Source organism: Thalassophryne amazonica, chromosome 6 (assembly GCF_902500255.1).
Source record: "Thalassophryne amazonica chromosome 6, fThaAma1.1, whole genome shotgun sequence".
Classification (NCBI taxonomy): domain Eukaryota; kingdom Metazoa; phylum Chordata; class Actinopteri; order Batrachoidiformes; family Batrachoididae; genus Thalassophryne; species Thalassophryne amazonica.
Window position 1 is genome coordinate 8336107 of NC_047108.1, and position 72089 is coordinate 8408195.

At 42.5% G+C, this 72089-nt stretch overlaps 1 protein-coding gene across 1 annotated transcript; it reads left to right on the forward strand.

Annotated features, from left to right (window-relative positions):
* The first annotated feature begins 14726 nt into the window (after positions 1-14726).
* LOC117513137 (cysteine/serine-rich nuclear protein 2-like) lies at positions 14727-25166 on the forward strand. Its single transcript, XM_034173471.1, has 5 exons — positions 14727-14855; positions 20199-20265; positions 21396-21655; positions 24556-24846; positions 24954-25166. The coding sequence occupies exons 1-5, from the start codon at positions 14727-14729 to the stop codon at positions 25164-25166; spliced, it is 960 nt and encodes a 319-aa protein (XP_034029362.1).
* The last annotated feature ends 46923 nt before the right edge of the window (positions 25167-72089 follow it).

The window sequence follows — 72089 nt, forward strand, 5'->3', positions numbered from 1 at the left end:
TCCACCTCTTCCATAATTTCTCTGGTAGTCAGACGACGTCCCGGATCAACACAGCGTTGACTTTGGAAATGATCTGGTCGTTTCAGCCTGTCGATGGCCGCTCGGAGCGCGGCTCACCCTCCGCCGCTGTGGGCCGTCTTTAATCCGGTTGCAATGCTCCTTAATTTGTGTGATGCCCAGAGTATCCTCACCGAAAGCCGTCTGAATCTTCCGAATGGTTTCCACCTGGCTGTCTCTCACAGTTTCTGCAAAAATTTGATTCAGCACTGCTCCAATCGCTCAGCCATTTCCCTGACAATGAAAATCCGACAAGGGGGGTGGACCAGTGCTCACTCAAAGCCTGCCCACAGGCGAATGACGCAACCGACAGGCGTGAAAAAACTCACGTTTGCGCACGAAGGTTCAAGCTTGGCTGATGCAAGCACACGTGATTCAAATCCATATAGTTTTTTAAAAAAATAAAAAGGTCGGATAATTTTCTAATAGACCTCGTACACTCATATGCCACAAACAAAACTACATATGACCTCAGGGTCATAACTCTCTCCCCCCCCCCCCCCCCCCCCCAACACCTAAGATCAAACATTTCTGCCCCTAAAAGAAATGTTTGATACTCACTCGCTGGTACGAGACAATGCATCAGCCACAACATTGATTTCCGTTGATGTGGTGAACCTGGATGTTAAATGGTTGCAATAATAATGACCAGCGCATGAGCCGCTGATTGCTGTTACACATGCGAGACAGAAGCACAAGTGGATTATGGTCAGTAAACACCTGGACAGGAAGGGAACTGGAACCAACATAAACTTCAAAATACTGTGCTGCCAACACTGGTGCACTACACAAAAGCGCCTTAGCAGACTCAAAGGACTCCTGACACTCAGGGGTCCATCTGTAGGAATTAGAAGGGCTGGTCAAAGCAGTAAGTGGGGCAACTACACTAGCAAAGTTTTTACAAAAACCCCTATAATACCCATACATGCCCAGACACCTGCGAAGCTGTCGCCGAGTTTCTGGCACAGGAAAATCCAAAATGGCCTGAACTTTGGCCATCACCGGGCGTACCTCCCCCTGCCCAACCTGTTTCCTTAACACCAGCCAATACAATAGACATCAGCCTTTGGAAGGTGGCAGGAGCATTTCTCAGTCCAAATGGCATAACTGTAATGGAGGAAATGATCCGGAGTGACAAATGCAGATATCTCAGAGGCCCGCAATGTGAGGGGCACCTGCCAATATCCCTTCAACAAATCCAATTTGGTGTTAAATTGTGCTGGACCGACCCGATCAATGCAGTCATCCATACGCGGTAATGGAAATGAATCCGGTTTTGTGACAGCATTCACTTTACGATAGTCATTACAAAAATGTGGAGTTTGGTCAGACTTGGGGACCAACAATGAAGGAGAAGTCCACGGACTGAAACTGGGGACCGCAAAACCGTTCTCCAGCAAATATTTCACCTCATTCTGCATGACCATTCTCTTAGTGGGATTTACTCAATATGAATGATCCTTGATGGGTTTGTTATCACCAACATCAATATCATGGCACAACACCATGGTCTGAATAGGTTTATCACCAAATATAAGCAGGTGGCCACGAATAAGATGGCAAATGTCCGTTCTGGCTGCCTCTGACAAGTATGACAAATGTTCCTCCAAATCTCTCAAAATTCGCAAGTTTTCCAATCGTGCACTTGGGACCGAACCTGCCGGCTCCCATAACCCATCCTCCTCCAGACAGTAAGGGGGGTTCACCACGGTGGCCACAGGGCAAACAGGTGACATGCCAGCACCATCACCAACAACATACTGTTTTAACATATTGACATGACACACCAACTCTTTTTCTTCCCGTCTGGTGTTTTAATCAGATTATCAGTGTCGCTCATCCTGCTTTCCACCACATATGGACCACAAAACTTTGCCTGAAGACTGGATCCAACCACAGGTAGCAACACCAACACACAGTCACCTGGCTGAAAATTACCAGTCTGAGATTTCCTGTCATAACTTCTCTTCATGTTTCTCTGTGCAGTGGACAGAGAACTGCGGGCCAGTTCACAAGCAGAGTGCAGTTTCTCTCTAAATGAACTCATAATCCAAGATGTTATGCACGGAGCTCAGTTTATCTGCCAACCACCTCTCCCGCAGCAAACGCAAAGGACTGGGAATGGTGTGCCCAAAAACTAACTCAGCTGGACTAAATCCTACAGACTCCTGAATAGTCTCTTGAATAGCAAACAGTAACAGTGGTAGACCCTCATCCCACTCCCTGTTTGACTCACAGCAATACTTACAAAGCATAGATGTTAATGTTTGATGAAATCTCTCCAGTGCGCCCTGACTCTCTGGATGATACGCACTGGAGACCTGATGTTTAACAAACAGTTCACACATAACCTGCTTAAAAACTTTGGACATAAAGTTTGTTCATTGATCTGACTGGATGCGCTTAGGCAATCCAAAGAGGGAAAAAACTTAAGATGGTTGGGTGTGAGTGGTTCAAGGCTGTTGGGATCACTGAGATTATCGACGGTCAGTGGACGACCATTGACAATTGCCATAGCTTCACAGAAAAATGCTCGTAATGAAGCATCATTCAATCATAAAAGATTAAATGATTATTTACTGAAGCATAACATCATTTGTGAAGAACAATATGGATTCAGAAGGTCTCAAACTACATCACATGCTTTGATGGACTTTGTGGAAAGTATAGCAACTGCAATTGACAATAAACTGTTATGTGTCGGACGCAGCTCGGAGAACCGACCAGCGTTTGAAGGACCCAGTATGAAATAAGCAGAGCACGGTACAAAGGCTAACTGAATTTAATACATAACAGTGATAATATAATAACAAAAGGTGCGGCCTGGCGTGGTGCGCTCCCAGCAGCGCTAACGGTCCGGAGCCAGAAGCTGTTTCGGACCCAAGGACCCCGCCGACACCCCCCAGGTGGCCGCAACAAACCGAGTCTGTGAAAGAAGGAACCATTATGTGAGTCCACACTCTACACACAGAACACTTAAAGGTGTACAAACAGCAAACACTTCCTGGCTTGATTACTGATCAGCTTCCCAACCTGCAGGCATGGAACATCCAGTTCACAAAACTCCACTGCAGTGGAAGCCGATACATGACTAACAAACAGCTCAATACAATAAGGTGTGAGGGACACCACATTTACTGACTGTATAACTGTTAGTCACAAAATCTAACGTACCTCAGGAAGTGTGCTGACGAGCGTGAGACCTCACCCCCTCCTCTTTCACAGACTGTGCGTCAAACCTGGACGTTCTCAGCATCCGCTGCTGATGAGATGGCTCCCGAGACGACGATCTCACCCGTCTGGTCACAAGGTCGAGTCTCTGGCAAATACACACTGTGCACTCCAGTCTTAAATGCCAACATGTTCCAATCCATCCAGATGCACCACAGCTGTGAGTCCTGACGAGTCGCAGGTGATCAGGGTGAGGTCCTGACAGCCTCAGCAACACAGCCACTCAGTCCCAAACGCAAGCCACCTGGGAGGAAAACCAAAAAACAGAAACAAACCGGCAGCCAGGCCCCCCCAGCCATATAACAGTACCCCACCCTCACGGGAAGCCTCCCGGCGACCACACACACCTGGCCCAGGAGAAACACCCCCCTCCAGGGACCATGGCTGGAAACCGCGTCTGCGTTCATCCTCCAACAGACTGGTTGAACTGGCTGCATCTTTGCCCTTGTTTCTGACAGTCTCTTAGCACAGGTGTGGCCAGGAGTTCTTACACCTGTGCGGTCAGCCTTTATCCAAACATGTGTGATTAGTCATAAAACAAAACAACCAAAACAATACACAATAGGTGTTTTTTTTTATTTACAGAAAGCGTTTGACACAATTAACCATGGAATACTACTAATTACACTGCAGAAATATGGAATCAGAGGTCTGGCATATGAATGAATAGCTAGTTATTTACAAGGCAGATTTCAGTATGTTCAATTCAATAATACAAATTCTGAACTCAGGGATGTCACATGTGGGGTGCCGCAGGGCTCAGTGCTGGGTCCTTTGTTGTTTATAATCTATATAAATGATATAAGTTGGGAGTCGAGTTCACTGAGATGTGTCCTTTTTGCGGATGATACAACTGTGTTCTGTAGCGGTGAAAATCTTGAACAGCTTCTGGACATAGTGGAGAAAGAACTGGAAAAAATTAAGGTTTGGTTTGACGCTAATAAGTTGTCACTCAACCTTGGGAAAACTAAATGTATTATATTTGGAAATAAACAGGCACCCAAATGTAAAAATTTATCTATAAACAATAAGGAAATTGAGTTAGTAACAGAGAATAAATTTTTAGGTGTTATAATTGATAATAAACTTAGCTGGAAACCACATATAAATTATGTGAAATCAAAATTGTCAAAAACTATAGCCATTTTGTATAAAGCCAAAGACCTACTGCCGCAAGAAGGGTTACTTATGTTGTGAAAGTGTCGTGACACGGACCCACAACAGGGGGCGTAAATGAACGGACAATGGATAAGCCAAAAGTAACAATTTAATGTTGTGAATCGCACAACGACGTACAGACAATAACAATGTAGTGACTGTCAATCATACACCAGGTGACGTGTGGGCAGGCTCGACGATAGAAGACGCCTGGCGAGAGAAGAGCCGGATCCCACACAGCTTCCACTGCCAACGGAGCTGAAGAACACCGGAGCCGCCAAGACCTGCGCCCCAGGTGGCCGCTGTCTTCAGCAGTCAGACCCGGTACTGCTGGCAGAGAACAGAGACAGTCCTGATGAGTGTGAGGTCGCACACTCAGTAATCCCACAGTCTGTATTCAGTAAGGAGGGAGAACCTCCACCTCCAATCACACACTCGTGCAGCTCCTGTCTAACTACTTATCTGGTTGGGGTGTGAAGCGAAGCTGTCGCTGATCACACCAAACGCCAATCCCACAGATAAGGACACACCACAGGAAAACAGCTGCAAAGAAGTTCAGATTATTACTCAATGTTTTGAGTCAGCAGAGAAAATTACCTGATTGGTAGTTGATTTCTCGGCGAGGAGGTGGAGTTGCAGTCCGGCCTTTAAGGTGGTGGTGATGATGTGGATGAGTGACAGCTGATGCTGATGACGAGTAACAGCTGTCACTCCCGGATGCTATGACGCCCTCTCGTGCTTGAAGCCCGCACTTCAAGCAGGGCGCCATCTGGTGGTGGTGGGCCAGCAGTACCTCCTCTTCAGCGGCCCACACAACAACTTACTTTATATCATTCTCTGATGGTACCATATATGACATATTGTGTTGAGTCATGGGGAAACACTTACAAATCAAATACCAATCCAATATTCCTTTTGCAAAAACGAGCCATACGAATCATCTGCAATAAACAATATCGTGAACCAACTCATTCTCTATTTGTGTCTTTAAATTTATTAAAATTCATAGATTTGGTCGATTACATTACAATTCAAACTTTATTTCGAGCGAAAAACCAAGCCTTACCGAGACATGTCCAGAGTCTGTTCCGATTGAGGGAATCCAGATATAGTTTAAGAGGTTGTGCAATTTTTATGAAACCACCAGTAAGAACAAATGTAAAGGGTTTTTGTGTGTCTGTGGTTGGGGTGAGGAAATGGAACAAATGTTCAACAGAGGTTAGAATGAGTAGTACCTTAGTAAGATTTAAGAAACTACTCAAAAATTACATCATGTCTAAGTATCATAAAGAAGCAAATATAATTTGATTTATATGGAATGTTCAATTTATAAGTGGGACTTATTGTATATTTGAATGTGTGGGTATGTATATGCGTATGTAGATATATAGATATGGGTAGGTGTATATGTATATAAGTGACTGTGTATATCTATGTATATATTTATGTTTGTAAAGTATATACGTATGTATATAGGTATATATGGCACAGCCCAAGCAGAGGGTCACCCCCAAGAGCCTGGTCTGCTTGAGGTTTCTTCCTTATAGGGAGTTTTTCCTCACCACAGTTGCCTAGTGCTTGCTCTGGGGGTTGGTAAGGTTAGTCCTTACTGGCGTAAAGTGCCTTGATTCGACTTTCTTGTGATCTGGTACTATATAAATATAATTATAAGTGAATAGTATACTGATGTGTATGTCTGTGTGTCGACATGTAGTACTGAATTTGTATTTATGTAAATATGACTGATTAGAATTGTTGGACTTGTACTAGCAGGGGTGGGCGCTAATAAGCTTTGCTTCAGCCCACACCCTTTCGGACTCACTAGTTTTGTCTGTGTTTGTTTGTGGAATTGTTCATTTTTTTCTATTTGAATATTTTGTGTGCCGAATAAAAAACTTTGTCACTTTGTCATTTAGCCTGCCAGAGGAAAGGGCAAGTGTGGACCTTAGGATGCTTCTCACTGTCCTAATCTGTCTTTCCCACACCCCTCCAACGTGGATTGAATATGGTGCATTCATGCTAAAGTCACACTGCTTCTCAGCCAGAAATGTAGTCAGTCTGTCTGCATCAAGTTCCTTTAAAGCCTCTTTAAGCTAATTTCTTGCTCCAACGAAGTTGGTGCCTTGATCAGACTTGATTTGGCGAACAGCTCCACGAGTGGCAATGAAACATCGAAGGCCATTGATGAGAGAGTCTGTGGACATGTCAGTGAGCATCTCAATATGAATGGCACGTAAGCGAAAGCAGGTGAAAAGAAGGCCGTTAACGCTTGTTCTCCTTTCTTCCTTGTTTGGTAATAAATGGACCGAAGCAGTCCTTACCACAGAATGTAAAGGGAGTTGAAGGTTCAACACGTTCATGATGTAGATCAGCCATCCTTTGCTCCTGTGTTGGATTCCTGTGCCGCCCATTTTGGACAAACCTCATCTGGTAGAGGGTCATCCCAGTCTGTGCCACGCCTACACATCTCCTGGAGGATGATCTTCCCTTTAAGTAGAACTGGGGCCACAAATCCAAGAGGATCATACTGGGAGGCCACTGTGGACAAAATACCACGGCGTGTCATAGACTGATCCTTAAGACTGACATTAATCCAGAAATGGTCATGTTCCACATCCCACTGGATCCCAAGAGCTCTCTCAAGTGGCAGATTGTCAAATGAAAGTCCATGTTATTTACATTGGTTGCTCGTTCAGAGGGTGGTATGCTCGCCAGGACATTTCTGTCATTTGAGACAAATTTGTGGAGTCGGAGACCACCCATTGCACAGAGTTCACGTGCTTCAGTGGCAAGCTGAATAGCATCTTCAGTACTTTCAACACTTATGATGCCATCATCAACATAAAAGTCCCTCACAATAAATTGTGACCCATTGGGGTACAGGTGACTATTCTGCTTAGCTAGATGCTTAAGTCCATAATTTGCACATCCTGGAGAAGAAGCTGCGCCAAAAAGATGTACCTTCATATGAAACTCACCAGGCTGAGAGTCGAGCTCTCCTTTCCTCCACCAAAGGAAGCACAAGTAGTTGTGGTCACCTTCATTCACATGGAACTGATGGAACATTTTTTCCAATGTCACACATCAGGGCAACGGGATGCTGTCTAAAGCGGATGAGGACTCCACTCAAGTTGTTCAGCATGTCAGGGCCAGTGAGAAGATGGCCATTTAGGCTAGTTCCTTTGTATCTGGCAGAGCAATCAAACACCACTTGAAGTTTATCTGGCTTTTTAGCAGTGCTGTGTTCAAAAGATCGATCCACGATCCGATATCGATTCACGCTCAAAAAATAAGATATCGATCCAAAAATATGTGGATCGATCTTTTCCAGGTGGCTATTAGGGACTATTTTCTTTGACGCGGAAGGAGCAAAATAAAAAGCGGGTGCCGGCTAAACGAAACCGAAACTTAAGAAAGCAAGATGGCAGAAGCTGCAGAGGTAAAATCACCGCCTGGAATGAAAGCTGATGTTTGGCAATACTTCGGATTCAAACGTTACGAGGACAAAGACGAACTAGACAGAACAAAAGCAGTGTGCAAACTGTGCCAAATAGAGGTAAAATATAGTGGCAATACCACCAATCTCCGCAACCACTTATCCAGGCACCACGCCGACACAGCTAAACCTGTCGCTAACCAAACAGCACTGGAAAAGGCATTTGGTGTTAAATTTACCTCGAATTCTAAGCGTGCCTTGAGCATAACTGAGGGTCTCGGAATATTTATTAGTAAAGACCTACGACCCTACAGTGTGGTAGAAAATGCTGGATTCAAACTACTGATCAAGAGACTAGAACCACGCTATGTCCTGCCCAGTCGCAAACATCTGAGCGAAACGGTAATTCCACAAATGTATGCGAAATCAAAAGATACCCTTGCACATTCGCTGAAATCTGCCGAGAGAGTGGCACTGACCTGCGACTGCTGGACCTCCAGAAATACCGTGTCTTATCTGACTATTACATGCCATCACATTGACGAGGAATGGAGGCTAGCTTCTAGTGTTCTACAGACCAGAGAAGTTGAAACGAGCCACACTGCAAGTAATCTCGCTGATCTGCTCACCAAAGCCATACAGGAGTGGGGAATCACTGACAAAAACCCCGCAATTGTTACGGATAATGCAGCCAACATCGTGAGAGCGGTGCAATTAATGGGCCATTTTCACATGGGCTGTTTTGCACATCTCATCAACTTGGCATCCCAAGCAGGACTAAAAACTCCTGCTATCGCACGCTTACTGGGGCGGGTAAGGCGAATTGTGGCATTTTTTCATCGAAGCCCCACTGCGAGCCACACATTAAAAGAGAAGCAGCAGCTCCTTCAATTGCCACAACACAAGCTCATTTTGGACGTCACGACCAGGTGGAACAGCTCCCTGGATATGCTGGGACGTTTCCTCGAGCAGCAGCCAGCCATCTCTGCAGCGCTGCTGTCACCTGACGTCCGCAGGAGGGAAAGCGATATATGCACTTTAACGGAGACAGACATCACCACCGCAGAGGACGTGGTGAAATGCCTAGGGCCAATGAAGACGGCCACGCTCGCCATCTCCGAGGAGGCATCTCCAACTATGTCCATGGTTGCACCACTGCAGTTTCAGCTTCTGAGTCAGATGACATGTACTACTGAAGACTCTTCTGTGATTAAGGAGCTCAAAACAGCAGTTCATAACAACTTGAACTCAAGGTATGTTCATTTAACATGGCTGTGTAGTAGTAGCATTGAAATGCATTAGTCTATAGTTTTTTAATATACTTGTCTGATTTTATTCACATTTTCTTACTTAGAATAGAGCAGTGATTTTAGACTGTACAATTCATACTAGTGTGTTTGCATGACTGTTCCATCTGTATGCATTTACTGTAGGCCTACCCTGCTATATACAATGGATGCATGTTTAATCTAATCAATCAATCAATCAATCAATCAATCAATCTATCTATCTATCTATCTATCTATCTATCTATCTATCTATCTATCTATCTATCTATCTATCTATCTATCTATCTATCTATCTATCTATCTATCTATCTATCTATCTATCTATCTATCTATCTATCTATCTATCTATCTATCTATCTATCTATCTATCTATCTATCTATCTATCTATCTATCTATCTATCTATCTATCTATCTATTTGTTCCTCTATATAGATATGAAGCCCTGATGGAGACCTTGTGTGTAGCATCATCATTGGATCCACGTTTCAAGACCCTACCATTCCTGTCTGGTGAGGCACGTGATGCTGTCTTCTTGAAATTGACCTCTGAAGCTGCTCATCTGAACCCATCAACTGATGTAAGTTAAGTTTGCAGATTATATAGTGTGCACATTTGAATATATTTAGACTAGTTTTTTTAATTGGGCAGCAAAAGACTGAATTCAGGTTAATTTGTGTATTATTTTGTAATATTTTTCTGCATCAGGAAACTACACCAGAGCAAGAAGACACCTCCCATGGTTCAACTGATGTGGCTGTGCCTGCACCAAGTCAACCAAAGAGGCAAAAAGACTCATCTGCTCTGATGGCTTTACTGGGGTCAGCCTACACACCACCAGAAACTCCACTACAAAGGAAAACTACTCCCACTGAAAGGGCTGAGGAAGAGGTCACCACATACAGGAAAGTACCATCTATTCCTCTTTCTCAAAATCCACTGACATGGTGGCAGGTGCATGCAGGGGATTTTCCTCTTCTGGCAGGCCTAGCAAAGCAGTACCTTTGCATACCTGGGACCAGTGTCCCATCTGAGCGAGTCTTCTCAACCGCTGGAGACATTGTTAGTGCTCAAAGGAGCTGCCTCACTCCACAGCACGTAGACCAGCTCCTTTTTCTCCAGAAAAATTACACAATTCCTGAAGACTAGGACTCTTATCAGTCTCTTGGTGGCACCAACTGTCAAGGTTACACTCAGACTTATCAGTCAAGCATCATTTCTTACACAATTGCTGTGGCTGCTGAACTACTTTTTTTTTCTTTGTGGTCAGAAACCCTGCCATGGGTATGTTATTCAACTAAAAGAGGGCCACCAAATGTCATGGTTTTGATTTAAATTTCAAATAAAACTTGGATTTTTTTTCATTCCAAAATAATTACTTTAAATTCTTGACTCTTCTCTCTGTGTGTCCCTCTTACACATACACAGATACAATCACAAACACACCTGGGGCTGTTTTGTCTATGAGACAGTTTTTATTTTAAAGTGACAATCCAGCAATATGTAAATAGATCGAATCAGATCGAATCGGATCGAATCGGATCGTGACCTTATGAATCGGAATCGAATCGATCCTGGAAATTCGGATCGATTCCCAGCCCTACTTTTTAGGATGAAGAACACTGTGATGTGGAATGTACCATCTTTCCACTTCACTCCCACCATCTTCAACTTTCTGCGCATCTCCTTTCCCAATGGCCTCTTTCATGAATGTTACATACTGCTCCATGTATTTTTCATCCCTTTGCAGCTTCCTCTTGAGGTGACTGAGCTGTATCATGGCTGACCCTTTGTTGTCAGGCAAATTGGGTCTGACCTTGAATGGTAGAGGCATTTGGTAGTGACTGTATATTTTTATGTATGCCCTCATTTAAAATATTGAGAAATGTGATATCATCTTGGGACACTGTTCTGCTGTCATCGCCGCCATCCTTGAAGTCTGATTCGAGAATGCGAATAGCATCGGCAGGAGTTGCTGGAGGGAGTTCTGGAACAGAGGTTCTGTAACAAACGTGACCTGTACTCAGTGAGTCATGGCATTGTAATGAGCGACCCACAATGCACCATCCTAAATCTGTCTGTACTGCGTAGGGTTCCTCATCTCCTCCTAGCATGGCCTGCTTTGGTGCCATGGCTCTAGCGCAGTTGTAGCCAATGAGAAGACCTGCTTCACAGTCTTTCAGTGGTTGAATGTCATCTGCTATCTCCATAAGATGACTCCATTGCTTTGCGGTCTCACAAGTAGGGATATGTGCTCGGTTTACAGGAATACAGTCCTTTGTGTAGGCAACCGGAAGATCAATCAGAAGAGCAGAATTATATCCTCTTACACAAACCCCGGAAACTCTTTCACTCATGACAGTGCCTTTTCCACTTATGGTTGTCAACTGAAGCTTCACGGGGTATTTATTTGCAGTTAAACTGTCACTAATTTCTTGATCGATGAATGTAGTGTCACTCTGAGTATCAAGAAGAGTGTAGACAAGTTGCTCAGCAGCTGGATTATTGTTAGATGATACCCATACTGTTGTGGGCTGGGGTGTTTGGCTGGCTTGGTTTTTGTTTTCTGTTTCTCCCACCAGGTGGTATGCATTCAGGACTGAGTGGCTGAGCATTAGGACCTCACCCTGAACACCTGAGGCTTGTTTTCACGAGCAGGTCATCAGGACTCACAGCTGTGGTGTATTTTGTCTTGATCAGAGATTGCTGCATTTAAACCTTGAATGCACAGTGTGTGATTGCCAGAGACTCGACCTTGTGAGCAGACGTGTGAGATCGACGTCAGGAGAACAATCTCACCATCACGGACGCAGAGACCGCTCCAGGTTTGACGCCACAGTCTGTGAAGGAAGATTGGGTGAGGTCTCATGCTCTTCAGCACACTTGCTGAGGTAATTTGGTTTTTGGTGACTTTTATGAAGTAATGACAGTGGATTTGGTGTCCCTCACACCTTGTGTTAGTGAGCTGTTACGTTATGCTAATTGTCTAATCAGCTTCTGCTGCAGTGGAGATTTGAACTGAGTTGTTCCGTGCCTGCAGGGTAAGAAGCTGATGTATAGATTTAAGCCAGGAAGTGTTTGCTGACTGCGTGCACCTTTGAGTTGTGTCTCTCTGTGTGGAGTTGGACTCACCTCATGTTTTCTTTCTTCACAGACTTGGTTTGTCGCGGCCACCTGGGGGGTGTCGGCGGGGTCCCTGGGTCCGAACTGCTGTGGCTCCGGACCGTTTGCGCTGTTGAGAGCGCGCCGTGTTTCCACCTCACCAGACCGCGGACTTTTTGGTTGTTTAGCACTGCACACTGTTATGTTTATTAAATTCTGTTATCTTTTGAACCGTGCTCTGCTTATTTTATGCTGGGTCCTTTCAAACGCTGGGTCGGTGCTCCGACCGCGTCCGAAACATAACACATACTGGCAAAATCATTGATGTATAGGAGGAGCCTTTTCCTGCTATACGGAGTGAAGTTGCAGCAGCATCTTGGTTGATCCCAATTTCCAGGGAAGACCTCTCCTTCTTATAGTTGTCATCATGGAGAGATGTTGGATGCTTTCCTTTGCAAGTGTCACAGAAGTGACGATAACGACAGTCTTTAGCACTATGGCCAGGTTTTATGCATCCATAACAGAGATTCTTGTCCTTCACATAGTTCCGTCGCTCGATCAGTGCCATCTCTGTAAACTTGGGACACAATTGAAGTTGGTGTCTATTATCTAGACAAAGAATGCATGGAGTCTTCACTTTTCTGGTATCTAAACTTTGGTTATCTTTATTGCTCACTGTTTGAGTTGTAAGAACACTGGCCTTGTTCCTCTTTGTATCTCTGCAATTTTTGTTCTCGGTGCTGAGACCCTTGGAATGAAGAGCATGAAAGGATGTAATCGGATTGCAAGCAATTTCTGCTTCAGCTGACAGGAATATAGCAAAATCCTTGAAACTCTGGAATTGTTGAGACTCATTTAGGCTTTGTGTGACTTGTCTGTTCCAGCGTGAAGCTACCCAATCCGGTAGTTTGTGAACCAACTTCTGATTTTCCTCACAGTCATTTAGTATGTCAAGACTCTTGACGTGAGGCATGTCGTCTTGACAGGCAGTCAGAAAATCTGAGAAGTTCCGGATACCTTCAGCATCCGATGATTTAATTTTAGGCCAATTGGAGAGCTTCTCCCTGAATGCTCTCTGAATGGTGAAGGGCTGGCCAAAGCGACGATTCAGCTTGTTCCAGGCGTCTTGATAGGCAGCGTCATCATTTCGGTAAAACGTACCATCTAGAATTTGACATGCTGAGCCTCCAACATACTTTCTCAGATAATAGAGTTTTTCAGATGGATTTATGGCCCTTTGGTCAATGAGTGAGGCAGCACGCCATTCAAAGAACCGCATGGGATCACCACTGAAGATAAATTGCTCTGGAGCTGGGAGCCTGTTTAATGCTATGCTGTCTTGAAGGACCTTAGCAAGAGAGGAAACATCTGCATGAGGAGGTGTCGTTACAGGCAACTGGTGGACTACAGCTTCAGGCCCGCTTTTGACTTCCTTGTTATTGCTGTTAACATATTCAAAAACTTCACGCTCCATTTCCTTATCATAGACCTTTAACTTGGCATGAGCTGCCCTTACTTCCTTTTCTGCCTGCAATTGTTCCAACTTTTTCTTTTGCACTTCTAGAGCCTTCCGTTGCTGTTCCTCTAACTCCCGTATTGAATCCTTTTGTCTTTCTTCCTCAAGCAGCATCTGATAATTTGCTCCCCTCTCTGCTAGGTCAACCGCTGCTTCTACACGCTTGGCTGCTATCGATGAAGTCATGATCAGCGGTGATCAGACCTGCTTTGACTTATGAAAGAAGCTGCAGATCCATAAACAGACTTTGCATGCTCATGATTAAGCAGTTCATGAAGGCGGTGCCTTTCCTCCTCCTCATTAAACTCATCTTTCAGATCTATAGTTTGGCTATGAGCAATGCCGATTATTTCCTTGGTCACTGATTCACAAGTATCTGCTCATCTCCTTATGTCAGTAGAGGGAGTGACAAGGTCTCGAATTTCATAGTACATGTTCATTATATTATATTATATTTAAAGCGCCTTGGGGCAACTGTTTGTTGTGATTTGGCGCTATATAAAAAAAAAAAATTGATTGATTGATTGATATCTTCCATAACCTTTTTAAGGTCTTCAATGAGAGTCCAGAGCTGACTCTCAGGCATGCACGTCTTCAGCTGATCTCTTGTTTTGTGTACTTGGAGCTTCCATGTGTCAAACATAGAAAGCAATCGTTTCTCCCTTTTTGTGGCTTCTTCACATTGGAGCGCATTTGGAATGCGCACACGTTCAGACTGTCTGGGACCGACAGGTAGATTGATGTCCTTTTGAAGTTTGCCTTGAACATCAGACACATCTTGTTCTTTTTGTTGGGGCTCACTTTGGAGATCATGACCATCATGCTGGACAGAAGCTGCCCACTCCTCCACACTACTTGATTTTGACATTCTATATCAGGCCTGCTGCTTGAACTGCCACAGTCAATCATGTGATGAGGTGCTCAAACAGGTACTGCTTAATGGAACTCCCTGGACAGCACATGGCAATGCAGCAGTGGAAACAGCACCTTCCACACCATGAAGACTCTCCGTCTGAGCCCGTCATGAAGACAGCAAGCCATCAAATCGATGAGGGCCAAGTTCTTACTGTAGCTAAACCCTGGCCAGACACTGGTGAAGCGTACTGATGTTTCCAGAAGCTTTTAATTATGTTCACCTTTCAACATTATTTGAACATAATTTACTTTGCTGTTGGTTCTTCAGAAACACCGTAAGAACTTGTTCCCATTCTAGCCAGGTGATTAATTTCCACAACAGAAGACTTAAGCCCAGTTTACACATAGACGCTAAGAGCTCCCGGAAGCGTCACGGAAGAGTTTTTGGCCGTCTTAAGGATTGTTGTTAACGCTGGCACTAGGGGGCGTGGCTTAGTTCCGGCTTTACCGAGAATCGTCGAAAAAATTATTCAACATGTCGAATATTTCTAGGAGCGCTCCCGGAGAATTCGCGTGACGACGGAGACAACGCAAACAACGGCGTTTGATACTTTTTAATCACCGTAACAAAACCACCATTATACTTTACTTCGTCCCTTGAAGATGTGAAGTTGCAGTTAGATGCGCAAAGGCCCCTATCACTGGAAGTACTTCAAAATAAAAGCATCAAACATTGAGCTGCCTTTAACACACTAAAAACAAAGAAGTGTTTTTACGTAAAAAAAACAGACCTTCATAGGAGTCATTTACAGCTGGTGAAGCCAAATACAGTTTCATGAAGCAAACTAGTTCAAAGAACTGTACTTCAGTTTGATTTGAAGCCTTTTGTAAAATGAAAGCTCCATCTACTGGCTTCAGGAACAAATACCATGTTTGGCTGACAGAACTTCAGCCTGGACTTCTGTCAAGTTGTCCAAGGAACAGTGGAACAGTTTATTGGGTAATCTTGAATTTACACTTGTACGACAGACAGCTAAAAAAACTGCGGTAATGCAACATAAAATTGACTGTGTTGTTATAAAGCATCAATAAAAAAAAGCAATTTGATAAATTAAAAGTTTTTCACTCCTCTATAAATTCACATAATGGAAATGGTACAACAAATGTAACAATATAGAATAAATGCACTTTAATTTTTCTTTTTTGGCCTTTGTGCTTTGATATTCCATTAAATTAAAATTTCAGACCTGTAACTACTGATTATTATCATTTCTATTGACTGGTGTCTTTTCACATCAAAGTCAAAACATAAAAAAAAAAAAAAACATTTTTTTTCCACGTTTGCATAATGTTCACCTCAGTGGATTTATTTCTTTTCTATAGTGACTCTCCAATCCAGGGTCACAGGGAGGCTGGAGCTCATCCCTGCAGTCACAAGGTGTGAGACTCGGGACATCCTGGACAGGACACCACTTAATTTAATGCTTTGATAAACTTGAGTTAGTCTGACTATCAGCATCATGTGTGTGTCAGTAGTGGCTGAGTTAGAATTTCTAAAAAAAAAAAAAAAAAAAGACAAAACATGCAAATTGCTATTTTAGGTTTTTTTTTTAACTGCTCAAAACATTCATTTTAGACTGTGGAATACTCCAAAGAATATTTCACTTCTGTGGGCTGATCCTCACTACGTGTAAACTGAAATCAAAATACCAGCATGGCTGCAGCTTTGAACATTGTTACAAACAGCCCCGGTCCCCCCTAACTGTTATAACTGGTCCGCTGTACCAATAAACATCACAGCTTTAACCCCCTAAAACAAACAAACATCACTCATTCGTTTTATCTTAAATTTTCATCCTCATTTCCACACCAGGAACAACATTGGGGAGTAAATCCAAACAGCTCACCTGAGCTGAAGTGGATCCGAAGGCGAATCCGCAGACCACCGAGGACAAAACGACCAGGAGGAGCAGCACTCATAAAGTTCCAAAGTTCTTCAACTTACTCTAGCAAAACACACGGAGACAAAACAATAAATAGAACCCAAACGTCGATGGAGTTTCAGTTTCTGCCAAAAACAGCAGCACTTTGATACATCACAGGCGACCCAAGACATTAAATTTGGCGATGCTGATTGGTCAAATATTTATAATATTTCCTTAGCAACCGCATACAATTGGTCATTTGGCTGCACTTCAAGGGGCTGATGAGTGAAGAAGAGAAATGACACGTTCTGTGTTTCTTTCGGTGGAAATGTTGTTTTAATTATTCAGATTACATGGAGGCACATATTGTTAAGTAAAACTGACACTGATAATGCTTTTGTAAAAATATATTTTATATTTTTTTCCCTCCACATCTGGGAGGGCGGTGCCCCAGCGCCCCCTATGGGCCAGCCGCAACTGACTGTCTCATCTCTGAAGCAGTTTGAACTTTCTGAGACAGCTGAGAATGATGGTTTGTAGACTGATCATGAGGTCACTGTGAGGTTATTATCATTTTACATTTTGTGTTTAAAATTTGACTGCAAAAGGGAGGAGAAAATCAGAAAGTTTAAGAAATGCCCTGAGTCAAGGTGTGTTAAATAGAACAAAGTGTTTATTGAATCTTAATTGCACTTTGGTCCAGTCTAATCAGTGGAACAAAAGACAACAGACTGTTGTCCCACTGCCACAGACCAAGGAAGTGAAAAGGACTAATATCATAACGTGCTACATTTTGATTTTATTATCATTTTACATTTTGTGTAAAAAATTTGACTGCAAAAGGGAGGAGAAAATCAGAAAGTTTAAGAAATGCCCTGAGTCAAGGTGTGTTAAATAGAACAAAGTGTTTATTTAATCTTAATTGCACTTTGGTCCAGTCTAACCAGTGGGACAAAAGACAACAGACTGTTGTCCCACTGCCACAGACCAAGGAAGTGAAAAGGACTAATATCACAACGTGCTACATTTTGATTTTATTATCATTTTACATTTTTTGGGTCTTGTGGCTGGTGAAGCCAAATAAAGTTTCATGAAGCAAACTAGTTCAAAGAACTGTACTTCAGTTTGATTTGAAGCCTTTTGTAAAATGAAAGCTCCATCTACTGGCTTCAGGAACAAATACCATGTTTGTCTGTCAGAACTTCAGCCTGGACTTCTGTCAAGTTGTCCAAGGAACAGTGGAACAGTTTATTGGGTAATCTTGAATTTACACTTGTAGGACAGACAGATAAAAAAAAACTGAGGTAATGCAACATAAAATTGACTGTATTGTTATAAAACATAAAAAAAAAATGCAATTTGATAAATGAAAAGTTTTTCACTCCTGCATAAATTCCCATAATGGAAATGATACAACAAATTTAACAATAGAGAATAAAGGCACTTTACTTTTTTGGCTTTTGTGCTTTGGTATTCCATTAAATTTCAGACTTGCAACTACTGATTATTATAATTTCTACTGATTGATGTCTTTTCACACCGAAGTAGAAAGATAAAAAAAAAAAACCCACAACTACAAATTGAAATATTTTGGGAATAAGCATCCACATACAGGAGTATAACTTCATATTAAGCCCTTGTTTTGTTTTTTCTTCTTTTAAACTTTGGTTAAAACATAGTTAATAAATTTGTACTTGAAATTAGCTGTTAAGATGTATAATACTAGATGTAGGAGAGTAACAATTAACTGCTCAACGGAATGAGAAAGTGTTAAGTCTTTTGACTGGAACTGTGTATGTGTGTGTGTGACACAGTCAAACCAAACATTAATTCTACCTCATACTCATAAGGACTCATCATTTGACCTGATCAGTCGTGGTGTCATTTATTTTTCCATTCATCAGATTCCTTGGTTGCTATGGCAACCATCTAAAACTGTATTGTTTTAGCAACTTGTGCTCTGGTTACCAACAGCATAATAACCTATGCATTAATTTACAATCATTCTGGTACACAATAAAATAACTTTTTATTAGCTTTGTAAAGATACAATAAATAAGTATTGGTTCATTTTGATTAATATTTAAGTGCTGATATAATCCAGCGTTTGTAGGTGAGTTAATTTGTTTGCATAAAGAAAACTGTTTTTTTTTTTTTGTGCAACATAATAATCCTATTTTATTCATGTTGAGATAGTTTCAGTTTGTTAGTGGATATGATTGTGGTTGATTCAGTTTCAGTACAATATTTAAATTGTCTGATTAATTCACTTCAGTATTTAGTTAATTTTCTGTATATGTGCACGTAGCACCGGTACCACAGTGTCTTGTGCAAAGAGACTGGTAGTTTGTTTTTGAAAACATGGCTGTGATTGGTCCATCTGATACGTCGGCCGCTATTGGCTATCATGCCATGCTCTGTGATTGGCTGTGGCGTAACCACCGAAAATATAAGTTGGTTCCTCCTCCAGACTGTGGTACAAGTGCAACGGTGTAAACAAAGGCTTCAGCCAATCAGAGAGCGGCCTGTCTCAGCCAATCAGCACACTGACCTTCTTAACCGTTTGCTGAAACGTCATAACTCAGAATACACGTTAGAAATTCACAAGCTCACAGGTGTCCACAGAACAGCAATTAATCACCAGAAAAAAACTTTTATTGACAGAAAATCAACTTTACAATCACTTTTTGTTTTGAACACAGGTGAGCTGTTTGTCCCTGCAATGTCTGTAAATATAATATACAGATAAACTGTGACTATTAATACTGAGATTTCCTGCTTTTGATAAAGATGAAGGCCGTGCTTAAGGTTTTACGTATTTATTTATTCATTGTGATTTGTTTTGTGTAATGCTTATGAACACAACACAGCGGTGGGCCCTTACTGAACGGTTTATAAATTCAATATACAGAAACTGTGACTATTAATACTGAGATTTACTGCTTTTGATAATGATGATAGACTGTCTGAGGTTTTAGTCTTTATTTTCTGCACTTGTTTTGTGTTATTTTTTTCTTGTTTACATTTTTTGTGTTGTTTCCTTGGTTGTTATGGCAACCATCTCAAGCTGCATTGTTTTAGCAACATGTGCTCTGGTTGCTAACAGCATAACCTGTGCATTAATTTACAATAATTCTGGTTCATTAAAAAAAACAAAAAAACACCTTTTTATTAGCTTTGTAAAGACACAACAAACACTTTTTTTTTGCTTTGTAAAGATATAATAAACAAGCTTTCATTCATATTTAAGTGCTGATATACACCAGTGTTTCTCGCTGAGTTAAATTGTTTTTCTGCAACAAAATCTTTAACATAATCTCATCTCTTTTTTATTCATGTGGAGATAGTTTCAGTTTGTTAGTGAATATGATTGTGGTTGATTCACTTTCAGTACAATATACAAATTGTCTGATTAATTCACTTCAATATTTAGTTTATTATCTGTATATGTGCATGTTCATTTAAACCAGTGCATCAAAGCACAATTCTGATGACGTATTCAGTTTCATGAATTAAAATCGACTGATAACTAACCTGACCCCCTGAAGGCTGTTGAAAGAAATGGCAGCAATCTTGAAGAAAGTGACATAATGCTTCTAATCCCTCTTTTCTCCTCTTTGGTCCTCTGCAGATTCCACACACCGTCACCATGAGTGGGCAAGTTAAGAGGAAATTTGAGGAGGTGACTGAGAACCCAGGTTAGTATTCACCCACCACTCCCAGTCCCAACAACCCAGGTACACCAGCAACAAATTTCAATGACAAAAACACAAAATCACTGAAAGAGCTGAGGCTATATGTGCTTATTTACATGTGCTAATTTCTAACATGGTTGACTGACTCATCTTTACTGCAGCACTGTGGCTCTGATCACACACTGACACATCCAGGGTGGAGTTGAAGGAATTCATTGAGTTGCAGACCATAAAAGACTTTGCAGAAATAATTTCATACTTCTTCAATTAATACTGACTTTGAGTCTTATTTAATTGGGTACACAATAACACCTGGATGATGATCAGCTCAATCAACGAGTTGCAGTTGAGTTCTGATGTGACCCCAGATGCAGAGAACAGGCAGGACGTATTTAAATAGCGTTCTTTAATCAGTCCAAGTTCAAACACAGATGATCAATGTTCAAAGCACAGATTCCTAAAATCCGCAGGCCACAATCAGGAAATGCAGGCAGGCAGTGGAAGTGGACAACTGGAGATCAAACCTGCAAAACATGAACACAAAGGCAAAGACAAGTGACGCACCAGCAACCAAGAAACAGAAAAGCAGAGTTTCAATACACTGGGAGGTGACAACAACTGACAGCAGGTGCACACATGGCTGGATGAATTCAGGCGAGCAAACAGGAAGAAAGCAAATCAAACAAGAACAGATAAGTTTGTCAAAATAAAACAGGAAGTGGGACAAATTTACACACCTAGAGAACAAAACTAAACTTCAGCAAAAAGTAGAAGACTGAGACTATATTTAAAGAATAAACTAGAACTAAAAATACTAAATACTCACAAGGAAGAATTCAGAAATAATTACTATACCAGAGAATCCAAACTTAACCAAACCTGGAATTACTTCATAAAATTGAGACCACATCACAAGATACTAAAAACAGGGGACAGACAGCAGGGACATGAGCCACAACACAATCCGTGTCCTTTTTCAGTCTGTTTAGCAGTTTTCACTCACCACAAGAATTCAAATGGCAGAGTGTTGTGCCACCTAATGGTGCAAATGTGGCAGCATCATTATGGTGAAAAGATATCTATTCAGATTTTTTTGGTAATATAATCAATTCACATTATTTCTCCATCCACAGCAATGCCCATTCTTAAGAGGTCCAAGAAGAAACGGCAAACCAATGTGACCTTTGGTCAGGTGACGACGTTCTCCTTCCCACGGTGTCAGGGCTTCACTGGAGTTCCACAGAAAGGAGGCTGCACCCTGGGAATGATGCCACACCACAGCGACCAACAAACCTATTCAGTCACCGAGTATGACGAGAAGCTGGTTTCCCGACGCCGGAAAATAATCTTGAATGGACTCAAGCAAGTCGAGCGACAGGGGCATCTGCCAGAGGTGAGTCTTCTGCTTGTAACTCCAAAGGGTGTGCAGCATCTTTCCTTAAAAAAAATGATGTTTGCTAACTTTTAAATGCACATTTCATGAAAACTCAGGGACACTCTCCAGATTTTTAGACTGTGCATCTGCTCGTGTACACAAGAGCAGAAAGTGCAGCACAGAAGACGCCAATTGTTTGTAGAATATGAACGCAGCAAAGCATAGAAGACGTTTCCTGTTCCGAATGGGAATGACAGAATTAAAAACAAAACTGTGGACTGAACAAAAAGTTCAAACGGGCTTATTTTGCTGTTCTACTGTCTGCCACCATCAAACACACTGGTTTTGTTTTTAATCTCACAGTCAGAGTTAATGTACTTGTGACTCGTCCCGTGAGAGTCTGACACTGAGCTTTGAACCTTAATTTGAAGATGCAGAATTAACAGTGAAACAGCTTAACCCAGCAGATTAATCACGTTAAAGTCAGGGCCCAGTTTCATAAAGCAGTCTAATCTTTCATTGTACTAAACTTTCTTAGTTGACTACGGTTAGTCGCCCAACAATATCCATCTAATCACAGTTTCACACTGAGGGTTAAAATTGTAGATTAGCCGTCTTACCTTAGTTGACAGTTTTCACGGGCAGAAAGGCCTCACGCGTGCTGTTGCCAAGAGACGGCTCCAATGCATGACAGTTTAATTAATCAATTTAATTTTGTTTAATTCCGGGTTGGTCGTCATCATCAACTATGTAGCTTTTGCTTTATTAACATTTATGGACCCATACGAATAGCAGAATGACGTACTTAGCTCTTAGCCTAGTGGTTTCACTCTTCAGTTTCTTCTTTTACACTTCCATCAAGCCTTTTTGTGCAACACAATGATGCTCAGTGTAACAGCGATGCCCAGTGGCTCGTGTGAGAACTGTCACATGACAGTCGTCTGCTGCAACCATGGCCAAAAGCAGAGGAAGCTCCTCCTTTTGAAGGAATACAAGTGACATAGGGGTGCTCCTGTGTGTTCCATCAAGTGGTGGTAAATGATTTTTAGGTAAGACACTAGGGCAGGGGTGGCCAAGTTCGGTCCTCGAGAGCCACCTTCCTGACACGCTTAGTAGGCTCCATGCTCAACATACCTGAATCCAATGAAAGACATGTTAGCAGACTTTTAATGAGCCTTTCATTGGATTCAGGTGTGCTGAGCATGGAGCCAACTAAGCGTGTCAGGAAGGTGGCTCTCAAGGACCGAACTTGGCCACCCCTGCACTAGGGTACTCGTTTTAGACGACTATCCGGTACGAATAAAGCATTTTTGATGAGTACAAGCATGATACAAGTAAAACTCATCAAGATCTGTGCTCGTGCTGAAGGAAAATTCTCATTGGCTAACTGACTGTCTTCATGCTCTGTGATTGGACAGTCACACACAGCGCCCACCCCTCCTTTGCAGCCGCTCCGACCCATCTCTCACTCTCGCAGAGACACACAGTTACACACACACAGACAGGAAGTGATCTCTCTCTGTCCTTGGCTCAGTACTCCTTAAGTTTTCTTCAGCTCGCCTCTTTTTCGGTTTGTATGATATTTAAAGTTGCTTGGTTAACTTGTCTCGTATTGTACGCGGTGCTTTTGACAAGACAGAGCTGAAAATGGCTCGTGTCACGTCGGTCACTGCCTCCACTCTGGTCGGGTTTTTTATTTATTTATTTTTTTAACCGTTTGCTTGCTCTTCCTTTGGTTGGGTGAAAAACTTTGTTCCTACTGAATGCAGTATTTTTGAGAAGAATACAGTGAACAAGGCTGACATATTTTTTCCCCGTTTGCCATCACTGGATGTTTGCATGAATCACCAAGTTGACACAGATCATTAAAAAATAAACAGTCTTACAGACAGACCACTTACACACATACACACATACAGCTGAACACACAAAGTAGCCTATATTCATATTTTTATTGAATATGGCTGCATGCAGTATCTGACACTTTCTCACTGCAGTTCATAAAAATAAATTGGTCAGTTGAACAACCTCTCTCTCTCCCTCTCACACTGTCACACTCACACACACACACACACACACACACACACACACACACACACACACACACACACACACACACACACACACACACACACACACACCTTAATATCGTTTAACTTTGTGTGGAACAAAAGTCAGAGAATGTTAGCTAGTAAAAATAAATAATTGAAAAAAAAAATCACAGTTTGATCATAAAATAAAAAAATAAAGTTTTGTTGAGTATGACAACTCTTGTTCATGCAAACTTAGTTCATAATTTCCTACAACACTGATGCTCAATTCTGAGGCTGTTCTGTTATTCATTCATACACAAGAATATTCATGTTCTGAGTTCATAAAAAACTTGTTCTGTAAATAGTTCTGACTTTTGTGATAAAAAACATTGATTTGAATCTCAATTTTGAGGCTGTTCTGTAAATAGTTTTTAAATAAACAATAAATATTGTAACTTCTGATCAATCCATATCAATTTCAGACTTAAATTAATGTACTGATTTAAGCCCCAGCCATTTTGTGTTAAACCACGCCCACTTCTGCTTTAGGCCCCGCCCACTATGATTGCAGAAACAGGTCATTTAGATGGTTATACAGATACAGATAGTGGTGTACTCGTTCATCCCTATAAGTCACTGAAGTTTTGTTGACTAAAATGAGATTAATCTCCTCTGTAAAAACTTTAGTCGGGTAACATGAAACTTTAGCGGACTAAGCACTTTGTGCAACGACTAACGTCAAAAAATTTGTCAACTAAGTGAGTTTAGTCGACTAAACAAGATTAGATTGCTTCATGAAACTGGACCCAGGAGACCTCCAGTGCTTCATCGTGCATTCAGACTGACAGTTACATTACGACTAATGTCCTCTTTTTGTCTCACCAGCTGACTAAGAAAGAACGCCGACAGTGCAGGTTTGCTGATCAGCTCAAGAGTATTCCTCAGAGTGCTGTCAACAGGAAGGCCATAAACTGGGAGAAGCGCTTGATTCCCCGGAAGTTCACACCTGAGGGCCGTTACGCGCTGCTTAAAGCAGCTGGTGTAGAGCACATCGACGTGGAGGAGGAGATGCAGCTCCAGAACCTGAGGATCTCCAGGCAGAACCGTGGCTGTGACTGCAAGGGCGTCTGCGATCCTGCAACCTGCAGCTGCAGCCTGGCCGGCATCAAATGTCACGTAAGAAGAGTTTGTCCTGTAAAAGTTCTGCTCTGTTGGATTTAATGATTCAGTACAAACACCTGTTTTATGTGTATTTGAGTAGTAATGTAAGTACTTCCTCACAGGTAAAACGTACCACATTGATTTGTGGCTGCACTGAAGACAGCTGTGGAAACACCCAAGGTCGCATCCAGTCCAACCCCAAAAGGGTGCTCGCCCATCGCTGGAGGACCCTGCTGAGACTGGAGTCTGAGAAAGAGGAGGAGGACGCCGCTGAAGACACCAGACGCTCCCTACAGCCACCCTGGACCAACACAGACTTTCACTGGGTTTTTTAAAGTCTTTTTGTAATTCAGAACAACAATAATAATCAGTGTCACTGTAAATACCAATCAACTTTTATATACATCTTGTATAAGTCTAAAAAAAAGATTAAAAGTTTTTGTTTACAAAAATAATGTTTTTATCGTTCTTCTTCTGTTGCTTTTCACTTTAACTCAAAAATGATCTCAACAACTAAAAAACAAGAATTCAGACAAAATAAAAACATTTTGTTCCTAATTTCAGAATCTTCACTGTGCTGTGTTTCTTTAGCATCTGTCTGAATTAATTTCTTGAGGTGGACATTTTCTGGTTCTTATTTTAATTATTCCATGAACTGATGTCTTTGACTGTAATGCTGTGATTTGCTGAACAACATCGATGTGAGTCTCTCTTCAGAGACGGACCTGGAATTCTTCCATGGATTTCCACGTCTGGGCCCAAACTGACTCAAGGTGTCCTAACACATGGACAACTGTTCTCAGGTTCAGCTGCTGAGCCCAGCGTTCCATCAGATGGTTTCCCCCGGACATGCTTCTTGGAGTCGGTAATTTTCACTTTCAGAATCCATCCCAGAACCTCCTGCTGCTTTTACAGACAATCAGTTGTTGGAAGAAGCCATGAAATTGTCTTCGATGGAATCAATGAATGTTTGACAAACTGTCTGACAAAACAGAAACGGTTCAAAGTGGGACGGAGGTGGACTTCACGTGCACGTAAGATATTAATGTCCACATGTTGGATTTGGAGGAAGCTGTGATTTTTTTTCCCCAGGTTTGCATAATGTTCACCTCAGGGGATTTATTTCTTTTCTATAGTGGCTCACTCCAATCCAGGGTCACAGGGAGGCTGGAGCTCATCCCTGCAGTCACAAGGCTTGAGACTGGGGACATCCTGGACAGGACACCACTTAATTTAATGCTTTGCTAAACTTGACTTAGTCTGACTATCAGCATCGTGTGTGTGTCAGTAGTGGCTGAGTTAGAATTTCTAAAAAAAAAACAAAAAAAAAACATGCAAATTGCTATTTTAGGTTTAATAAAAAAAATAAATAACTGAGCAAAACATTCATTTTAGACTGTGGAATACTCGAAAGAATATTTCACTTCTGTGGGCTGATCCTCATTACGTGTAAACTGAAATCAAAATACCACCATGGCTGCAGCTTTGAACATTGTTACAAACAGCCCAGGTCCCCCCTAACTGTTATAACTGGTCCGCTGTACCAATAAAGATCACAGCTTTGACCCCCTAAAACAAGCAAACATCACTCATTTGTTTTATCTTAAATTTTCATCCTCATTTCCACACCAGGAACAACATACCGGCGTGAAGTTAGACAGTAGTTCATTATTCAGACAGTAATTTGCGATGAAGCAGTTCTGGTTGTATTATGGGCAAAAAAAGTTTTTAAAATGGAAATAAACGTGCCCTGTTGAATTCTACCTTTAAAAAAATCCAAAATAAAACAATGATTTGGTTTTGATGCTAAAACCAAAAATACAAACAACAGAATATGGAAAGTGTAAACAGACATATAATCATTTATTAGGCTTGTGCTTTGAATTAAATCTGTCACCTCACTCTAGTCACAACTTTAGTTTAAAAAAGTGCTGCAAAAACAATTATGAAAAGGACCGACAACCAGAAATAAAAGAATGACAAAAACAATTTAAAAATTAAAAAAATAGTCAAGATGACAAGTGACTACTGTACAAATATTTCAAAAATTCTGATTTTCTGCGCTGAATAACTGTCCAGATACTGAATAACTGTCCACACTTAAGCAGTAATAGCTTTTACATGTGCAAGTGCATTTTGGCGTCACATGCCCAGATATGTCAAGTCCCCTTGCACCATCCACCCCAACCCTCATTTCACCCCCCCCCCTCAATTTCACTGTATTTAATGATATGACGAACTACTGTCTGGAAAATGAATAACTGTCCAGATACTGAATAACTGTCCACATTTAAGCAATAATTGCTTTTACATGGGCAAGTGCATCATTAAATACAGTGAAATTGAGGGGGGTGAGGGGGTGAAATGGAGGTTGGGGGCATGGGGCAAGGGCACTCGGCACATCTGGGCAGGTGGCACCAAAATGCACTTGCCCATGTAAAAGCTAAAAATACTGAGGAGCCAGGAGAAGCACAAGGGCTTCCTTCTCAACAGTGCTGTGATTAAGTTGATGTTTACCAAACTTTTTTGAGAAGTAACACACTGGGTGGTCAATGCCCTGATCATCTTCTTGAAGCAAAGCCGCCCCTGCCCCATGAGCACTGGCATCTATCTCCATTTTAAATGAACGCTCAAAATCCTGCGCTGCCAACACTGGTGCACTATACAAAAGCGCCTTAGCAGACTCAAAGGACACCTGACACTCAGGGGTCCATCTGTAGGAATTAGAAGGGCTGGTCAAAGCAGTAAGTGGGGCAACTACACTAGCAAAGTTTTGACAAAAACCCCGATAATACCCACACATGCCCAGAAACCTGTGAAGCTGTCGCCGCGTTTCTAGCACAGGAGAATCCAAAATGGCCTGAACTTTGGCCATCACCGGGCATACCTGCCCCTGCCCAACCTGTTTCCCCAGGTAGGTTACCACAGCCTTCCCAAACTCACACTTAGCTACATTGAGTCAAAGATGCTGTCTGCAACCGGTTAAACAGCCCGTGCAAGCTCTCAACATGTTGAACCCAAGTGGACGAATAAACCACAGTATCATCCACATACACCTCACAGTCCTTAACACCAGCCAATACAATAGACATCAGCCTTTGGAAGGTGGCAGGAGCATTTCTCAGTCCAAATGGCATAACTGTATTGGAGGAAATGATCCGGAGTGACAAATGCAGATATCTCAGAGGCACGCGATGTGAGCGGCACCTGCCAATATCCCTTCAACAAATCCAATTTGGTGATAAATTGTGCTGGACACACCCAATCAATGCAGTTATCCATACGCGGTAATGGAAATGAATCCGGTTTTGTGACAGCATTCACTGTACGATAGTCATTACAAAAACGTGGAGTTTGGTCAGACTTGGGGACCAACAATGAAGGAGAACTCCACGGACTGAAAAACTGATCTCCAGCAAATATTTCACCTCATTCTGCATGACCATTCTCTTAGTGGGATTTACTCAATATGAATGCTGCTTGATGGGTTTGTTATCACCAACACCATGGTCTGAGTAGGTTTATCACCAAATATAAGCAGGTGGCCACGAATAAGTTGGCACATGTCCATTCTGGCCGCCTCTGACAAGTATGACAAATGTTCCTCCAAATCTCTCAAAATTCGCAAGTTTTCCAATCGCCCACTTGGGACCGAACCTGCTGGCACCCGTAATCCATCCTCCTCCAGACAGTAAGGCGGGGACACCACAGTGACCACAGGGCACACAGGTGACATGCCAGCACCATCACCAACAACATACTGTTTTAATATATTGACATGACACACCGACTCTTTTTCTTCCTGTCTGGTGTTTTAATCAGATTATCAGTGTCGCTCAACCTGCTTTCCACCACATATGGACCACAAAATTTTGCCTGAAGACTGGATCCAACCACAGGCAGCAACACCAACACACAGTCACCTGGCTGAAAATTAGTCTGAGATTTCCTGTCATAACTTCTTTTCATGTTTGTCTGTGCAGTGGACAGAGAACTGCGGGCCAGTTCACAAGCAGAGTGCAGTTTCTCTCTAAATGAACTCATAATCCAAGATGTTATGCACGGAGCTCAGTTTATCTGCCAACCACCTCTCCCGCAGCAAACGCAAAGGACCATGAACGGTGTGCCCAAAAACTAACTCAGCTGGACTAAATCCTAGAGACTCCTGAGTAGTCTCACAAATAGCAAATAGTAACAGTGGTCGCCCCTCATCCCACTCCCTGTTTGACTCACAGCAATACTTCCGAAGCATAGATGTTAATGTTTGATGAAATCTCTCCAGTGCGCCCTGACTCTCTGGATGATACGCACTGGAGACCTGATGTTTAACAGACAGTTTACACATAACCTGCTTAAAAACTTTGGACATAAAGTTTGTTCCTTGATCTGACTGGATGTGCTTAGGCAATCCAAAGACGGATAAAAACTTAACCAAAGCTTTCACCACCACTTTAGCCCGTAATGTGAGCATTGGAAAAGCCTCAGGAAAATTAGTTGCTGCACACATCACGGTTAAAATGTACCCATGTCCAGCCTTCATTTTTGGCAACGGTCCCACACAGTCTATGAGTACATGTTCAAATGGCTCTCCAGTTACCGGGATAGGATGTAATGGAGCTGGAAGAATAACCTGGTTTGGTTTTCCTGCAAGTTGGCAAACATGACAAGATTTACAAAACTTTACCACATCAGATTTTACACCTGGCCAAAAGAAATAGCGAAGGACCCCATGATAAGTTTTGTTAATCCCCAAATGACCCGACAAATTATGGTCATGTGCAAGACTCAAAACCTGGAGTCGAAACTCCTTTTGGACTACAACCTGGTTCACCACATCAAATCTCTCCTTGTAGGTGGATACCATTGGTGCACTAACACTCCATCATCAAACAGGTAAATCACAGACCGTGTGCCGCTTTTATTTTGCTGTGCTGCAGACAGACAGTTACCCAATGTGCCGTCCTCCTGCCGGGACTTAATGAGCTGATCTCTATTTACTGCCAAACACAAACCACTTTCAGGTGGCAACACTTCCATAGCAGGGGGTGCACATTCTTCAGGAGGAGGCCTGTCCCCATCACCAAACGCAGCCAAAAATGAATCAGAAAGATCCACGCCATCATCAAGCTCATGGGCTTGGGCTCACGTTACAACGCATGCTGCAAAAATGAGCGGTACGCTGAGCGCAGTGGGGACACTACTACACACCTCAGCTGTGGGCTCATCTGTTACCTCAGGAACTGCAGGGAACAGTTTTTTTCCCAGCTACATTGTTCCCAAGGATCACATCAATCCCTGCAACAGGCAGTTGGTCACGCACACCGACACGCACCGTACCAGAAACAATCGAGGAGGAAAGATAGACTGAGTGCAGCGGCACACAAATAACACTCAATTTCACCCCATATCAACAAATCAGATCCACAATCAGAAAACGGTACAACCCCGCCACAAACCAGAGTGTGTTTCACACCAGTGTCACACAGGATAGTGACAGGCCCCCTGTCTGTCTCACTACCAGACAATGACATATAACCCTGAGTAATAAAAGGTTTAATTTCATCATCAATTACTGTGTGAATGTCAACTGGCAAATTAACATCACTAATGAGGGACTCACTCTGAACTGAGCCCACAACAGAGGGGATTTTATTTCCAGTTTGTTCTCTCTTAAGATTAGGACACACAGCAATGAAATGGCCCAATTCATGGCAGTAATAACACTTACACTCGCCCGCCGTGATGATTTTGGAGACTGTTTCTTATTCTCTACAACTGTTGGAACTTCCTGGTGTACAGAGGCCGAAAAAACACCTTTATGGGTTCAAACATACTCATCTGCAGACACAGCAGCCTTAGCCAGCACAGAAACTTTGTTTTTATTTAAGGGCTTCGATTCCTTTTTTGCCCCTTTCTTTGCAGCAGCTTCTTTTCCTGCTTTGATTTATTAGTGGTTCTCTTTAGAGAGCTCAGTTTGTATAAGCTCTGTTTCGGATGCTTAAATAAACTTAAAAACTCTGTGCATTTTGTCTTGCTTAAGGCTGAATTATTCTAAAGTGTTGTGTCCTTTTCTTGCAAACCACCTGCAATCAGTTTTGTGTTATCTAAAGAAGACATCCTGAGACGACCAAAAAGAGGACCACGACAGAACTTGGCGAGCCAGCTTCAGGAGGGTCCAGGGGCATTCCGGCAGCCTGGGATGGTCCAGCTCATCCCTCCAGACCGTAAATAACAGTGATCACGACTAAAAGGTAAGCAGAAACCTTTTATAACTTCTGCACGATCTGGAGGAGTGAGTCTGGATTTCTGCCCAAGTTGACAGGTGATATTTTTAATTGCCTCTTACCCAAAAGAACCTGGACTAAGAAAATTGATAAGAGACCAAAAAAGATAAGATTGAAAATTCTCAGGCCTTGTAGACAGAATGCCCAGAGAGTGAGTGTGTTCCTGGGAAAGAGAGTGTCTGTGTGAGTGAAAGGTCAGGAATGTTCATGAACTCTGGTGCAGAAAAGAGTGTATGGAGAACTAACCTGGATGCTTGGGGAATAATTGGTGTTAAAATTCGTTACTAACATGCTGGCGGATAGCATACGCTGTAGCGGTTAATTTAGGGAAGTATACTGACAAATAGGTACAAGGTAATACAAGGTTATTTAAAGAAAAAGAGACTGAAGTAGGATAAGTGAGAAAAAAGAGATTAAAAGAGAATAGTGCAGAGAAGCACAAGATAAGCGCTTGAGGGGGCGCAATAGAAATACCGCACGTGATAAGGAGAATAAATAAAGTGCAGAGAAGCACAGTTGACAGTAAGTAAAATGAGCTCAATAAAGGACGTCATTTTTTAAGAAAAGAGAAAAACTATAAAAATGAAGAGTTAGTGCAGAATACATGAGAAGTAATGAAGCAGAAAATAGTGCAGTAAGGCACCAAATACACGCTTGTGGGGCATGGGAGAAATATAGAAGTGAAGATTAGTGTATACTGAAGAATAAGTAATTAAGTGCACAGTAATATGAGTTTTTTATAAGAAAAGAATTGGAAAAAAAAAAAAAAAGAGTACTTTCAGTGCAAAGGCACATTAAGCTCACGAGGAGCTCAGTAAGTGAGAAGAAAAGTAGACATAGTGTACGCTTGGAGAGCGTAGGAAACATATACAAGTGAGAAGAAAGTGCAGGAAAGCACAGTATACGCACGCGAGGCGCGGTAAGGCCTAGAAGTAAATGAAATATTGTATGCTCAGAGAGGAGCTTGTTAAAAATAATATATTAGTTGCTGGCAGCACCGGAGAGCTGTCTAACGTGAAGAAGAGATACATACTCAAACATAACACATTGGTGTTAAGTGATTAAAAAAGTTGTTTAAAGCCACAGAGTGAAGAGTGGCAGAAGTCTAGACAGAGATATATAGAAATTTGTTTTTAGTAATTTTTGTGTATAAAGCTTTTGAAGATTGTTGTGTGGGAGAGCAGAGAGTAAGCGGGGAGTTGCAGGCAAGCTGTGAGAGCTTGCAGGCTGGCTAACATACAAGATTAATGTGAAGAGTACAAGGAGGAGACGTTAGACCCAACATGAGGACTTGGGAGGTGCATGACAGGCAAAGAGGAAAGTGAGAAACAGAGACAGTGGAGAAAAAAGACAGGAGAAGAGACTGCTATGTAAATACAGAGAAGGTAGATATTATTTCAAAGAAAGAAAACTAATAAACAAACATAGCAGAAAAAGACAAGAGAAGCGGAAAGTGAGAAATTAGAAGGAAAAAAGAAAGTCAGGAGCAAAGACATTAAGAAGTGTTAGGGTTGTAAGAGGACTAAAGAAATAAAATTGGTTACAAATCAAAAGAGTTAAAGATCAGATTATAGTGAAAAAGCTGACAGACTGATCAATGCTTGGGACAGTCATTGATGGGAGACTTAAGTGATGATGAAATAATACTCCCAGAACATTACTTGACTGACGGAGACATCAAAACCCAGGGAATCAGGACACATTTTTGGCTGGAAAGAACCTATTATGACAGTGTAGGAGCGGAACATTGGCAGGACGAACAAGAGATCAATCAGAAATTATGGCAAATTACTAAGTCAATTTGAAGCAAAAGAAAGAACAATTCCCCCTAATTAATTTGGAGCTGCTGATAAGACATCTGTGGCATCAGGGTTTAACCCCGTGGCTGGAGCTGATTTGTGCTGATCCTAATAAAGAAATGAGCATACCATTAAATCATTTAATAACCCTACCAACCGATCCAGGTGAAGAACTGTTTCCTAGGTTGACTCTGACTATGGTCCCAAGGAAGGTTCGGTGGGAAACAGGTAAATTTGCATATTTAGTTAAAGAAAAAGAAGACGGGCAAAACAGTTGGAAATTTAATCCTTTTAAGGGTTTAAAGTACAAAACAGGTGTTACAGCCGGCAAGCTATTGGTCTGGATCAGGACAGCCCCTGAGGGACTACCAGAACACCATAGAAACACCTCACATAGCGTTTGTCAGGGTTACATGGGTAACTCTCAAGGTCAAGGTCGGGAAAGTACCCCGCTAGACTTAGTACTAAGAAAGTATCCAGGAAAACGCATTAAAGCCAACCGATGTATGAGAAAGTGGCACAAAAGGTCACATGGGGGCAGGCAATAGCCTTTGGAGGGATCATTTGATCTGGTGATGTGTGAAGCAGTAGCTGTAGAAATACAGAAAAAAGAAATTAAAGATCAGCAGAAGAACATGAATAACAACAAAAAACGCACTGAGGAAAAAGAAGTTTTGGCCTTGTTCAAGCAGGAAGCACAAAGGCTACAGCAGAAAAGAGAAAAAATGGCAGAGGAAAAATCCAAAGAGATCAAAGCCAGTGCACCGAGCTGGGAAGCAGAGCCACTCCCATATAAACGTCATGATATGGGAAAGACAGCTGGACAGTTTGTATTAGGCAGTCATGAAGAGGACCAAGGCATGGATGTGGAGGGCAAATTCACACTGACACTAAAAGCTCGAGAGCCACAAGGAGACAGGTCCTCGATCTGTCAAATGGATCATACAAGGTCTCCAAGTCCGGAAGTAAGTGGTTTCCCATCACGACCAGCAGGGGGGGCCACATATAACAGTGACACTGAGGTAGACAAAGATAGAGAGAGAGACCTGAAGTCTCCACCTGCGCCTCGAGGTCCACTGAAAACCATCCCCTCCCACCATAAGTCAGCCGACTGGACCTTCTCAGGCTATAGAGGCTCCAAAGAGTGGCACAAGAGCTTCTGTGACACACTGGATCTGGCCAGAAAAGGTAATGAAGAACCAGCTGAGCAACTTCGGCTAGCGGAGGAAAGAATACAAAGACATAGGGACGCTGAGGAAAGAAGAATATTACAACAATCGACGCCCAATCGAGGGAATCACATTATAGAGCCACCCACCCGGAAGATTTCTGGTGAGGTTGTCATTGAGAGTGCAAAAGAGGCCAAATTCAGGCAAAGACAACAATGTGTAGCCAAAGACATAACAGCTTTAGAACAGGACATAACTAACTTGATGGACCGCCTGGGGCCAGTCAGTCGCACTCGATCTGGAAGACAGTATGGAGCCCCCACAGAAGAAGAGGAGGACGAAGACCTCATATGCCCACTGGTGGTCAGAAATGGTCATCATGTGTACACCCCATGGAGCTGGACAGACATGGTGGGGCTGGCCAACAGGCTGCCAGACATCACCCAAGGAGCTGGGAGATGGATAACTGCCTTAGAAGAAGGCACTGCAGGGGTAACCTTGTCTTTAGGTGACATAAAAGCCTTGCTAATGCATGTAATGGGAAAACATGACACTGAAGAACTAGCAGAAAGGGTTGGACTAACACAGATGATGGGCACTAATCAACATGATGAAGTCCCCTTTAATCGCTATAGAAACTCCATGTGGGAGGGACTGAGAAGAAAGTACCGTGAGGTCTTGGACCCCTCTAAACTGGATGATGAGGAGTGGAAACCTGAAGAGTGCCCAAAGAAGTTCCTGCACAGATTCCAGAAGAGATGGGCGGAGGAAACAGGAAATGCATGGAACCATTCCCCAGCAACTGAAATCCTGTTCAAAATAACTGTAAAAAAGGCTCTACCGGAAGCGGTTCAGAAAGTCCTAGATGGAGTCGTGGGACTATCAAAAATGAATTGGGCCTTATACTCTGAGCATATTTGTCACCATCTTGAAATCTACAAGAAAGAAAAGCAAAAAGAAAAAGATGCAGCCAAATCCCTGACGAAAAAATTGGTGCAGATGCAGTTGGGAGAACTAACCAAAGTCAAGAAAGAAAAAACAAAGACCCAGGCACCAATGATGACCCCTGTTCCTTCTGAGCCGGCAAGCACAGGCCCCACAGCAAACACTGCTGCCACCATACAGGCACCTGTGGTAACAGCCACACAGAGCCCCCAAGGAGCAGCAGGAAGCACTCCTGCAGGAGGAGTCTCAGTACCAGTGGAGCATCACTATCACTACCATAGCACTGGCACACCCGGGAATGGACCCACCTACAGTCATGGGTGGAGAGGAGAGCCACGGAACTTTCAGGGTCCCAGAGGAGGGTGGCGAAGAGGATCTCGCCAACCTTCATTTGGAAGCAGATTCCAAAACTCGGCTCCCAGGAACAGTCAAGCGGGACCGCCCACGGGACTAACACCCCCAACAGGGGATCAACCTTCTAATGAGTGTTGGAGCTGTGGACAACCTGGACATCGAATGAGAAATTGTCCAGCCCGACCTTGGGTTGGACCCTCTGCCTATTGGCAATAGGGGGGCCTAGAGAAGCCAGAGGGGGAAATGGTGGCATTGGCTATTTCTATGATACCTAAGGAAGAGCCAACCGTCACCATTAATATACAAAACAGAGAATTCCCTTTTATGGTGGATACAGGGCAACATACTCTTGCATAGGGAAAATGGGCGCTCATCTCATCTTGGACAGCTCTTGCTTGCCTCTACTGGTGGTTGGCTCTCACTGCGGTATTGTATCACTTCCTGTTCCAGAGCACAGCGGTGTTTTGCTGTATCTGATAGCTGTTTAATCTGCGCAGTTAGATTGATCTAGTTACCTAGATAACGATTTGTTTCACAGTGTAATCTTCACGTGCCTTAACTAAAGCACTCCCTCTGCTGAATCACCTCTAAATTATTTACACATTATTCACTTTGTGTGTTTTTAGGAATCCGCTAGCTTAGCGCAGCTACTAGCTCTTACCCGGTTTAGCATGGCGGCTTCTCCTGTCTCCCGCACTTTTCTGCTCTGGGTGTGAAATGTTTAGTTATTCCTCGGCCTCCTTTAGCAGTAATGGTACTTGTAATAAGTGTAGCTTATTCGTAGCTTTGGAGGCCAGGCTGGGCGAATTGGAGACTCGGCTCCGCACCATGGAAAATTCTACAGCTAGCCAGGCCCCTGTAGTCGGTGCGGACCAAGGTAGATTAGCCGCCGTTAGTTTCCCTCTGGCAGATCCCGAGCAGCCGGGAAAGCAGGCCGACTGGGTGACTGTGAGGAGGAAGCGTAGTCCTAAACAGAAGCCCCGTGTACACTGCCAACCCGTTCACATTTCTAACCGTTTTTCCCCACTCGGCGACACACCCGCCGAGGATCAAATTCTGGTTATTGGCGACTCTGTTTTGAGAAATGTGAAGTTAGCGACACCAGCAACCATAGTCAATTGTCTTCCGGGGGCCAGAGCAGGCGACACTGAAGGAAATTTGAAACTGCTGGCTAAGGCTAAGCGTAAATTTGGTAAGATTGTAATTCACGTCGGCAGTAATGACACCCGGTTACGCCAATCGGAGGTCACTAAAATTAACACTGAATCGGTGTGTAACTTTGCAAAAACAATGTCGGACTCTGTAGTTTTCTCTGGGCACCTCCCCAATCGGACCGGGAGTGACATGTTTAGCCGCATGTTCTCCTTGAATTGCTGCCTGTCTGAGTGGTGTCCAAAAAATGAGGTGGGCTTCATAGATAACTGGCAAAGCTTCTGGGCAAAACCTGGTCTTGTTGGGAGAGACGGCATCCATCCCACTTTGGATGGAGCAGCTCTCATTTCTAGAAATCTGGCCAGTTTTCTTAAATCCTCCAAACCGTGACTATCCAGGGTTGGGACCAGGAAGCAGAGTTGTAGTCTTACACACCTCTCTGCAGCTTCTCTCCCCTGCCATCCCTTCATTACCCCATCCCCGTAGAGACGGTGCCTGCTCCCAGACCACCAATAACCAGCAAAAATCTATTTAAGCATAAAAATTCAAAAAGAAAAAATAATATAGCACCTTCAACTGCACCACAGACTAAAACAGTTAAATGTGGTCTATTAAACATTAGGTCTCTCTCTAAGTCCCTGTTAGTAAATGATATAATAATTGATCAACATATTGATTTATTCTGCCTTATAGAAACCTGGTTACAGCAGGATGAATATGATAGTTTAAATGAGTCAACTCTCCCGAGTCACACTAACTGCCAGAATGCTCGTAGCACGGGCCGAGGCGGAGGATTAGCAGCAATCTTCCATTCCAGCTTATTAATTAATCAAAAACCCAGACAGAGCTTTAATTCATTTGAAAGCTTGACTCTTAGTCTTGTCCATCCAAATTGGAAGTCCCAAAAACCAGTTTTATTTATTATCTATCGTCCACCTGGTCGTTACTGTGAGTTTCTCTGTGAATTTTCAGACCTTTTGTCTGACTTAGTGCTTAGCTCAGATAAGATAATTATAGTGGGTGATTTTAACATCCACACAGATGCTGAGAATGACAGCCTCAACACTGCATTTAATCTATTATTAGACTCAATTGGCTTTGCTCAAAATGTAAATGAGTCCACCCACCACTTTAATCATATCTTAGATCTTGTTCTGACTTATGGTATGGAAATTGAAGACTTAACAGTATTCCCTGAAAACTCCCTTCTGTCTGATCATTTCTTAATAACATTTACATTTACTCTGATGGACTACCCAGCAGTGGGGAATAAGTTTCATTACACTAGAAGTCTTTCAGAAAGCGCTGTAACTAGGTTTAAGGATATGATTCCTTCTTTATGTTCTCTAATGCCATATATCAACACAGTGCAGAGTAGCTACCTAAACTCTGTAAGGGAGATAGAGTATCTCGTCAATAGTTTTACATCCTCATTGAAGACAACTTTGGATGCTGTAGCTCCTCTGAAAAAGAGAGCTTTAAATCAGAAGTGCCTGACTCCGTGGTATAACTCACAAACTCGCAGCTTAAAGCAGATAACCCGTATGTTAGAGACGAAATGGCGTCTCACTAATTTAGAAGATCTTCACTTAGCTTGGAAAAAGAGTCTGTTGCTCTATAAAAAAGCCCTCCGTAAAGCTAGGACATCTTACTACTCATCACTAATTGAAGAAAATAAGAACCACCCCAGGTTTCTTTTCAGCACTGTAGCCAGGCTGACAGAGTCAGAGCTCTATTGAGCCGAGTATTCCTTTAACTTTAACTAGTAATGACTTCATGACTTTCTTTGCTAATAAAATTTTAACTATTAGAGAAAAAATTACTCAGAACCATCCCAAAGACGTATCGCTATCTTTGGCTGCTTTCAGTGATGCCGGTATTTGGTTAGACTCTTTCTCTCAGATTGTTCTGTCTGAGTTATTTTCATTAGTTACTTCATCCAAACCATCAACATGTCTATTAGACCCCATTCCTACCAGGCTGCTCAAGGAAGCCCTACCATTATTTAATGCTTCGATCTTAAATATGATCAATCTATCTTTATTAGTTGGCTATGTACCACAGGCTTTTAAGGTGGCAGTAATTAAACCATTACTTAAAAAGCCATCACTTGACCCAGCTATCTTAGCTAATTATAGGCCAATCTCCAACCTTCCTTTTCTCTCAAAAATTCTTGAAAGGGTAGTTGTAAAACAGCTAACTGATCATCTGCAGAGGAATGGTCTATTTGAAGAGTTTCAGTCAGGTTTTAGAATTCATCATAGTACAGAAACAGCATTAGTGAAGGTTACAAATGATCTTCGTATGGCCTCAGACAGTGGACTCATCTCTGTGCTTGTTCTGTTAGACCTCAGTGCTGCTTTTGATACTGTTGACCATAAAAGTTTATTACAGAGATTAGAGCATGCCATAGGTATTAAAGGCACTGCGCTGCGGTAGTTTGAATCATATTTATCTAATAGATTACAATTTGTTCATGTAAATGGGGAATCTTCTTCACAGACTAAGGTTAATTATGGAATTCCACAAGGTTCTGTGCTAGGACCAATTTTATTCACTTTATACATGCTTCCCTTAAGCAGTATTATTAGACGGCATTGCTTAAATTTTCATAGTTACGCAGATGATACCCAGTTTTATCTATCCATGAAGCCAGAGGACAGACACCAATTAGCTAAACTGCAGGATTGTCTTACAGACATAAAGACATGGATGACCTCTAATTTCCTGCTTTTAAACTCAGACAAAACTGAAGTTATTGTACTTGGCCCCACAAATCTTAGAAACATGGTGTCTAACCAGATCCTTACTCTGGATGGCATTACCCTGACCTCTAGTAATACTGTGAGAAATCTTGGAGTCATTTTTGATCAGGATATGTCATTCAAAGCGCATATTAAACAAATATGTAGGACTGCTTTTTTGCATTTATGCAATATCTCTAAAATTAGAAAGGTCTTGTCTCAGAGTGATGCTGAAAAACTAATTCATGCATTTATTTCCTCTAGGCTGGACTATTGTAATTCATTATTATCAGGTTGTCCTAAAAGTTCCCTGAAAAGCCTTCAGTTAATTCAAAATGCTGCAACTAGAGTACTAACGGGGACTAGAAGGAGAGAGCATATCTCACCCATATTGGCCTCTCTTCATTGGCTTCCTGTTAATTCTAGAATAGAATTTAAAATTCTTCTTCTTACTTATAAGGTTTTGAATAATCAGGTCCCATCTTATCTTAGGGACCTCATAGTACCATATCACCCCAATAGAGCGCTTCGCTCTCAGACTGCAGGCTTACTTGTAGTTCCTAGGGTTTGTAAGAGTAGAATGGGAGGCAGAGCCTTCAGCTTTCAGGCTCCTCTCCTGTGGAACCAGCTCCCAATTCAGATCAGGGAGACAGATACCCTCTCTACTTTTAAGATTAGGCTTAAAACTTTCCTTTTCGCTAAGGCTTATAGTTAGGGCTGGATCAGGTGACCCTGGACCATCCCTTGGTTATGCTGCTTTAGACGTAGACTGTGGGGGGGTTCCCATGATGCACTGTTTCTTTCTCTTTTTGCTCCGTATGCATCACTCTGCATTTAATCATTAGTGATCGATCTCTGCCCCCCTCCACAGCATGTCTTTTTCCTGGTTCTTTCCCTCAGCCCCAACCAGTCTCAGCAGAAGACTGCCCCTCCCTGAGCCTGGTTCTGCTGGAGGTTTCTTCCTGTTAAAAGGGAGTTTTTCCTTCCCACTGTAGCCAAGTGCTTGCTCACAGGGGGTCGTTTTGACCGTTGGGGGTTTACATAATTATTGTATGGCCTTGCCTTACAATATAAAGCGCCTTGGGGCAACTGTTTGTTGTGACTTGGCGCTAAATAAATAAAATTGATTGATTGATTGATTGATCTCCCCCTCTCTGGGTCTGTAATTAAGACCATCGGCTTCTCTGGGAAAACTCAAATAATACCTTTTACACGCCCACTTCCTGTAACGATTGCAGGAAAAACAATTGAAACACCCCTGTTATACTCACAAAATACACCTGTGAATTTGCTGGGAAGAGACATTTTATGCAAACTACAAACCCAGATAGTGTGTACCCATCAAGGACTGAAAATACACTTTCCTGACGAAGCACTCACCGACATTATGGTGCTTATGGACATGGAAGACAAGGTCCGAACTGTGCAACCCATGGTATACTGGCTGAAGTTACAACTAGAAAATTCAAATCTTCAACTGGAATGGGAAAAATGGAAGCCCTGGGCAGAACAACACTATGCAGCAGTATATACACCTCGTTTACCTTTACATGTCACCCTGATGTTCGATGCCAAACAAGAACAAACTGACTATGCATGCTGCTGGGATGCATTGATGAATCAGCGGCTGTTTCACATAACCACCACAGAAATTTATTTAGGCCCCCAAGGGGCCGCAGCGTCTGTCAAGCTAACTTCAGCTGAACAACAATCTTATCAAGTGCCGAATGCCACGCCTCATGGGACCCTTTTAGTCTCAGAAAAGTACGAATCCCATGACCTAGGTCCAATGGTAAAGACAGCCTCAGAAGTTGAAGAATGGCAAAACATGGAAAATCCACAAGTACATCTGTCGAAAGACAAGCAGTTTATATGAATTAACTTAAAAGTAAATGATGAAGCTATAGCCCAAAAAGTGGAGCTCAATCCTAGACCAGAGGGACAGATGGTGTTATCGGCCCAACAAGAGAAATTGTTAGAGCAAATACCACCAGTGGTGTGGTCCAAAAGCAAAACAGATGTAGGACTAGTAAAAACAGCCTTACCATTAAAAATAAAAGTAAAACCGGGAGCAAAACTGCCTCACCAAAGGCAGTATCCATTAAAACCTCAGGCTATTGAAGGCATAAAACTGGTAATTAAGGGACTAATGGCAGCTGGAGTTTTAATAAAAACTACAAGCCCATGCAATACTCCTATCTATCCTATCCCTAAAAACAATACCAAAGAGTATCGGCTGGTACATGATCTGCGACCTATCAATGCAATAATAGAAATGGATGCACCTGTAGTACCTGATCCGCATACTATATTATCAAGCATCCCTGCTGGAGCAAAATGGTACACAGTAATCGATCTGTGTTCAGCCTATTTCAGTGTGCCTGTGCACCCAGATTCACAACATTTGTTTGCGTTCAAATTTCTGGGACAACAGCTAACGTATACACGGCTACCTCAGGAACTGAACCTGTCCCCAGCTATCTTTAACAAAGTCCTGGCTGAAGATTTACAACACCTTGACATACCCAGTACATTGGTGCAATATATGGATGACCTCCTTATTGCATCAGAGACTCAAGAACAGTGTGAAAAAGATTCATTAATTGTATTGCATGCATTGGCAGATGGAGGTCATAAAGTAAGTAAGGACAAATTGCAGTTCTGCAAACAACAAGTAGAATACTTGGGAAGACAGTTGTGTGGGACCACACGATGTATAGCCCCAAGCCAAGTGGAGGCTATAATCAAGGCTCCCAAACCCCAAACAGTGGGACAAATGCTTTCATTCCTTGGGATGGCAGGATACAGTCGGCCGTGGATTTGTGATTATGCTATAAAAACTGCACCTTTGCGTGCCATGATCAGAGCTGCGGGGCAAACAAACAATGCAGCTCTCCTCATCTGGACAGATGAGGCAACGGGAGCTTTTGAGGCCCTAAAAACAGAGATGCAAACTGCTCTAGGCAACCCAGATTATGGGAAACCTTTCCATTTGTATGTTACTGATAAAGCTGGTTATGCTTGTGCTGTACTAATGCAGGAAACAAACGAAGGAAAACAACCATTGGCCTATTATAGTACAAAGCTTGACAACATTGAAACGGGATTGCCACCATGCTATCAGGGTCTAGCAGCAGCTACCTTTGCATTTCAAAAAGCATCATCCATAATCATGGGACATGCAGTAACGCTGTACACGTCGCATCAATTACATGCCCTGCTAACCAGTCAATGTTTTGTCCTAACACAAGCTAGATGCACTGGATATGAAGTTGTGTTGTCCGCTCCAGAAATAACAATACAACGTTGTCACACGGTGAACCCCGCCACCAAATTGACCACACCGTTAGATGGCACTCCACATAACTGTGTGGCAGAGACAGAGAAATTCTTGAGAGCCAGAGAACATTTGTATAATCACGCCATAGATGCAGATCTAACCCTGTTCGTGGACGGCTCATGCTTTCGGGATGCCGCTGGATTGCATGCGGGTATGGGGATTGTTAAACTAAACACTGATGGCGAGACCTTTGAATTACTGGAGTCCCAAGGAATTGATCAGCCTTGTTCAGCCCAACTGGCAGAAATCAAAGCCTTAACTATGGCTTGCCAGATAGCTAAAGATCAACGTGTTAACATCTACACAGGTTCGGCCTACGCTTATGGCATATGTCATGTACATGCAAACATTTGGAAACAGAGGGGATTCCTGAGAGCAGATGGCACCCCTGTCACTCATGGAGAAGCGATTTCCCAACTGTTACAAGCTCTCCAATTACCGTCTGAGGTAGCCATCATTAAATGTGCAGGTCATCAAAAGAATAATAACATCATAGCTCAAGGTAACAACCTAGCAGATGACGCAGCTCGCAAAGGAGCACAAGGGGAAAACATGTTTCCCCTGTTAACCATCCAAGATTGTACCCCACTGGTTTCACTTGAGGCACTGATAGTGGCTCAAAGTAGGGCCAGTGGAGAAGAAAAACGAATGTGGGCTAAACGAGGCGCTATTGAGACACGTAGTCAGGGGCCAGCGGACAAACTGTGGTGCAGTAGTCATGGACATTTTGTGTTACCCACCAATTTATTACGACATGCAATCATTTGGGCCCACGGACCCGATCATTGTTCGCGAGTCCAAATTATGAACAAACTAAAAGCTGTCTGGTGGTCACCATATATGGCGGCTATGGTGAACCGTTTGTTGAATGAGTGTGAGGTATGTGCGCAGTACAATGTCCGGAAATCATTCACAGCCCCTTTAGCCCACATTCCGGTTCCTGATGGGCCATTTAGACATCTTATGATGGATTTCATAGACATGGGAGCTGAAAATCGAGTTAAACGAATGAGATATGTTTTGGTAGTGATATGCAGGTTCAGCCGATGGATTGAGGCAGTAGCCTCTCCAAATCAAGACCATAAAACGGTAGCCAAGTTCTTGTGCCGAGACGTTTTTCCAAGATTTGGCATTCCAGATACTATCTCATCTGACAACGGTAGGGCTTTTGTAGCCAAGGTCACACAAGAAACATTCAAACAATTGGGTATCAAACAGAAATTTGGGTGTGTTTATCACCCCCAATCAAATGGGGCGGTGGAACGGGCTAATGGCATTTTAAAGAGCAAACTAGCAAAGATCATAGCAGACAGCAATGGCAAACTAACATGGCTGGATGCGTTGCCGCTTGCTCTATTGTCAATGCGCTCAGAAACTAACCGACTAACCCATCTGACACCATTTGAAGCTCTCACAGGTCGGCCGATGCCTATTCCAAACCTGAGAGGACCCTACGAAGGACCGTCGCTGGAGCAGCTACAAGACGAATGGCATAATTATCTGAGACAATTAACCCAAATACACAAAACTATCTTTTTGCAGGTCAAAGGTGCTACAGAAGACAGAGAAGCAGAGATTCCACTTGAAAATCAGACCATCCAGCCTGGTGATCTGATTTACGTCAAGGTGTTCAAAAAGAAGTGGGACAGGCCCTGCCAAGAAGGTCCTTTTAAAGTGATTCTTGCCTCACGTACAGCAGTCAAAGTAGACGGTAAGGACACTTGGTTCCACTTAAACCACTGCTGTAGGGTTGGTGGCCCAGTGCCCCTGCGGCCTCGGCAAACTTGTCTTGGCAGAGCCACCGGGCCAAGGGGGGAAGCGAGAGAAGCCAGGGACCCTACAGCAGCACCGAGGGACGGCCACGCCTCCCTGCAGCCAGAAACAGCACCGAGGGAAGGCCATGCCTCCCTGCAGCCAGGCGAACACCGGCCAAGGCGCTCACAGAGACTGACTGAACAAAGACGACGCACGGCTTCAGAGAGTAGTGGATCCCTGCCAGATAGAGCAGCAACAGACTCAGATGCAGACTCAGAAACAACTGGAGATGCAGACCAACAAACAGACAGAGATGCAGACCGACAGATAGACAGGCCACAGGAGACATCAGATTCAGACAGTAACTCAGCAGACTTACCGACAGAAGAACTGCAGGAAGAACAACCCAGACAAAGCACAGATACACCACACACCCCTAGTGATAGCTCACCTAGCGACAGCTCACTCAGTAGCACATCTAGTAGCACACCTCAACCAACACCAGAACAATGATTAGGGAATTATTCAAGGGGTTGACCATACTACTGGTGGTTAGTATGGGAGAAAACAGACGTCCAAAACATACAATGGACTGTGCCGTGGCTATGGCCGCAATAGCAACTAAACAAGGCATTCTAAACACAGATAAAGCTAAATGCATACACATAGATATCACACTGCAAATTTATAAAAAGGGGACCCTTACACGGCGTGGCTGGGAAGTTAGTAATAAAGAGGCGTCATAGGGACCCCTTTTTCTTAAATTATTGCATGCCTCAAGAGACATGCATCGCCTAAATTTGGCGTCTGGCCAAAAAGGGCACTGAAAAACAAGCTGAAAAAGAAGAAAATCAAAGTGGAAAATGTTGAGAAATGGCCTATAATGAAAACCATTATACGATTGGATAAGGCAAATGACTTAAGGACGGACATGAAGGGAAACCATTTATTGTGTTTATCATTAAACTAGACATAGCTGCGCTAACCTTAGAATAGTTTCTTGATTGGGTGACTGAATAGTGGTAACGTAGGGGTTGTTTGATGCGCTTAAATAATAAATGTGTGAAGCTTTAACAAAATAATATGTAGAACCAAGTATAATGGGTTGGAGCCTCTGGTTGAGTGAGACAATAGATGCCAGAAGATGATTGGTTGCACACAATGTCAATGTAATGCCTTTACTTTGCCATGATTAAGAGTTTGCTGTAAATTGTCGTATGTGGCCATTTTAAGTGCCTTGATTTACACCAAAACTCAATGTTTGAGTGTCACCTTGCATTGATATAATCCAGCTAATTGACCACCGTGTGCCTTAGTATGTATGTTCACCTGCACTTAAATATATTTACCGTGTGAAGTATTACTTCTATTCATATCCGCACCAGAGTTATCAGTAATTCAAGTGATGTGATTTTTTATTGCAATGCACAAATGAGAATGTCTTGTCAATAAACAGCCCAAGAGTATAGTTGATGTAATGGGACTCTTTTGAGTCCCAGAGGAGGGACTGTAGAAGCATTTTTAGGTCCTTATTTGAACTGTGTATTCTCTGATGAACTATCAAGTGTCCTGATCTGAACTATATGTCCTCTGGTTGAACTAACAGGTGTTCAACCCAAAAAGGGCTCTATTCGTCACTCGGCCTGTCAGGTACTTTCCAAGTTGGCAGCAGAGTTGGCTGATATCCCAGCAGTAATGAGCCCACAGGCCAGGTGCGGCGGGCCTCAGGCCAGCTGCACCTGTGGCAGATGGTGTTTTTTTTTTAAATCAGTTGTAAATCCTTCAAGTTTTAATGGGAGCGTTTGTCACATTGAAATAATGACCTAACACCTGCTTAGGGTTCACTAGAGGATGCTTCCAATAGAAAACCATGTCTTGGGAATAAAATAAATAAAAAAGTCGAAGGAGGAGCGATGCCCGCGGGTCTCCAATATATAGATGAGCGCGGTTGGCGCATATTCAGTCTCTTTAGAGGGCTCAGTTTGTATAAGCTCTGTTTCGGATGCTTAAATAAACTTAAAAACTCTGTGCATTTTGTCTTGCTTAAGGCTGAATTATTCTAAAGTGTTGTGTCCTTTTCTTGCAAACCACCTGCAATCAGTTTTGTGTTATCTAAAGAAGACATCCTGAGATGACCAAAAAGAGGACCACGACAGTAAATACACTCATATGCCACAAACAAAACTACATACAACCCCTGGCAAAAATTATGGAATCACCGGCCTCGGAGGATATTTTTTTCCCTCTGCTTAGTCTAAAAAAGTAACCGTTACTGACTGCCACAATTTTTTTTTTCTTGATTTCTTATAGTGTTTCTTAAAGCCAGAAAGTTGCCATTTGAAATGACTTTAGTTTTGTGTCATGTCTGTTATGTGCTTTTTTTTTCTACAAAATTAAACAACTGAATGAACATCCTCCGAGGCCGGTGATTCCATAATTTTTGCCAGGAGTTGTATGACCTCAGGGTCATAACAATATACTTCACATGATGATAGTGCTACCGTGGGTTGCTTCTTGGCTCTCCAAGAGACTAAGGCGCTGTCTTTAGCCATAGCTACACAATACCCGGCGGTACTGCGTCTGTTGCTGGCGTCTCCAGCCCAGTCTGCGTCACTATTTGTCCGTAGGCCTAAATTCTCTTTAAAATTTAGGCCTACGTCTGTAGCAGAATTTGTCTGTAGTACCCCTGAGATAACGCAAAACATGTTTCACTGTAACCCTGTGTTCATCTGTAGCATCACAAAATGTTGTGATAAGTTGCTTACAATGAAACATAGGTCAGGACGCGTACAGGTTGTCAAGTAAATGAGACTGCCGACAGCCTCCCTGTACTTCTTCACATCAGACATTTTGGGCACATCTTCGAGTAGTCTAACTTTTGGTCGCATGGTGTCTAATTCTACACTCCTGCATGTCGAAACGTTCCAGTATCTTTTCAACATACGTCTTTTGAGACACTTTCACACAGCCATGAGAATGGCTGAAGTCCATGTCCAGAAAATGCTTCAATCTACCTCGGTCTTTCATCTTAAATCTGGTAGAAAACGTTTTTCACTTTCTCTAGACTCTGTTGGTTGCTGGCTGCAATGATAAGATCATTCACCCAGATAACTACGATTACCTTCCCTGCTTCCTTAGACTCTTTTGTGTAGACACAGTGGTCTGTCAGATTCTGAGTGAAGTTGTCATCTACTAGACATGTGTGGAGCATTTCATTCCAATTACGCCCAGACTGCTTCAGGCCGTAAATTGATTTCTCTAGCTTACACACCAACTTCTCCCCTCAACCTTCAGGTTGTTCCATGTAGACATCCCAATCAATGGGTGCATGCACAGGGGTCGAAATACATTTTTTTTAACCTACTTGCACTGGTGCTAGTAACAAAAAAATTACTTGCACCAAAAAAGCAACACCAGCAACAACCAAAAGTCACTTTAGTCACTTTCACACCCACTTCGAGATGCTTCTTCCAGTGGCGTCATGACGACGCAGGAATTTCTGCATCAGGTGCGAGCAGCAGGGGACAGAGAGGAGGTGAGAACGCAGCCTGCAGGTTCTCTGCACAGAGGAATCAGAGTGCACAGTTTGGCTGCAGACAGACTGTGCACTTTGACTTCTCTTCTAGTTTATATTTGTTCTTGTGCTGAGCTGCAGGTCTGCGCTCTGAGTTCTGTTATACTTTATCTTTCCTCCTGTGACCGCGAGATGCGCGTGCGAATGAACCGTCCATTAGTAAATGTGCAGATGTCTGGAGTTATACTTCTTGTGGACATGTCCTGTCTTTGACAATCAGTCTGTGAGCAGGACTTATGTCTTTTTTTAAACACAGTGATGAGAGAGTTTGAGCGGAGAGTGAGGAACTAACAGCCTGCAGCCAGTTTTTTTTTTCACATGGGCTTGTGAACGACTTGTCACATCAACTCGCTCCGTGTGTGAGAGTCATAAACGCAGGGAAGACGAAGACACACTGGAAATTGTTTTTTTTTTCCTTATTTATTCCTTTATTGGTTCATTCTACTGGTGCTTATAGTTGATAAAACTTGGATAAAGTTATTGCACCATTGCTAGTGAAGTATAAAATTATGTGCACCGCTCGATTAATACTTCCACAAACTAGCACATGCACGTACTATTTCGACCCCTGATGCAGATAAGCTGTTTTCACATCCATTTGGTGCAATATCAGATCTTCTTGTGCTGCCTTCTGCATCACTGCACGTATACTAGTAAGACTGGCTGTTGGGGAGAAGGTTTCACCATAATCTGTCCCTGCTCTCTGACTATATCCTTTTGCTACAAACCTAGCTTTGTACTGGTCGTGTCCATCAATGTCACCCTTGACTGAGTACACCCATCTCCCTCCCACTGTCTTCATGCCCTCTGGTAACTTAGTCAGGGTAAAGGCCTGGTTGAACTCTGGGGACCTCATCTCCTCATCCATCGCTTTCTTCCATTTTCCTGACTCAGTTGATATCATGGCCTCTTTAAAGGTCAGAGGTACACTACAAACTGCTTGGTAGCAATAATCTACACTAGTGAGTGTACTGTCATCATCAGTATTCCTGAAGTTTAACCTTTCAGATACCCCAGGGGTTTACTGTCTCTGGTGGGGTATCTCCCACTGTCTGAGGCATGTGACATCACCCTACGGTGCTTCTCATCATCATCCACCGGTGCTGACTGTGGGTCATCAGTCTGTACATCGACACTCTTTGTACTAGGCTGTGGAGTCTCTACTCTCTCGTCACAATCTACTTTGGGGTCCAGTCCGAGCTCCTGTGTCTGGGTCTCGTTCTCGCAGGTTGTCTTGCTGAGAAACGTAACAGGTCTGTGCTTCTGCACTTTTCCTTTACCGGGGTAGTAGACTAAGTAGGCGGGACTACCTTTGTCATGTCCTACAAAGAGTCCTCTCTCACACCTAGAATCTAGTTTTCCCCTGTCTTGTTGGTAGGCATTGCACACTGACCTGAATTTATGCATCCTGGCAAGATTGCACTTTTTACCTGTCACTGCTGTATGGGGTCATGCCTGTGTGCTTGTTAAAGCTTCGGTTCGTGGTATAGGCTGCTTCCTGGACAGCATAGTGCCAAAGACTCTTAGATAGGCCACTGTCGATAAGTTTGCACCTGGCCACTTCAAAAAGAATGCACCCTTCCCTTTCAGCGACCCCGTTCTGGTGTGGGGAGTAAGGACAGGAAGTCTCGTGTCTGATTTTGTTCTTCCTCAGTAGTGTCTGAAACTCTCTGTTAGTGAACTCGGCCCCATTATCTGATCTAATGCATTTCACAGTGCCATATGGTGCTACATCTGCCAGATACTTTTCAGTGGCCTGGACTGCATCACGTTTTGCTTTCAGGAAGTAAACAAACACTGCCCCCATGTACACATCTGTGAAAGACTGCATATACGTGTAATCGTTAGGGATGTGAATCTTACAACAATTCATGATTCAATTCGATTCCGATTCTTGGGGTGACGATTCGATTCAGAATCGATTTTCGATTGATAGAGCTCTGAGAAATAGTTATATTACTTAAAAAATGTTTATGATTAAGAAAATGCAGCTTTAGAAGGTTAATCAAGTGATTCTAAAGATGTAAATTTACTTATCTGCTTTGCTCGTTCAGAGTTGGCTGGCAGTTGAGTGAAGTGATGGAGTGTGCGCTGGTCAGTAGTCGGCAGAGATCGCTACTCCGCTTCTTTTAGCTCCGGGTGATGGCGTAGCATGTGGGCTTGGATTTGAAGTGTTTCCGAAGTACTTGACTTTCATTTTGCAGATTTTGCACACTGCATAAGTCATGTCAAGCTCCTTCTTACACAGAAAATAATAAAATCCAAAATGTGCCCAAACATTTTGCCATGCTAAGCTGCAGCTCACGAATGTTTGAACCACGCCCGACCTTCCCCTAGTGGGGACGCTGTAGTACGGAGGCCATTGCCTGACAAACGGTACACGCAGCGAGTAAGCAAGAAAATGTTTAAAAAAAATGCTTTTTAAAAATCGATTGTTGGACATTTTGGATCAATTCAGAATCTTAATAAGTAAGAATCATGATTCGGATGTGAATCGATTTTTCCCGGCACCCCGAGTAATTGCCTATGGACTCGTTGTTTACTGGACCAGCTCGATCTGTGTTCACCAGCTCAAGTGGTGCCTTTACCTTGTCAGTCGGATCTCTGTTCCTTGTTTGAGTGAACTTTCCCTCTATGCATACTACACATTCTTTATCAGGCCTACGTTTTGCACCTTTAATGTGCATGCCTTCTGTTACATCCTGCAACTTCAAGATATCCTCATAATTTCAGTGACCCATCACCTCATGCCATGTCTGAATATCATAGCTAACATGACACACATCTACATCACACTCTGTTTGCAAGTAGTACATCCTTTTACATACATAAATATCAAACCTTGTGCCATCTGGCAACACTATGGCATCTTTACCTTCATCGAAGAACACTTGAGCACCATGAGCGGTAGCAGACTTTACTGAAAAGAGTTCTTGAGGGTATGAGGGGATGTAGAGAGCATTCTTTAAAGTCTCTGCACACTGGCGCACCTCACTGTTTATGAGACATACCTGTGCGCCCCACTTGCCTTGTACACCCAACAGTACGCTTCCCGTCTGCTAACTCCATGCAATGTTTCTCGGGCTTGAACGTCCTGTCAAAGCTCTTGAACTTGCTCCTGTCATTAATAATGTGGGACGTCACGCCTGTGTCCACGATTAGTCCCTTTCTCTGGATCTGCAGCCGCTGCCCTGAGAGGCTGACATCTGCTGTTTGTGCACTAAAGGTGAAGTCTTCTCCTCCCGCAACTCCCCGGGTGTCATCTGGTCCACAACCTGTTCTACGTCCATTTCTGCCGCCATCTGGGACACGTGCACACCGGGTGCTCCGTTCACGCTCCTTCTTTGTGCACGCCTTGTCTGCGTGCCCCCTGCTTTTGCAAAAACTACACCAAACTTTCTCTGTGCAGTCATCTCTTCTGTGACCCTTTTCTCTGCACCGCCAACACACCATCTCCGCTGGTCCGGTCTTTCTCCTTGGCGCCGCTTGTGCCTTCAGCACCCTTTCTCCCGCTTCTTCTGCGACTGGTTCTGTGTGTTCTGCAGCCTCGAAATTTCTGTTTTGCCTTAAACTCTGCCAATGACATGTCTGCTGCTGAACCATGAGTTACCATCAGTGTGAACGGCTTGTACTTTTCTGGTAGCCCCCTCATGATCATCACCATCATCAGTCCCTCACTCAGTGCTTCACTGCACTTCTCAGTGCCGTAATGATCTGCTCTGTTCAGATAAGGTATTCGGTTACAGTCTCGTTATCAGCTTTCTTCAGTGCAGTCATTGTTATGTACAGGGAGACAATCCGGGCCTACCTTTACCGATGTAGTGTTCTCTTAATACTTTGAGACTCTCTCGGCCATTATCCTTAGTGTCTCTGAATATCAGTCCCAAACTTATATTGTCAAGTAGTGGCGCCAAAGCACAATAGGCATCTGCATTCAGTTTGTCATCTTTATCTTTTTCTTCGGCCGTCAGTGGTCCAGCGGGCTCTGTGAGGATCATCTGCTTCAGCCCCACACCGTGCATGCAGCACAGCATCCTTTCTTCCCAGAGCTCATACTCCTCTGCTCTCCCGTCAAACTTAGGCCATTTGGTCTTGCTACTGTTCGCCATGGCTTTTTCTGTTTGGAGCTCAGCTTTGCTCCTTTTCAGCCTAGCTTTAGCTTCACGGTACTCCCGATGCTAAACTCGCTCCTTTGGTGACTCCACTTAGCGCAATCTTGCTAGCTATCGACGCATGTGTCTGTCAAACTTTAGAATCATTCCTGGTTCCTGGGCCCATAACCTGTTAACAGGTAGACTTCTTTCTTCTGCCTACTTTGCACTGCGGAAGCCGCCACGCATGACATATACAGACAGTTTGCCCAGTTCTGGATAACCTTTTTTAAAAGTCCCGCTATACGGAGCCATAATGCAACTGAATATCTTTTATTGTGTATTGTTGCATTGGGTATTTGGCTCTTATTTAGATGAAAAAGTCTGGATGGTGTAGCCCTTCTACTTAAAGGGTGAAGCCACATTATGTGTGGTGCAAATATTTGCCGGAAATGGATCACTTTGCCCGGTTCTGGATCACAACACTCTGTGTCACTTTGGGGTCATTCCTGGCATCTGGCTGGAGCCCTTCTAATGCAGAATGATACACACTGTGCCCGAGAATGTGTTTTGAACACAAAATGATATAAATTATACTTATTAAATGAGAATTTAGTTAGTTTCGAAAGGCACTGTTATACATTTTTACAAGCAAAAAATTAAGTGTGGAGGTAAGATTTCTCCCGAATTAAAAAGTAAAAGACCCACATTCATGCCCATTGGTGATGCTGAGATGACCCCCAAAGTCCACACGGTACTGACACGAGGCTGCTGCGTCAGTGATCCACAACTGGCAAATTTTCATATCAGAGATAAATGTGTGCAGCAATTAAACAGCAAGACATAACACACTGACATTTTCTACCCAAGTAAGTAAGTATTTTCCAGCTCCAGAACTAATGACACTGAATGGCTAACTCACCTTTGCTACTTAACAGAGATCGTCACTTTCACACTTGCACGAATGAGTGAGTCAGAAAATGCGCGCACACCACGGAGACCGGATGTTTGGATTCCTCTGCTGATCACAAAGATGAGTGGATCCGGTCGAGCTTGTGGTCGTTTGTTGACAAAACATCAGTCTTTCCATTGGTACCAAGTATTAGCTTATTCACGCTGATTACTAGAAACGACGGCACAAATACTACAGCAGTGATCCGGAACTGGACAAGTGACTATTTATTGAACAGTTCACAACCTGCTGGTGTCCATGAGAGAGACAGACAGAGACAGAGAGAGAGAGAGATAGAGGATGGTAACGTCCCCTTATAAACTTAAAGCAACAGTGCCCCCTCCTGGACAAATACAGTTACATGCATTCATACACTTAAGCCCCTGTCACAGTGGTGTATTTGCTCATTGTGGCGTGTTTGAATGAATGAATGAATGAATGAATGAAAACTGTTTATTTCGAACATTTGATACAACAACAATTACAAGATAGATCAGTAAAGACAACAACAAAAAAGTTCCTACTGTGTACCCAACATGTCCGAAAAGGGGTAGGGTGAAGCATCAGCTTATTTATCTCTACCCCTTCTTCCCCACAACCAGTAATGCCCTTTGCCACATATCAATCAATCAATCAATTTTTTTTATATAGCGCCAAATCACAACAAACAGTTGCCCCAAGGCGCTTTATATTGTAAGGCAAGGCCATACAATAATTATGTAAAACCCCAACGGTCAAAACGACCCCCTGTGAGCAAGCACTTGGCTACAGTGGGAAGGAAAAACTCCCTTTTAACAGGAAGAAACCTCCAGCAGAACCAGGCTCAGGGAGGGGCAGTCTTCTGCTGGGACTGGTTGGGGCTGAGGGAGAGAACCAGGAAAAAGACATGCTGTGGAGGGGAGCAGAGATCGATCACTAATGATTAAATGCAGAGTGGTGCATACAGAGCAAAAAGAGAAAGAAACAGTGCATCATGGGAACCCCCCAGCAGTCTACGTCTATAGCAGCATAACTAAGGGATGGTTCAGGGTCACCTGATCCAGCCCTAACTATAAGCTTTAGCAAAAAGGAAAGTTTTAAGCCTAATCTTAAAAGTAGAGAGGGTGTCTGTCTCCCTGATCTGAATTGGGAGCTGGTTCCACAGGAGAGGAGCCTGAAAGCTGATATGAAAGCATATACACATAGATTCCTACACACCTAAACCGATTATATATATATATATATATATATATATACTCAACAAAAATATAAACGCAACACTTTTGGTTTTGCTACCATTTTGTATGAGATGAACTCAAAGATCTAAAACTTTTTCCACATACACAATATCACCATTTCCCTCAAATATTGTTCACAAACCAGTCTAAATCTGTGATAGTGAGCACTTCTCCTTTGCTGAGATAATCCATCCCACCTCACAGGTGTGCCATATCAAGATGCTGATTAGACACCATGATTAGTGCACAGGTGTGCCTTAGACTGTCCACAATAAAAGGCCACTCTGAAAGGTGCAGTTTTGTTTTATTGGGGAGGGGGATACCAGTCAGTATCTGGTGTGACCAGCATTTGCCTCATGCAGTGCAACACATCTCCTTCACATAGAGTTGATCAGGTTGTCAATTGTGGCCTGTGGAATGTTGTTCCACTCCTCTTCAATGGCTGTGCGAAGTTGCTGGATATTGGCAGGAACTGGTACACGCTGTCGTATACGCCGGTCCAGAGCATCCCAAACATGCTCAATGGGTGACATGTCCGGTGAGTATGCCGGCCATGCAAGAACTGGGACATTTTCAGCTTCCAAGAATTGTGTACAGATCCTTGCAACATGGCGCCGTGTATTATCCTGCTGCAACATGAGGTGATGTTCTTGGATGTATGGCACAACAATGGGCCTCAGGATCTCGTCACGGTATCTCTGTGCATTCAAAATGCCATCAATAAAATGCACCTGTGTTCTTCGTCCATAACAGACACCTGCCCATACCATAACCCCATCGCCACCATGGGCCACTCGATCCACAACATTGACATCAGAAAACCGCTCACCCACACGACGCCACACACGCTGTCTGCCATCTGCCCTGAACAGTGTGAACCGGGATTCATCCGTGAAGAGAACACCTCTCCAACGTGCCAAACACCAGCGAATGTGAGCATTTGCCCACTCAAGTCGGTTACGACGATGAACTGGAGTCAGGTCGAGACCCCGATGAGGACGACGAGCATGCAGATGAGCTTCCCTGAGACGGTTTCTGACAGTTTGTGCAGAAATTCTTTGGTTATGCAAACCGATTGTTCCAGCAGCTGCCCGAGTGGCTGGTCTCAGACGATCTTGGAGGTGAACATGCTGGATGTGGAGGTCCTGGGCTGGTGTGGTTACACATGGTCTGCAGTTGTGAGGCTGGTTGGATGTACTGCCAAATTCTCTGAAACGCCTTTGGAGACGGCTTATGGTAGAGAAATGAACATTCAATACGCGAGCAACAGCTCTGGATGACATTCCTGCTGTCAGCATGCCAATTGCACGCTCCCTCAAATCTTGCAACATCTGTGGCATTGTGCTGTGTGATAAAACTGCACCTTTCAGAGTGGCCTTTTATTGTGGACAGTCTAAGGCACACCTGTGCACTAATCATGGTGTCTAATCAGCATCTTGATATGGCACACCTGTGAGGTGGGATGGATTATCTCAGCAAAGGAGAAGTGCTCACTATCACATGCTCACATACAGACACCGGCTGTCTTCGGAGTGAGACTGCATCAGAATTTTGGCTCTCTGTTGGGACTGTTTACACAGAGACTGCTACCAGCTGCTTTGGACTTTGAACTAACAGTCTTTTTCAAGACTTTTTTACTTTTTTACTTTTTTTTACTTTTTTACTGTGCTCCAACGCCTAAGGAAGACCTCTAACGGTCGAAACATCGCGACAGAGCACTTTTATCAGCTAACTTTCATCAGCGTTGGCAAGCTAACTAGCTTGCTAACGCTTTCGTTTTTATTTATTTATTATTTATTTTTTAGCACTGTTGTCGTGCGTTACCTGTGCTGCTCCACAGCGTGTTTAGTCGATTTTTATTTTATTTTAGCACCGTTGTCGTGCGTTCGCTATTGTTGTGCGTTACCTGTGCTGCTTCATGGCCTGTTTGGTGCCTTAATTAAGGCACTCCTTCTGCTGAATCACCTCTAAATTATTTACACATTATTCACTTTGTGTGTTTTTAGGAATCTGCTAGGTTGCGTAGCTACTAGCTCTTAGCCGATTTAGCATGGCGGCTTCTCCTGTCTCTCCCGTACTTTTCTGCTCTGGGTGTGAAATGTTTAGTTATTCCTCGGCCTCCTTTAGCAGTAATGGTACGTGTAATAAGTGTAGTTTATTCGTAGCTTTGGAGGCCAGGCTGGGCGAATTGGAGACTCGGCTCCGCACCGTGGAAAATTCTACAGCTAGCCAGGCCCCTGTAGTCGGTGCGGACCAAGGTAGCTTAGCCGCCGTTAGTTTCCCTCTGGCAGATCCCGAGCAGCCGGGAAAGCAGGCCGACTGGGTGACTGTGAGGAGGAAGCGTAGCCCTAAACAGAAGCCCCGTGTACACCGTCAACCCGTTCACATCTCTAACCGTTTTTCCCCACTCGACGATACACTCGCCGAGGATCAAACTCTGGTTATTGGCGACTCTGTTTTGAGAAATGTGAAGTTAGCGACACCAGCAACCATTGTCAATTGTCTTCCGGGGGCCAGAGCAGGCGACATCGAAGGACATTTGAAATTGCTGGCTAAGGCTAAGCGTAAATTTGGTAAGATTGTAATTCACGTCGGCAGTAATGACACTCGGTTACGCCAATCGGAGGTCACTAAAATTAACATTAAATCGGTGTGTAACTTTGCAAAAACAATGTCGGACTCTGTTGTTTTCTCTGGGCCCCTCCCCAATCGGACCGGGAGTGACATGTTTAGCCGCATGTTCTCCTTGAATTGCTGGCTGTCTGAGTGGTGTCCAAAAAATGAGGTGGGCTTCATTGATAATTGGCAAAGCTTCTGGGGAAAACCTGGTCTTGTTAGGAGAGACGGCATCCATCCCACTTTGGATGGAGCAGCTCTCATTTCTAGAAATCTGGCCAATTTTCTTGGATCCTCCAAACTGTGACTGTCCAGCGTTGGGACCAGGAGGCAGAGCTGTGGTCTTATACACCTCTCTGCAGCTTCTCTCCCCCTGCCGTCCCCTCGTTGCCCCGTCCCCGTGGAGACGGTGCCTGCTCCCAGGCCACCAATAATCAGCAAAAATCTATTTAAGCATAAAAATTCAAAAAGAAAAAATAATATAGCACCTTCAATTGCACCACAGACTAAAACAGTTAAATGTGGTCTATTAAACATTAGGTCTCTCTCTTCTAAGTCCCTGTTGGTAAATGATATAATAATTGATCAACATATTGATTTATTCTGCCTAACAGAAACCTGGTTACAGCAGGATGAATATGTTAGTTTAAATGAGTCAACACCCCCGAGTCACACTAACTGTCAGAATGCTCGTAGCACGGGCCGGGGCGGAGGATTAGCAGCAATCTTCCATTCCAGCTTATTAATTAATCAAAAACCTAGACAGAGCTTTAATTCATTTGAAAGCTTGTCTCTTAGTCTTGTCCATCCAAATTGGAAGTCTCAAAAACCAGTTTTGTTATTATCATCGTCCACCTGGTCGTTACTATGAGTTTCTCTGTGAATTTTCAGACCTTTTGTCTGACTTAGTGCTTAGCTCAGATAAGATAATTATAGTGGGCGATTTTAACATCCACACAGATGCTGAGAATGACAGCCTCAACACTGCATTTAATCTATTATTAGACTCTATCGGCTTTGCTCAAAAAGTAAATGAGTCCACCCACCACTTTAATCATATCTTAGATCTTGTTCTGACTTATGGTATGGAAATAGAAGACTTAACAGTATTCCCTGAAAACTCCCTTCTGTCTGATCATTTTTTAATAACATTTACATTTACCCTGATGGACTACCCTGCAGTGGGGAATAAGTTTCATTACACTAGAAGTCTTTCAGAAAGCGCTGTAACTAGGTTTAAGGATATGATTCCTTCTTTATGTTCTCTAATGTCATATACCAACACAGAGCAGAGTAGCTACCTAAACTCTGTAAGGGAGTTAGAGTATCTCGTCAATAGTTTTACATCCTCATTGAAGACAACCTTGGATGCTGTAGCTCCTCTGAAAAAGAGAGCTTTAAATCAGAAGTGTCTGACTCCGTGGTATAACTCACAAAGTCGTAGCTTAAAGCAGATAACCCGTAAGTTGGAGAGGAAATGGCGTCTCACTAATTTAGAAGATCTTCACTTAGCCTGGAAAAAGAGTTTGTTGCTCTATAAAAAAGCCCTCCGTAAAGCTAGGACATCTTTCTACTCATCACTAATTGAAGAAAATAAGAACAACCCCAGGTTTCTTTTCAGCACTGTAGCCAGGCTGACAAAGAGTCAGAGCTCTATTGAGCTGAGTATTCCATTAACTTTAACTAGTAATGACTTCATGACTTTCTTTGCTAACAAAATTTTGACTATTAGAGAAAAAATTACTCATAACCATCCCAAAGATGTATCGTTATCTTTGGCTGCTTTCAGTGATGCCGGTATTTGGTTAGACTCTTTCTCTCCGATTGTTCTGTCTGAGTTATTTTCATTAGTTACTTCATCCAAACCATCAACATGTTTATTAGACCCCATTCCTGCCAGGCTGCTCAAGGAAGTCCTACCATTATTCAATGCTTCAATCTTAAATATGATCAATCTATCTTTGTTAGTTGGTTATGTACCACAGGCCTTTAAGGTGGCAGTAATTAAACCATTACTTAAAAAGCCATCACTTGACCCAGCTATCTTAGCTAATTATAGGCCAATCTCCAACCTTCCTTTTCTCTCAAAGATTCTTGAGAGGGTAGTTGTAAAACAGCTAACTGATCACCTGCAGAGGAATGGTCTATTTGAAGAGTTTCAGTCAGGTTTTAGAATTCATCATAGTACAGAAACAGCATTAGTGAAGGTTACAAATGATCTTCTTATGGCTTCGGACAGTGGACTTATCTCTGTGCTTGTTTTGTTGGACCTCAGTGCTGCGTTTGATACTGTTGACCATAAAATTTTATTACAGAGATTAGAGCATGTCATAGGTATTAAAGGCACTGTGCTGCGGTGGTTTGAATCATATTTGTCTAATAGATTACAGTTTGTTCATGTAAATGGGGAATCTTCTTCACAGACTAAAGTTAATTATGGAGTTCCACAAGGTTCTGTGCTAGGACCAATTTTATTCACTTTATACATGCTTCCCTTAGGCAGTATTATTAGACGGTATTGCTTAAATTTTCATTGTTACGCAGATGATACCCAGCTTTATCTATCCATGAAGCCAGAGGATACACACCAATTAGCTAAACTGCAGGATTGTCTTACAGACATAAAGACATGGATGACCTCTAATTTCCTGCTTTTAAACTCAGATAAAACTGAAGTTATTGTACTTGGCCCCACAAATCTTAGAAGCATGGTGTCTAACCAGATCATTACTCTGGATGGCATTTCCCTGATCTCTAGTAATACTGTGAGAAATCTTGGAGTCATTTTTGATCAGGATATGTCATTCAAAGCGCATATTAAACAAATATGTAGGACTGCCTTTTTGCATTTACGCAATATCTCTAAAATCAGAAAGGTCTTGTCTCAGAGTGATGCTGAAAAATTAATTCATGCATTTATTTCCTCTAGGCTGGACTATTGTAATTCATTATTATCAGGTTGTCCTAAAAGTTCCCTAAAAAGCCTTCAGTTGGTTCAGAATGCTGCAGCTAGAGTACTGACGGGGACTAGCAGGAGAGAGCATATCTCACCCGTGTTGGCCTCTCTTCATTGGCTTCCTGTTAATTCTAGAATAGAATTTAAAATTCTTCTTCTTACTTATAAGGTTTTGAATAATCAGGTCCCATCTTATCTTAGGGACCTCGTAGTACCATATTACCCCATTAGAGCGCTTCGCTCTCAGACTGCAGGCTTACTTGTAGTTCCTAGGGTTTGTAAGAGTAGAATGGGAGGCAGAGCCTTCAGCTTTCAGGCTCCTCTCCTGTGGAACCAGCTCCCAATTCAGATCAGGGAGACAGATACCCTCTCTACTTTTAAGATTAGGCTTAAAACTTTCCTTTTCGCTAAGGCTTATAGTTAGGGCTGGATCAGGTGACCCTGGACCATCCCTTGGTTATGCTGCTTTAGACGTAGACTGTGGGGGGGTTCCCATGATGCACTGTTTCTTTCTCTTTTTGATCCGTATGCATCACTCTGCATTTAATCATTAGTGATCGATCTCTGCCTCCCTTCACAGCATGTCTTTTTCCTGGTTCTTTCCCTCAGCCCCAACCAGTCTCAGCAGAAGACTGCCCCTCCCTGAGCCTGGTTCTGCTGGAGGTTTCTTCCTGTTAAAAGGGAGTTTTTCCTTCCCACTGTAGCCAAGTGCTTGCTCATAGGGGGTCGTTTTGACCGTTGGGGTTTTTACGTAATTATTGTATGGCCTTGCCTTACAATATAAAGCGCCTTGGGGCAACTGTTTGTTGTGATTTGGCGCTATATAAGAAAAAAGTTGATTGAAGTTGATTGATTGACTATCACAGATTTAGACTGGTTTGTGAACAATATTTGAGGGAAATAGTGATATTGTGTATGTGGAAAAAGTTTTAGATCTTTGAGTTCATCTCATACAAAATGGGAGCAAAACCAAAAGTGTTGCGTTTATATTTTTGTTGAGTGTACATATATATATACATATACACATATATATACACAAACATAAATATACACCTACACATACCTACTTACATACAAAATACTATATATTTACAAGCCGAAGCAAAAAACAAAAACACCCTAACCCTCATTACCCTTCCTCCTCCCTATACCTAGAAAAAACCATATTTTTGTACCGCTGTTTGAACTGGTTCATGCTTGGACATTGCTTGAGCCCCACTCCCAATCTGTTCCACATCCTCACCCCACAGACAGAAATACAGAAACCTTTTAATGTTGTTCGTGCCCACTGATGCTTTAAATTAAATTTCCCCCTCAGACTGCAATCCCCTGATCTGTTAAAAAACATATTTTTAATATTTGCTGGAAGTAAATTGTTTATTGCTTTATACACGATTTGTACTGTTTGAAAATGAACCAAGTCTGTGAATTTTAAGAATTTGGATTGTAAAAATAGTGGATTTGTATGATCTCTATAGCCAGTATTATGAATAATTCTTATAGCTCTTTTCTGCATTACTGATAGTGATTGTGTTGTACCTTTATAAGTATTACCCCATACCTCTGCACAGTACTGTAAATATGGTAAAACCAGTGAGCAGTAAAGAATGCGGAGTGAGTTGTGGTCCAGAATATGTTTCGCTTTGTTTAGAACTGAAATGCTTCTTGACAGTTTACTTTGTATATGTTTTATATGAGTCTTCCAGTTTATCTTATCATCTATTATCACCCCCAGAAACTTATTTTCATGTACCCTTTCAATATCTACCCCCTCGACTTGTAACTGAACCTGTATGTCTGTATTACAATAGCCAAATAACATGTATTTTGTTTTACTTAAGTTTAATGATAATTTGTTTCTGTCAAACCATATTTTCAATTTTCCCATTTCTATACTGATCCTCCTCAGTAACTCCTGCAAATCCCCCCCTGAACAAAAAATGCTTGTGTCATCTGCAAATAATACTAATTTTAATATTTTGGAAACATTGACAATATCATTTATATAAATTAGAAACAGTTTTGGACCCAATACTGACCCCTGTGGGACGCCACAAGCATTGTCCAAGCACGATGATGTATATTCCCCCAACTTCACAAACTGTTTTCTGTTACTTAAGTAGCTTCTCACCCAGTGCAACACCAACCCCCTAATCCCATACTGTTCACGTTTACTGATTAATATGTCATGATTGATTGTATCAAAAGCCTTTTTAAGTTCTATAAATATTCCAACTGAATGTAATTTGTGGTCTATGGCGTTTGTAATCTCCTCAACTGATTCTATTAATGCAAGTGATGTTGAACTATGTGCTCTGAATCCATATTGACTATCAGTAAGTAATTTATGTTTATTTATGAATTTGTCTAGTCTATTATTGAATAACATTTCTAATAATTTGGAAAATTGTGGAAGCAAAGAAACAGGTCTATAATTTGTGAAGTGGTGTCTATCCCCAGTCTTATACAGCGGCACAACCTTAGCTATTTTCATTTGATTGGGAAATTTACCGGTTTGAAATGATAAGTTACAGATGTATGTTAATGGTTCTACAATCCATTCAATGACCTGTTTTACCACCACCATATCAATTTCATTTAAATCGGTAGATGTTTTATATTTACAATTATTCACAATGACTATAATTTCTTTTCCATCCACTGCTGTGAGGAACATTGAACAGGGATTTCTTTCTATGAGATTATTATCCCAATCCTCAGGTTGGGAATTGGGAATTTTTTCTGCCAAGCTTGGTCCAATATTTACAAAAAAATTATTAAAACCGTTGACTACCTCATCCTTATTTTCCTTCTTGACATTATTATCAATGAAATACTGAGGGTAACTCTGTTTTTTATTACCATTTTTGATAATGCTATTTAATATATCCCATATTCCTTTAATATTGTTTTTGTTATTATATAATATGTTACTATAATATTCCTTCCTACATACCCGTATAATATTAGTTAATCTATTTTTGTATTTCTTATATCTATTTTCTGCCTCTTTAGTCTTTAGTTTTATGAATTCTCTATACAGTGTATTTTTCTTATTACATGCATTTCGTAACCCTTTCGTCATCCATGGTCGAGCTTGGATTTTTTGTTTTCTGTAGTCTTGTTTAATGGACAATTTTTATCATATAATGATGTAAATATTTGTAAAAAAGTTTCATATGCACTATCAACATCACTTTCACTGTATACCTTTTCCCAGTTTTGCTCCTGTAAATCCTTCTTTAGTGTGTTCATGTTTTCCTCTGTCCGCACTCGCCTGTATTTTATTTTCTCCTCTGGCTGATTCCGCCGATGGTTTCTATTATAAACGATGAAAACTGGTAGATGATCACTAATGTCACTGATTAATAATCCACTCACAGTGTTATTCTCAATATCATTGCTGAATATATTATCAATTAAGGTAGCACTATGGGATGTAATTCTGCTTGGCCTGGTGATTTTTGGATATAAACTCATACTGTACATTATACTGATAAATTCATCTGTTATTTTATGCTTATTTGGATTGAGCAGATCAATATTTAAGTCACCACAAATGAACACAGTTTTTTGATTAGTTTTTGAGAACATTTTTCCCATACAGTCAGTAAATGTTTCAATACTAGATCCTGGTGCTCTATATATACAGCTGACTAATACATTTTTGCTTTTTTCTTCACATATTTCAATAGTTATACATTCTAATAAGTTATCAATCAGTTGTCATATTGTCTACTATTTTATAATCCATGTTCTTATCCACATACACAGCCACTCCTCCTCCACTCTTATTCTTTCTGTTTACACAATTAAATTCATATCCATCCAGTTCAAAATCCATTCCTTTATCTTCATTGATCCATGTTTCTGATATAGCAATTATGTTAAATATTTTTTTAAATTGACTTAAATATTCTTTAATGTTGTTAAAGTTTGCATATAGACTTCTGCTGTTGAAATGGATTATTGATAATTTGTTATCCGTTTTAATGATCTGATTAAACTGTTCATCTGTATAATAGCAACAACTGTCATTGATATTTGAGAAGAAATTATTGTCCGGGTCTATATCGTGCTCCAAGTCCAGTACATTGTGGTCTGTGTATTTAAATGTTCTCAGTTCTACTTTTCCATGATCAGCAATCCTTTGAGTTATATCCTTCTTGTCTCCAGATGTAGATGATGTAGTAGATGAATAGGTTCCTCTGGTCTGTGTCATGGTGTTGTGATGTGTTTGTGTCCTCATACCTTATTGGTCGTATTTGTCCAGATCCTCGATGTTCCTGATTACCATAACCTTCGCTTGTTCTGGTGTTCCATTCAATTTGATAAATGTTTTGCAGTTGGATGTCCATGTCTGTTGAATTTTTCCCTGCTTTTTTAAGAAACGAGCTTTCCTGGCGATGTCTGCATTTCTTTTGGTCAGATGTTCATTGATGAATACGTTTGTTCCTTTAAGTTTCCGTCCCTGTTTTAACAATGCCATTTTATGTTTTCTGTTGACAAACCTCATTATAACTGCTCGCTTGTCTCCATCCTCTCTCTTGGGCAGGGGGTGGCACGCTTCAATGTTATTACAGTCCATTTGAATACCTTTAGATTGCAGGAAGTCAGCCACCTGTTGTTCCACTGAGCTGGCCTCCTGCTCGCTGGCCTCCCCTCCGCTGTCTTCTGACACCGCCCGTGCGTAGGATCGAGGTTTAATATGAATACCTGTAACAATAACGTCGTTCATCCTTGTGTACTGTTCCAACTCCGCAACACGGTTCTCCAGGTACACCAGACGCCGGTCTTTCTCTGCATTCTGGATCCGGAGAGCCTTCACTTCTTCCACCAGCTCCATAATGGATTTCTGCTGCATTTTAACAACAGAGATTTCCTCAGACAAAAAGTCCAGGGACTTTTTGATATCGTCTCCCTCCTCCGCCGTCAGTGACTTCTTCGGACCCATGGTCAGATAACTCCGCGCTGGCGCCTCGGGCCTCGGTAAAGCCGCGCCGGTGGAACTGCGCTGATGCCTCAGGAGACATATATTTCCAAAACACTGTGGAAACAAAGTAAAGCTGCTGTGCTGCATCAGTCCTCCAACTAGAGGACTGAAGCAGCACATCTGTAAGGGAGATAGAGTATCTCGTCAATAGTTTTACATCCTCATTGAAGACAACTTTGGATGCTGTAGCTCCTCTGAAAAAGAGAGCTTTAAATCAGAAGTGTCTGACTCCGTGGTATAACTCACAAACTCGTAGCTTAAAGCAGATAATCCATAAGTTGGAGAGGAAATGGCGTCTCACTAATTTAGAAGATCTTCACTTAGCCTGGAAAAAGAGTCTGTTGCTCTATAAAAAAGCCCTCCGTAAAGCTAGGACATCTTTCTACTCATCACTAATTGAAGAAAATAAGAACAACCCCAGGTTTCTTTTCAGCACTGTAGCCAGGCTGACAAAGAGTCAGAGCTCTATTGAGCTGAGTATTCCATTAACTTTAACTAGTAATGACTTCATGACTTTCTTTGCTAACAAAATTTTAACTATTAGAGAAAAAATTACTCATAACCATCCCAAAGACGTATCGTTATCTTTGGCTGCTTTCAGTGATGCCGGTATTTGGTTAGACTCTTTCTCTCCGATTGTTCTGTCTGAGTTATTTTCATTAGTTACTTCATCCAAACCATCAACATGTTTATTAGACCCCATTCCTACCAGGCTGCTCAAGGAAGCCCTACCATTATTTAATGCTTCGATCTTAAATATGATCAATCTATCTTTGTTAGTTGGCTATGTACCACAGGCTTTTAAGGTGGCAGTAATTAAACCATTACTTAAAAAGCCATCACTTGACCCAGCTATCTTAGCTAATTATAGGCCAATCTCCAACCTTCCTTTTCTCTCAAAAATTCTTGAAAGGGTAGTTGTAAAACAGCTAACTGATCATCTGCAGAGGAATGGTCTATTTGAAGAGTTTCAGTCAGGTTTTAGAATTCATCATAGTACAGAAACAGCATTAGTGAAGGTTACAAATGATCTTCTTATGGCCTCGGACAGTGGACTCATCTCTGTGCTTGTTCTGTTAGACCTCAGTGCTGCTTTTGATACTGTTGACCATAAAATTTTATTACAGAGATTAGAGCATGCCATAGGTATTAAAGGCACTGCGCTGCGGTGGTTTGAATCATATTTGTCTAATAGATTACAGTTTGTTCATGTAAATGGGGAATCTTCTTCACAGACTAAAGTTAATTATGGAGTTCCACAAGGTTCTGTGCTAGGACCAATTTTATTCACTTTATACATGCTTCCCTTAGGCAGTATTATTAGACGGTATTGCTTAAATTTTCATTGTTACGCAGATGATACCCAGCTTTATCTATCCATGAAGCCAGAGGACACACACCAATTAGCTAAACTGCAGGATTGTCTTACAGACATAAAGACATGGATGACCTCTAATTTCCTGCTTTTAAACTCAGATAAAACTGAAGTTATTGTACTTGGCCCCACAAATCTTAGAAACATGGTGTCTAACCAGATCCTTACTCTGGATGGCATTACCCTGACCTCTAGTAATACTGTGAGAAATCTTGGAGTCATTTTTGATCAGGATATGTCATTCAAAGCGCATATTAAACAAATATGTAGGACTGCTTTTTTGCATTTACGCAATATCTCTAAAATCAGAAAGGTCTTGTCTCAGAGTGATGCTGAAAAACTAATTCATGCATTTATTTCCTCTAGGCTGGACTATTGTAATTCATTATTATCAGGTTGTCCTAAAAGTTCCCTAAAAAGGCTTCAGTTAATTCAAAATGCTGCAGCTAGCGTATTGACGGGGACTAGAAGGAGAGAGCATATCTCACCCATATTGGCCTCTCTTCATTGGCTTCCTGTTAATTCTAGAATAGAATTTAAAATTCTTCTTCTTACTTATAAGGTTTTGAATAATCAGGTCCCATCTTATCTTAGGGACCTCGTAGTACCATATCACCCCAATAGAGCGCTTCGCTCTCAGACTGCAGGCTTACTTGTAGTTCCTAGGGTTTGTAAGAGTAGAATGGGAGGCAGAGCCTTCAGCTTTCAGGCTCCTCTCCTGTGGAACCAGCTCCCAATTCAGATCAGGGAGACAGACACCCTCTCTACTTTTAAGATTAGGCTTACAACTTTCCTTTTTGCTCAAGCTTATAGTTAGGGCTGGATCAGGTGACCCTGAACCATCCCTTAGTTATGCTGCTATAGACGTAGACTGCTGGGGGGTTCCCATGATGCACTGTTTCTTTCTCTTTTTGCTCTGTATGCACCACTCTGCATTTAATCATTAGTGATCGATCTCTGCTCCCCTCCACAGCATGTCTTTTTCCCGGTTCTCTCCCTCAGCCCCAACCAGTCCCAGCAGAAGACTGCCCCTCCCTGAGCCTGGTTCTGCTGGAGGTTTCTTCCTGTTAAAAGGGAGTTTTTCCTTCCCACTGTAGCCAAGTGCTTGCTCACAGGGGGTCGTTTTGACCGTTGGGGTTTTACATAATTATTGTATGGCCTTGCCTTACAATATAAAGCGCCTTGGGGCAACTGTTTGTTGTGATTTGGCGCTATATAAAAAAAAAAATTGATTGATTGATTGATTTAAATACGCCCGAAATACGCGCGTACTCAGCCTTTTTCAGTGTTCGTTCATACTTGCAGCTGCGTGTGTTCACGTTTTAATGTGTGCACACAGTTGCGTGTGCCATGCCGCCCCAGTTGCTATTTTCTGCCTCTGTGGAAGTGTGCTCTGTTCTCTACTGCATGGTGTGGTGCGGCTCAAAAACAGAGTCATTTAACATTATTATTATTTTTTTGTCTTGGTGGATCACTTTCATTGTGTCCAGATGCTGCTGAGTCTGGCTGTGGTAAAAGCTGCCCTGAACAAAACGCTGTGACTCCTTAAACTGGGAGAGAGCGCTCTTATTGATAGCGTGTGCGGTCTCTCTCTCTCCCTCTCTCTGTGTGTCACAGAGAGAGAGAGGGAGAGAGAGAGAGACGATACGATACATGAAACGATACAACACAGTGAACAGTCCTCATATAATGAGCCCAGTATGACAAAGTGAAGCAACGATCTTGCAGTATTTATAGCTCCAGAAGAACAACAGGGAGATGTGAAATGGCGTACAGTACCGTGTTGAAGCGTGGGCGGGCTCACAATAGCGGACAGTAGCTGGGCGCTGCGTGTACTCGCATGAAGGCTCCATGCTGTGCTGTACGCCGAACAAAATTAAACATGTTTAATTTCTTCCATCCTACGCACGTAGCCCTCAACATACTGCTGCGTATTGAGAAAAAACTCCTCGTGAAGTGGGCGGAGAGCTGCTCATTACAGAGTAGACGATACGCTGTAATGAGCAGCTCTACGAATACGCCACTGTGACAGGGGCTTTACCCACTCTCAACATTGTTAAGTAAAACTGACACTGATGATGCTTTTTTAAAAATATATTTTATAATTTTTTCCAATCCACATCTGGGAGGGCGGTGCCCTATGGGGTTAAACATGTCTCATTAATATTTGTAAATGCACGCAGGGTGATCTACAAATAATCATTGATTTGCAAATGTGTTCAGATATCCACAAATGCAAATTTCATATTTGTAACTTGTAAATTGGTCTTTGCAAATAATGTTGTATTTGCAAATATAAAACTTAATTTGTTAAAAAAAAAAAAAAATTACATTTGTACAACTGGAAATTGTATTTGTGAATTGAGTTTCAGCATTTGTGGATCACCGATTACACGCATTCATCGCTTTCCTCTGTGACGTAATTTTGAGACATTCAATTTTTGCAAAATCCACACAGATTTCCGACATTTCAGAATAAATCACTTCACATTACCGTAATGGAGGCGTCTGATGGATGGGTATGTATGTGGTGATAATGTCTACAAGGTCAATTATTTTTTAAAATTATGATGTGTTGTTGTATAAAATGATGACGGGTGTTTTACCAGAGCCACCTACCTTGCATCAGGCTCTGGTAAAACAACCGTCATCATGTCGGTCTTCTCTCATCCGGGAGCATATAGTTTCAGCCACATCAATGAATGGAACCACCCTGCCATCTAGTGGATATCCAGTGTGCATGAGTGTGTATTTGTGAATCAGTAGGCATTTGTTTGTGGATCTGTGTGGATTTCGCGAAAAGAATGTCTCAAAATTATGACACAGAGGAAAGCTCCCCGGTGATGGTCTAGTGGTTAAGGTGTTGGGCTTGAGTCCAGAAGATCATGGGTTCAAATCCCCGCCTGACTGGAAAATCACTAAGGGCCCTTGGGCAAGGGCTTTAATCGCCTATTGCTCCCGGTGTGTAGTGAGGCCCTTGTATGGCAGCACCCTGATATCGGGGTGAATGTGAGGCATAATTATAAAGCGCTTTGAGCGTCTGATGCAGATGGAAAAGCGCTATATAAATGCAGTCCATGCAGTCGGTGAGCATCTCAATATAAATGGCACGTGAGCTAAAGCAGGTGAAAAGAAGGCCGGAACGCTTGTTCTCCTTTCTTCCTTGTTTGGTAACGAATGGACCGAAGCAGTCCATACCACAGAATGTAAAGGGAGGTGAAGGTTCAACACGTTCATGAGGTAGATCAGCCATCCTTTGCTCCTGTGTTGGATTCCTGTGCCGCCTGCATATTGGTGAATGTATGCTACTGCGCGGTTAAGTCCTGGAATCCAGTAGCCATTGGACCAGATTTCATTGATGGTTATGCCTTTACATTGATGCTTCATCCTTTCGTGGAAATGAGCAATCACCATCTTTGTGATGTGATGATTCTTAGGGATGATCGCTGGGTGCTTGATGCCATCGGGAAGAGAAGAGTGGCACAGTCTTCCTCCCACCCTGAGAACCCCATCTTCATCAAGAAAGGCAATGAAAGAATATAGCTGATTGTGAGATGGTAGTGGAAGTCCTTTGCTCAACAAACTCAACTCTTCTTGATATACAATTTTCTGTAGATCTTTGATTATGCATCGTTCTGCCCTTTCAAGTTCTGCAACAGTGGTGAGGCTGTTTGACTTGTTTTTGCTGACGCGCCTCAGAAGCCATCCCACAGCTCGAGTAGCCTGCGACCAAGATGAGAATTTGGACAGGTGATCAATGAGGCTTGCTTGTTCCTTTGAGCTGGTGTTGAGCACTACAGCACTTCTGACCTCTGGATCTCCAACTGATAAACTCTGGAACTTCGTCTGCTGAAAGTATGATTTCTTGCTCCATAAGAATGCGAGGTCCAGTGAGCCAGGTGGATGGAAAGAAGCTCACTGGACGTCAAGCCTCGAGAAGCATTGTCAGCAGGATTCTCATTGGTGGGGACATATCGCCATTGGTGTGGGGCCGATCGAAGATGAATCTTCTGGACACGGTTGGCTCCAAAGGTGTGAAATTGCCATGCATCATTCCTTAGGTAACCTAAGACCATTTTAGAATCAGTCCAGAAGAACTCCTCAGCAACAAAACATCCAAGCTCCTCTTTGAGCATGCTGCTCATCTTTGCTGAGACAACTGCAGCCATTAATTCCTGATTCCTGTGATTTTCCACTAATAGGGCGCAGTGAATATCTCCATCCTCATCTTGGAGTCTCATGTATGAACACTGACCATAACCCTTCAAGCTTGTGTCTGAAAAACGATGCAGCTCAGACTTAATGATCCTTCCAAATCCAGCAGGCGAGTAAGTGCGGCGTATGGTTACATTCTCCAAGTGAGCTAGATCAGTTTTCTACTGCTCCCATTTTGGACAAAGCTCATCTGGTAGAGGGTCATCCCAGTCTGTGCCACACCTACACATCTCCTGAAGGATGATCTTCCCTTTAAGTAGAACTGGGGCCAAAAATCCAAGAGGATCATACTCGGAGGCCACTGTGGACAAAATACCATGGCGCATCATGGACTGATCCTTATGACTGATGTTTATCCAGAAATGGTCATGTTCCACATCCCACTGGATCCCATATTCACCCATATTGGCTTCTCTTCATTGGCTTCCTGTTAATTCCAGAATAGAATTTAAAATTCTTCTTCTTACTTATAAGGTTTTGAATAATCAGTTCACATCTTATCTTAGGGACCTCATAGTACCATATCACCCCAATAGAGAACTTCGCTCTCAGACTGCAGGCTTACTTGTAGTTCCTAGGGTTTGTAAGAGTAGAATGGGAGGCAGAGCCTTCTGCTTTCAGGCTCCTCTCCTGTGGAACCAGCTCCCAATTTGGATTAGGGAGACAGACACCCTCTCTACTTTTAAGATTAAGCTTAAAACTTTCCTTTTTGAAAAAGCTTATAGTTAGGGATGGATCAGGGTCACCTGATCCATCCCTTAGTTATGCTGCTATAGACTTAGACTGCTGGGGGGTTTCCCATGATGCACTGAGTGTTTCTTTTTATTCACCTCTTTTTGCTCTGTATGCACCACTCTGCATTTAATCATTAGTGATTGATCTCTGCTCTCTTCCACAGCATGTCTTTTTCCTGATTCTCTCCCCTCAGCCCCAACCAGTCCCAGCAGAAGACTGCCCCTCCCTGAGCCTGGTTCTGCTGGAGGTTTCTTCCTGTTAAAAGGGAGTTTTTTCCTTCCCACTGTCGCCAAGTGCTTGCTCATAGGGGGTCGTTTTGACCGTTGGGGTTTTTCTGTAATTATTGTATGGCTTTTGCCTTACAATATAAAGTGCCTTGGGGCAACTGTTTGTGGCAGATTGTCAAATGAGAGGTCCATGTTATTTACATTGGTTGCTCGTTCAGAGGGTGGTATGCTCGCCAGGACATTTCTGTCATTTGAGACAAATTTGTGGAGTCGGAGACCACCCATTGCACAGAGTTCACGTGCTTCTTTGGCAAGCTGAATAGCATCTTCAGTACTTTCAACACTTATGATGCCATCATCAACATAAAAGTCCCTCACAATAAATTGTGACCCATTGGGGTACAGGTGACTATTCTCCTTAGCTAGATGCTTAAGAGCTTCTAACAGAGTAACTCAATCATGGGGTGGAAAGTGGGGGTTGGCGTATTTGGATAAAACTTTACACACATGAAGGTATATAGTGACAAACCACAAAATATTTCTTCTGAATTCATCTTGGTCTCATAGTAACAAGCCCTTACATGCAAGTACCCCCAACCCTTCCAAAATGGCAGATTACAGATCAAGATTTGGCTAGGTTTTAGTGACTTTTTAGCATTCAAGTTCTCTGTAAATACTGAAACAAGAGAAAATATACACATATCATGGTGTAGAGCAAAGTATATATTTTTATTACATACACAACATTTTATGAGTATTTATGGG

What these genes read in the sequence shown, in the direction of transcription:
- LOC117513137 (XM_034173471.1), top strand. Translation starts at nt 14,727, where the DNA reads ATGGAACTCCCTGGACAGCACATGGCAATGCAGCAGTGGAAACAGCAC. An exon ending in GGAGGTGACTGAGAACCCAG is followed by an intron (nt 20,266 to 21,395) that starts GTTAGTATTCAC and finishes CTCCATCCACAG; the next exon opens with CAATGCCCATTCTTAAGAGG. An exon ending in TGGCCGGCATCAAATGTCAC is followed by an intron (nt 24,847 to 24,953) that starts GTAAGAAGAGTT and finishes ACTTCCTCACAG; the next exon opens with GTAAAACGTACCACATTGAT.